Source organism: Mobula hypostoma, chromosome 13 (genome assembly GCF_963921235.1).
Source record: "Mobula hypostoma chromosome 13, sMobHyp1.1, whole genome shotgun sequence".
NCBI classification, from domain to species: Eukaryota; Metazoa; Chordata; class Chondrichthyes; order Myliobatiformes; family Myliobatidae; genus Mobula; species Mobula hypostoma.
The window spans coordinates 66,968,206-67,029,153 of record NC_086109.1 but is presented as its reverse complement, the minus strand read 5'-3'; the positions used below and the strand labels follow the sequence as shown (position 1 = coordinate 67,029,153).

Genomic DNA, 60,948 nt, shown 5'->3' with positions numbered 1-60,948 from the left:
CACGACACTGCATCAGGGTCTAACTTAGCAGTCAGGTCCAAATTGCCACAGGAATGATCATCAGGAGGCATTCCCAGATAATAACATTTTAATATCAGAATTCAAATTCAGATTTATCACATGTACATCAAAGCATGTAGTGACATCATGTAATTTGTGCTAACAACCAACACATCCAGAATGTCCTGGGGCAGCCCATGAGCTTTGCCACACATCCTAGCACCAACATAGCATGCCTGCAATGCTTGGCAGAACAACACAGAACACACCAAGCAACAAAAATGAAGCAAGCACACATCTATACATATACCCCAGGTCAGGCTGTCTTCAGCAGTCTTATGGGTTCGCAGATCCAGGCTTTGCCTTTCAGGCCTCAGTCTGGGGTCCAGATTGACCTTTGGCCTTGATGTTCAGCATCAACTCAGGACTTGCAGATGATAAAGAATGAGAACATCGGATGAGGGCCTAAACTCCAGGCTCAAACGGTGGATGTGAGCATCCTCAATTTAATAACAGGCAATTCAATAGCCCCCTTTCTTTGTCCCAGGACCTCAGCACCAAATCTGTATCCACACACTCGCAAAAATGCAAATTCATGTACCTCAGTGCAGTTCTGAATCCACCCTTGTAGTTGTGGATAGAAACAGAGTGTGCATGTAGGCAGAGTTAACAGCCAATTGAGAGAGAGAGAGATAAAAAAACAAAGTATAGAATAAAGTGCTTTTACTGGATTTAGGGTTGCCAACTTTCTCACTCCCAAATGAGAAAAAAGTAGCAAATACGGGACACTTGTGTTTACCCCGAAAAAGACTACCATGACCATGAAGCCTTGCGCGGGCACCTGTGTGCGCATGCGTGATATGTGCATTCTTGTACGTGCCGAGTTTTTCCTACAAATGGGTTTTGGCTTGATCTTCCCGATTCTGATACACTGTGCATACATTATTTCTACTTTATATAGGCTGTGTATTTATCATATCATTCCTGCTTTTACTATATGTTGAAGTGTTATTTTAGGTTTTATGTGTTATTTGGTATGATTTGTTAGGTTATTTTTTGGGTCTGGGAACGCTCAAAAATTTTTCTCATATAAATTAATGGTAATTACTTCTACGCTTTACACCATTTCGGCTTACGAACAGTTTCATAGGAATGCTCTACCTTAGCGGGGGAAATATGGGACAAGGGCAGTCCCGTATGGGACAAACCAATTTAGCCCAATATACGGGATGTCCCGGCTAATACGGGACCGTTGGCAACCCTAACTGGATTTCACAAAGCACACTTGCCACTCCAGTAAGCATGCTTCTTACCTAGCTCTTCTCAATCTTGTTTCAACACCTCCTCCAAAACATTCACTTTACAAGTTATCATGCCTTTTACATCAGTATTATTGAAATATTCCTACAACCTATGATATCAGTAAGGACCATCTCATGTTCTCATTATTTATTGCTATTTATTTATATTTGCATTTACAGAGTTTGTTGTCTTCTACACTCTGGTTGCTCTTTCATTGATCCCTGTTATAGTTGCTATTCTATAGATCTGTGTTTAAAAAAGGAGGGAGAGAGAAACCGGGGAATTATAGACCGGTTAGCCTAACGTCAGTGGTGGGGAAACTGCTGGAGTCAGTTATCAAGGATGTGATAACAGCACATTTGGAAAGCGGTGAAATGATCAGAAAGAGTCAGCATGGATTTGTGAAAGGAAAATCATGTCTGACGAATCTCATAGAATTTTTTGAGGATGTAACTAGTAGAGTGGATAGGGGAGAACCAGTGGATGTGGTATATTTGGATTTTCAAAAGGCTTTTGACAAGGTCCCACATAGGAGATTAGTGTGCAAACTTAAAGCACACGGTATTGGGGGTAAGGTATTGGTGTGGGTGGAGAATTGGTTAGCAGACAGGAAGCAAAGAGTGGGAATAAACGGGACCTTTTCAGAATGGCAGGCGGTGACTAGTGGGGTACCGCAAGGCTCAGTGCTGGGACCCCAGTTGTTTACAATATATATTAATGACTTGGATGAGGGAATTAAATGCAGCATCTCCAAGTTTGCGGATGACACGAAGCTGGGTGGCAGTGTTAGCAGTGAGGAGGATGCTAAGAGGATGCAGGGTGACTTGGATAGGTTGGGTGAGTGGGCAAATTCATGGCAGATGCAATTTAATGTGGATAAATGTGAAGTTATCCACTTTGGTGGCAAAAATAGGAAAACAGATTATTATCTGAATGGTGGCTGATTAGGAGAAGGGGAGGTGCAACGAGACCTGGGTGTCATTATACACCAGTCATTGAAAGTGGGCATGCAGGTACAGCAGGCGGTGAAAAAGGCGAATGGTATGCTGGCATTTATAGCGAGAGGATTCGAGTACAGGAGCAGGGAGGTACTACTGCAGTTGTACAAGGCCTTGGTGAGACCACACCTGGAGTATTGTGTGCAGTTTTGGTCCCCTAATCTGAGGAAAGACATCCTTGCCTTAGAGGGAGTACAAAGAAGGTTCACCAGATTGATTCCTGGGATGGCAGGACTTTCATATGAAGAAAGACTGGATGAACTGGGCTTGTACTCGTTGGAATTTAGAAGATTGAGGGGGGATCTGATTGAAACATATAAGATCCTAAAGGGATTGGACAGGCTAGATGCAGGAAGATTGTTCCCGATGTTGGGGAAGTCCAGAACGAGGGGCCACAGTTTGAGGATAGAGGGGAAGCCTTTTAGGACCGAGATTAGGAAAAACTTCTTCACACAGAGAGTGGTGAATCTGTGGAATTCTCTGCCACAGGAAACTGTTGAGGCCAGTTCATTGGCTATATTTCAGAGGAAGTTAGATATGGCCCTTGTGGCTATGGGGGTCAGGGGGTATGGAGGGAAGACTGGGGCGGGGTTCTGAGTTGGATGATCAGCCATGATCATAATAAATGGCGGTGCAGGCTAGAAGGGCCGAATGGCCTACTCCTGCACCTATTTTCTATGTTTCTATGCCACAGAAAAATGGATATACACTTTGATAATAAAATTTACTTTGAACTTCTGAAGTTTGAACTTGGACATTGTAATGTCGATTCTCACCCAAACCAAGTTTAACAGGTAAGAGCCTCCACAATACCTTACAGAACACAAAGAAATAACTGACAATTGTCAATCTATTGAAAATGTGGCAGTTGCTTTGATTGAATTGGATGAATTAGCTGCTAAAACCAGATGCAAACTCAAGCTAGGTGCAATTAATTACAAACATTTATTATTGTAAAACACTTCTTCATGTGCTTGGCAATAAATATTTTGGAATAAGAATCAAAATAAACACAAAAAATAGTTACACTTTAAAAGGGAATTTTTATTGCTTCTTGTTAATCAATGCCAACTTAATTCCTAGTGACAAATATATTACAGATCTTAAATGAAATGCTTCACAATACAAAACTCACATCAATCCAACAAGCTTCTGTACAATGTCCTCCCAGACAATGCTGGGGAATCATATCCTTAATAAATTTAAAACTTAAAAAAATATGTAATGACTGGCTTTTTTCCCTTCTATTGATGTGACTTCATTAAGTTAAAAATGAGGTAAAATGGATCCTTTAGACCATCTACTTCTTGCCTAGGGCTTTGTCCAAGTTATTCTTTATGGCATCCAAGAAGTCAGTAGTGTTCACATAATGCTCATTCAATCGGACACTACAGAGGAAAGTAGAACACATTCATTTAAGCAAAATGGAAGATAAACAATATAAAATTGCATTGCTTTCATGCATCAATTATCAGTTTTGCCCCATATTTATTAATTTCCAGATTTTCCCTTTTAGTTGGTCTGTTTGTGCCATTTGACATCTACAACCACTAAACTTCATCAAGGACTCTTTAGTTAGCAATGATGATGCAGTAGTTAACAGGTGACCCAAATGCACTTCCACATTATGTTCCCATTTCCAACACAAAAAGCTGTATATGAACAACTTGTGAAGGACTAAAGCAGTGTTTTCCCATGTTCCTTGTTTTAAAGCCCAAGCTCAGCACTTAATCTTCCACTCTTACCCAGAATTTCTATCTGTAATCATTGGGCCAATCAACCCAAAACCCCAGTCCCTCTAGTCTAGGCTAAGAATTTTTTCTCATCCACATGCTAGCCAGTCCAGTCTGGATTGAAATTTAAATTCTCCAAGAGAATCCCTGAATGAAAACATTTCAGCTAAGCTCCAAGGTTAAGCCTTGATGATATGATCGGTTATTGCAGTCAGAAAGCTAGTCTGGTTGCAAATCTGTGCAGAGATAGGCCACAGTCACCTCTGGCATGAACAGTACAGATCAAACAGCTTATTCTAAACAACCTTGTATTGACAGTATAATTATGAAGTGATAAAACCTCAGGAAAGACTTGGAGTAATGATTAATTGAAATTCTGAACTTACTGGCTGAGACCATGGATACAGCCAGCAAGATCCTTTGTCATGACACCACTCTCAACAGTTTCAACGCAAACCTGCTCCAGGGTCTGAGCAAACCTGTTAAAATGAAAAATAGTGTTACAGTACATTTGAACCAGCAATTAAAATATTACAAGTTACGAAGTTTCACTTGACTGAACAGAAGTTAACGTTGCTGCAGATTAAAAAGCCCTACACCTGACTAGTTCCTGGAAAACGAAGTGCAAGATTTGGGACAGGCATTGTTCCACCCTTGCAACTACCAGATATGATAGTTGTACGAGACTCAAAGGATTAACCCGTGTGCATTTTGCAAGATAGCTGGCTGGTGGTGTAGTGGCATCAGTGCTGGGCTTCAGAGCGAAGGCTCCCGAGTTCGAATCCAGCCAGCTCCCTTGCACGCTTTCCATCCATGCTTGGTTGTCGAGCTAGCAACTGGGCCTCGTAAAAATAAGAAAGCCTGCTTAAAAAAATGCCGTCACGACGGCGTCCCGATGACTCCATTCGGAGTTAAGGACTTTCTTCTTCTTTACTGTGCAAGATGAGAAGGCTATTCAGTCACCAGTTTTTGACAAAATTTGACAATGTCAGCAGCAGGGTGTGATAGGCAGCAAAGGAATAGGCAGCAGTATCCTGATCTCAGCTTTTACATCTTTTAGATTTATAAGGATGTTGCCTGGATTGGGGAACATGTCTTATGAGAATAGGTTGAGTGAACTCGGCCTTTTTTTCCCTGGAGTGACAGAGCATGAGAGGTGACCTGACAGAGGTGTATAAGATGATGAGAGGCATTGATCGTATGGATAGTCAGAGGCTTTTTCCCAGGGCTGAAATGGCTAGCATGAGAGGGCACAGTTTTAAGGTGCTTGGAAGTAGGTACAGAGGAAGGGTAAGTTTTTTTTAAAAACACAGAGAGTGGTGAGTGTGTGGAATGGGCTGCCGGTGACGGTGGTGGAGGCGGATATGATAGAGTCTTTTAAGAGACTCCTGGATACGTAAATGGATCTCAGAAAAATAGAGGGCTATGGGTAACCCTAGGTAATTTCTAAGGTACGGAAATGTTCGGCACAGCTTTGTGGGCCAAAGGGCCTGTATTGTGCTGTAGGTTTTCTATGTTTCTATCTGCCTCTGAGCTACAGAGAGTAGATTACCTGCACTTGGAAGGTCTCTTCCAGCCATGAATATGAAAACAATTTCAACTCAGGCCAGTTAAGATACAAAATGTAAATACTCAGGTTGGTTTTGGAATGTCTACAAGGTTACAAATATCCTATCTATAATGCCTTGACATTAATAATCAGCCAGAATCCAAATTAAATACAGATTTCCCATGCCATCTTCAGTTAGGAGGTAGCATTGGCATTAGCATGATTGACCCAATCATGGAGATAGATGCAATGACTCCTGAAGGGTCAGATATGTAACAAAAGCATTGATCTCCAATCCAAGCTCATCCTGGGATGCCACATTACAAAACAATACAAAAGAATAATTGAGGCTGATGGTTAAAGATCAAAAGTTAGAAATAAATGCATGTGAAATAAATCACCATTTTTAAAATGTCATTCCAAAGTAATGAATGATCTTTACCTCATAAGCTCCTGATTACCATCCAGCTTTCCACGGTGCTCAAGGCCTCGAGTCCATGCAAAAATACTAGCAATAGGGTTGGTGCTGGTAGGATTGCCCTACAATGTGAAGATTAAGATTAGCTCTTTCCAAACAATCCTACAATTCTACATCATTGAAATCAGTTTCTTCAGTTGGTTTCCTAGAAGGGCAATCAACCCACAGAAATAGTAAAATTCAAGAAAATTGTTTAGTTATTCAGAGGTGAAAATTAATTAAGAGTTAAGGATAAAAGGAATGGAATTAATTTATCATCTTTTAAAGGAACAATACAGACATGACAATGGTATCACAGGAGAGCAGAGCAAGAGTCTAGATAATAAATCCACATAGTAAACATTTGTACAGTGATTATGTAAAAGCCTATACTTAATATATATATTTATTAAGGGCTCCCATTTGGATGTATACAGTAGGAGAGAATGGCAGTTAACATGCATTTGAGACCAACCAAGTATGGATTAAGTTTTAATTTATATAAGGATTTGTTTGACTTTGACTGACTTTGTCTTTTGCAAGATTAAGCCTAATGTAGACTTTTGTAAAGGCAATTCTGAAAGGATGATTTATTTTTATTTAAACCATTCAAGGCCATTTATGACACTAGGCAAGTACAAATCAAGAAAGCAGAATCATGCTGACACTGCAAAGTAAAGCTCCAGTGATTTTCACCCCCAATGCCAAAGCAGTTTGCTTATCCATCAATCTCACTGCGCCTACCTTTTGGTGTTCCCTGTAATGGCGCGTGACTGTGCCATGAGCTGCCTCTGCTTCAATGGTTTTACCATCAGGACAAACCAAAACAGAAGTCATCAAGCCAAGAGAACCAAACCCTGAGGGAAAACAAAACAACATATATAAACAAAGTCAGCAGATGCTGGAAATCCAAAGCAACACACACAAATTGCAGGAAGAACTCAGCAGGTCAGGCAACGTCTATGGAAATGAATGAACAGTTGACGTTTTAGGCCAAGACCCTTCTTCAGGACTGGAAAGGGGAATGTCACCACAACAAAAAGATGGGGTGGGGGGGTGGAAAAGGGAGAGAGAGGATAGTTAGAAGGTCAGCTGGCTTCACCTATCTTCGCTTTCTCCTATGGTCCTCTCTCCTCTATCAGATTCTTTCCTCTCCATCCCTATACTTTTTCTATCCTCCTGGCTTCACCTACGACCTTTTAGCTAGCCTCCTTCCCCTCCCCCAACCATTTTAAGTCTAGCATCTTCCCCCTTACTTTCCAGTCCTGAAGAAAGGTCTCAACCTGAAACGTTGACTGTATATTAATTTCCATAGAGACTGAGTTCCTCTAGCATTTTGTTTGCATGTGATTATATGTATAAAACTGTACCTGTAGATTATTAGAGGTATAATTGTTAACATTTTTAAATTAGAGAAAGCTAGATGATGTGAGCCGCCTCTACAATAATATTTATGTTACAGCTTTTAAGTTTACAACATGAATCACATCCAATACCATTTTAAGCTTATTGGCAAAGAAAGCAATCTGAGCACTCAAATGAAGAATGCATTCAATCATTAAAGTGGTGTAGAATTTAAACTACACTTCTAATTTTGGTATGAAGTTAGACGTGTATTGTTTGGGACAGCAACATTAGTTCCTCCATTTTTTGCTACTGCTTTATACTCAGCCTCATCCCTCCCAGGAATTTGTACATACATATTTATGAAAATGAACACAGTCAGGACAGAACAAAGTTACAAGAAAACCTTGTTTACATAGTATTTGCAGGAGAATCAATTCAGGAAACTTCAAAAGGGAATCACAATCAACCACAATAACTCATCACAATTCCAAATTTGTTCAACACTTGCTAGAATTAACAGAACTCATGGACTTTATACACAAGAGAATACAACCTCAGAAGCTACATTGTCAGAAAAACATGAGAACAAACGTTGGATGTTACCCGAAGCATTATCAGCTAGTCAAAAATTCACCTGGCACTGAAATTTTCAGTAGCAGTGTAACGGGTCAGTGATTGGCTAAAATATGCACATTCACAAGCACAACTCATAGAAAAAATGAAATATTACGATGTACATGAGGTATAAAAATCTCAAAAGATTTGTTGCAAAACAGGCAATTTTGGAAAGGCCCTAACTGGGCACGATGGCAATATGATGGCAAATCATCAAACAGCAAAAGTTAAACTTGCCATTAATCTTGCTCTAGTTTTTAAAGCAATAATAAGTTCAGTACAGTTCTGTGATCTTATCATTTATCACAATTGTGTTAGAACTAAGGAAAAGGTCAATCAATTCCCTGAACATCCTCTGTCCTTTCATAGAATCATGATTGATCAGATCTTGGCTTGACCATAACCCACCCCCCAAAACACACACCCTAAATCTCTCTAGGGACCCCAACCATCTGTCTCAGCCATGAACACTTTCAATGATCCTGCCCCATTACTCTCTGGATCATAACTCTTAAGGAACTTCTCATAGGTCTTATATGGACCACAAGCAGCAGCTGTGTTCATTCAAGACTGATCCAAAAATCACCCAGCTCTGCCAGTTCTCGGTATCTACACAGGCCAGAACTGCATCTCTCCACCACACTCTCCATACTGTATTCCTCTAAACCCAGAAAAATGCCAGAGTAAATTCTGGATGGTGGGAGGAGGAAGAATTCCCTTCATTCCTCCTTCTCAATTACTTCCTTTTAGGCAACCAACACTTGCATCAACTGGTACATTTAGAAAAGTGAGAACTAAGTAATGTTAATATCCATTGAGGACAAAGCTAACTAAATTTTGAATTTCTCCCCAAGTGAATAAAAACTACTGAATAGGTACATGGATAGGAAGGGTATGGAAGAATGTGTGTCAAACTCAGGCAAATGAGACGAGCTTAGTGGGCCCCATGGCTGGCATGGATCAGCTGGACCGAAGGGCCTGTTCCTACATTGTATCACCGACTCCAAGAATCCAAAGAATGACATTATCTTAGTGATGGTTAAAATAACAAGCAATCACCTTGAGCTAGAATATCAGATTGCACATCACCATCGTAGTTCTTGCATGCCCAAACAAATCCACCAGTGGATTTCAGCACTTGTGCAACCATATCATCAATGAGACGATGCTCATACCAAATACCAGCCTTCTCAAAGTCTGCTTTGTACTTCCTGTGGGCAAAAAAAAACACACATTAATGTTATTTCCAGAACACAAGTGTAAAGGAGAATGAAATAATTGTTAATCCAGATCCAATTTAGCACAAAGAAACACAATAAGATAAAGAACATGATAACAAAAAATTACACAGGAGTATATATATTTGATTAACTGTAATAGAGCCTTCCTGGCCACAGCAGTGCAGCTTCTGTACCATGCTGCGATGCAGCACGTTAGGATGCTCTCTACTGTGCATTTGTAGGTCACGAGTACTGATGTGTATAACCTGAGTCTATTCAGCCTCCTCAGAAGTAGGCATTGGTAAACTTTCCTGATTGCATATAATGGTCCCAGATAACATGAGAGGCTGTGTGAGATGGGCACTCACAGGAGTTTGAAACTGCTTATAGTTTCACTGCTGAGCTGATGTAAAGAGGCACTTGAGTTCGAAAGTTGATACCTATCTCCTTTGTCTTGTTGACATTGAAGATTACTTGCCTGGAACCTGGCCTCAAACTTTTCCACCTCATCATAGGACTTCGCATCATTGTTGACAAGCTTTACCACTTTGATGTTATCGGCAAATTTAACAATGTGATTACTCAGGTGTTTGATCGTACAGTCATGTGTGAGTAGAGTGTACAGCTGTGTTGAGAATGATGGGATAGGAGGAGCAGTTGTGCATTCTGTCTATCTAATGTCTTTTGGTCAGAAAGTCCAACACCCAGCTGCACAGGGGTATATTTAGACAGAATAGGAGTTTCTTCACCAAGGTCACTGGGACAATAATGTTGAATGCCGAGCTGGAATACAGAAACAGCATTCTAACACAAGAGTCCTTGTTTTCTAGGTGTGCCAGGGCAGGTACATGACAGATGCTACGGTATCTTTCAAAGAGTATTTCCATCGGTAAGCATTTTGGTGAGTGTCCAGTGTGGCAGGAATGGAGTTTTTGATATGTACCATTTTCAGCGATTCAAAGCACTTCATAGTGACATAGTTAATTCAGAAACAAAGGTTCTGAACTTAAAGAAGGGTAAATTTGAAGGTATGAGACGTGAATTAGCTAAGATAGACTGGCAAATGACACTTAAAGGATTGACGGTGGATATGCAATGGCAAGCATTTAAAGGTTGCATGGATGAACTACAACAATTGTTCATCCCAGTTTGGCAAAAGAATAAATCAAGGAAGGTAGTGCACCCGTGGCTGACAAGAGAAATTAGGGATAGTATCAATTCCAAAGAAGAAGCATACAAATTAGCCAGAGAAAGTGGCTCACCTGAGGACTGGGAGAAATTCAGAGTTCAGCAGAGGAGGACAAAGGGCTTAATTAGGATGGGGAAAAAAGATTATGAGAGAAAACTGGCAGGGAACATATAAACGGACTGTAAAAGCTTTTATAGATATGTGAAAAGGAAAAGACTGGTAAAGACAAATATAGGTCCCCTGCAGACAAAAACAGGTGAATTGATTATGGGGAGCAAGGACATGGCAGACCAATTGAATAATTACTTTGGTTCTGTCTTCACTAAGGAGGACATAAATAATCTTCCAGAAATAGTAAGGGACAGAGGGTCCAGTGAGATGGAGGAACTGAGCGAAATACATGTTAGTAGGGAAGTGGTGTTAGGTAAATTGAAGGGATTGAAGGCAGATAAATCCCCAGGGCCAGATGGTCTGCATCCTAGAGTGCTTAAAGAAGTAGCCCAAGAAATAGTGGATGCATTAGTGATAATTTCTCAAAACTCGTTAGATTCTGGACTAGTTCCTGAGGATTGGAGGGTGGCTAATGTAACCCCACTTTTTAAAAAAGGAGGGAGAGAGAAACTGGGGAATTATAGACCAGTTAGCCTAATGTCGGTGGTGGGGAAACTGCTGGAGTCAGTTATCAAGGATGTGATAACAGCACATTTGGAGAGCGGTAAAATGATCGGACAAAGTCAGCATGGATTTGTGAAAGGAAAATCATGTCTGACGAATCTCATAGAATTTTTTTGAGGATGTAACTAGTAGAGTGGATAGGGGAGAACCAGTGGATGTGGTATATTTGGATTTTCAAAAGGCTTTTGACAAGGTCCCACACAGGAGATTAGTGTGCAAACTTAAAGCACACGGTATTAGGGGTAAGGTATTGGTGTGGGTGGAGAATTGGTTAGCAGACAGGAAGCAAAGAGTGGGAATAAACGGGACCTTTTCAGAATGGCAGGCGGTGACTAGTGGGGTACCGCAAGGCTCAGTGCTGGGACCCCAGTTGTTTACAATATATATTAATGACTTGGATGAGGGAATTAAATGCAGCATCTCCAAGTTTGCGGATGACACGAAGCTGGGTGGCAGTGTTAGCAGTGAGGAGGATGCTAAGAGGATGCAGGGTGACTTGGATAGGTTGGGTGAGTGGGCAAATTCATGGCAGATGCAATTTAATGTGGATAAATGTGAAGTTATCCACTTTGGTGGCAAAAATAGGAAAACAGATTATTATCTGAATGGTGGCCGATTAGGAAAAGGGGAGGTGCAACGAGACCTGGGTGTCATTATACACCAGTCATTGAAAGTGGGCATGCAGGTACAGCAGGTGGTGAAAAAGGCGAATGGTATGCTGGCATTTATAGCGAGAGGATTCGAGTACAGGAGCAGGGAGGTACTACTGCAGTTGTACAAGGCCTTGGTGAGACCACACCTGGAGTATTGTGTGCAGTTTTGGTCCCCTAATCTGAGGAAAGACATCCTTGCCTTAGAGGGAGTACAAAGAAGGTTCACCAGATTGATTCCTGGGATGGCAGGACTTTCATATGAAGAACGACTGGATGAACTGGGCTTGTACTCGTTGGAATTTAAAAGATTGAGGGGGGATCTGATTGAAACGTATAAGATCCTAAAGGGATTGGACAGGCTAGATGCAGGAAGATTGTTCCCGATGTTGGGGAAGTCCAGAACGAGGGGTCACAGTTTGAGGATAGAGGGGAAGCCTTTTAGGACCGAGATTAGGAAAAACTTCTTCACACAGAGAGTGGTGAATCTGTGGAATTCTCTGCCACAGGAAACTGTTGAGGCCAGTTCATTGGCTATATTTAAGAGGGAGTTAGATATGGCCCTTGTGGCTACGGGGGTCAGGGGGTATGGAGGGAAGGCTGGGGCGGGGTTCTGAGTTGGATGATCAGCCATGATCATAATAAATGGCGGTGCAGGCTCGAAGGGCCGAATGGCCTACTCCTGCACCTATTTTCTATGTTTCTATAACAATTGGCACCATGCCATCAGGTGGTAGTCTTAGTTCTGGAGGTGTAGAGTTCTTTGGTACACGGATGAATGGTGGCTGATTTGAAGCATGTGGAGACAGCATTGGCTGGCATTGTGTTGCATGCCTTGAAGCGTGTATAAAAATTGTAATTTTAATAATCACACTACCACTAGGTACAAGTATAACACAGAAGTGACTTAGTTCTCTTTCTGATGATCTAGCAATGCTGAAACTGCTAATTCTTCTCCTATTCTGAAAATTTGGACAGCTCTGGAAGAATACATCATCTCTTTTCCATTCATCAGCTTTTCCACTAGAAAACCTACAACTAGCAGACAAGTTTGGAATGGCAGTATTTAAATAGTTTAATTGTAGTGGCACAAATGTTAATGTTATCGCTCCAAGAATGTCTAAAATTTCAAACCAGTTTTAATTTGGATAAACATGATGTTGCAAGAGAAGTAAGACAACCACTTACTTTTGAAAGATGTCTTCAAAAATGTCCTTGAATCGGCCATCATAAGCCTTTAGAATAGTATTCTTTGTACTCATGTAGAGTGGCCACTTCTTCTGTAGAGCATACTGAAAGCAACTGTGTGCAAAGCCACTGATGGACTAGAACAAGCAACAAGAGTTAGACTGATTGGAAGGCAGAGGCAGACAACCTCAAACCAAACATTTCAAGATCATTACCAACTCTCTGACAGAATACAAGACTGATTTAAAGAGTGCATCTGCGTTCCTGTTCATTTTCATTGCAATCCCCTGATTAGATTAACTAAAATTAGAGGCATCCCTTCACAATCCTCAGTTTAACCTTTGAGGCACTATCAGCCATAAATACTGGCATTCCAAGGGAACTTTAGAGATCATAAAATATTGGATGGCTCAGCACCACAGTTTTTGTGCTATGTGAGCCAATTTCAATGAATACAGAAAGCTAGTGCACCTTTGAGTAACACAGTAAGCAAGAGCTTTGCTATCTGGAGATGATCAAGAAGTGGAAAACCCAACACTCGACTGCCAGCAGATTTTTCCCAATGGTGAAATAACCATTAATAGGAACTTGTGAATTTACCTCATCTGTGTTGTACATGCCCATTCCGACACCTCCTCCTGGAAAGTCATACACCTCCCACTCTTTCGCTGAACTGGCATCCTTTGGAGTGAAGACCAACTTGAATTTTCCTGGTTTGTCCACCACAAAGTCTGTCGCTTTGTACTAAAACAGAATAGACAGGATATACAAAAATCTGAGCAATTTAAGGTTATTATTCTTGTAGCATGGGATTGAGTATTTTATCTCCAATTAAAAGATTACAGAATGCAAAACAAAATGTATGGATTTTGCAATGGGTACTCTGGATTGAAAAATGATAGAATTTAAACTGATGAATTACCCATCTGAAATGGTGTATGTAGAAATTAATTAGCATTTTTTAAGTTGAGTAGGATGCCAAATAAGGTTATTGAAAAGATCAATTCAAACTGGTTTACATCAGACAAACTACTAGAGGCAATGAAGTCTTAACGAGATATAGTAAAGCGGGGCAGTCAATGGAAATAAACAGAACAAATACTGTGGACATTCCTAGAGTGGTTGTGTTTCCTGAATCACCACACCAAAGGCAATTTTCCCCTTCTGATCTTCTATAAAATCCAATCACACCAATTAAAACAATTTATCCAGCACGTATATTTACATCAGACAAAGATTGATCTATTCATCCCAGTTCAAATCAATTAAGAGTGTTCTAAAAAGCAACATCCGAGTCTCACAAGGAAATCCTCAAATCATTAAACTTCAGAAACATTCAAGACCTACTAGTGGGTATTAATCTGGAGAACTTTCAAGGCAATTCAGACAAATCAAAATCTGACCATTCCCTGAACACTTGCCAGGAATGTTTCATCCCAACATTATAAAATTCAAAACTGTGAGCAATAAGGTTTTCAAAACATAAAGCTCCTCTGTTGAACTGAAGAAACTGATTTTCTCAAGTTATGCCCTTCTTTCTCTACTGGCCCTATTACTGCAATTGCTTGTAGGACATTCAGCAGTGCCATTGATGGTACGAATCCTACCCAACAATTAAAAATCAATCTCAACAGCATTTAATGAAGCATTATCTGGAATAACCACACTGCACAGGGCCACGGTTAGGTGGTTTAATAAGAGGCAACTACTACTTTATTTCTACTTCAAGCAGGTAACGTCAGTTCAGTAATGACCTTAAAATCTCCCTTGGTCCTTTGCAAAATAAAGGTAATTAATTTTAAAAAGCATCATGCACCACTTCATTGTCTTACTCTTACTTGTCATGCTCATCCATTCATCCGTCATCAATCACTGGGCATTGTAGGTCATAACTTGCAACTTTGTTTCATTCAATGCAGCTTCTTTACAGCCAAAGTGATTTCTCAGCTTCAAATAAGCTGTTACAGCAGGTACTTTGGCACTTGCCAATGGGCCATTTAACCAGACTCAACTCACGTTCCCACTGTATTGTGCAAAGCAATGAAACACAGGCAAGCAATAGAAAACATTCAACCTCCAATGCTGACTTAACCTATTGGTATTAAAATAACAGTGGAATTTTTTGCTACCACTACCAATTAAATAGGAAAACAATGGAATTTACTGATTGTTGTATCATGGCATTTTCAATATCAAAACTCCCACAATTCTAATAAATATTGAAGCTTAAAAAAAATTCTTTTTACAGAAGGATCGATTACAGAACATGTCATTCAAATTATTTTAACTTCATTACTGAGGAGTAAAGTGACATACCTGATCACCATGTGCATGCCTGCCAATAGTAATGGGCTTGGCCCAACCAGGAACAAGTCGAGGGATATTGTTACAGATAATTGGCTCACGGAAGACTGTACCTCCCAAGATGTTTCTGATTGTACCATTTGGACTCTTCCACATTTTCTTCAGTTTAAATTCTACAAAAGAGATCATTCAGTGGAAATATTAACTCAATAACGTAACTGAAAGAATGGCCAGGAGCTGATGTGCACTCTGATTCCAACATCTAACATGTTTCTCACATGCTTTGAAACATAAACAGGACACTCCAATCATGTGTTGCCCATTAAACCTTCTCACCCAAATCCCAGTATTCTATTCCTTTCACAATTTCACCTTTACTAACACACTTCCCTCCCCCACTTCATACTTAGAATATGCACTTAATTGGACACATTCCAATTTTTTTGGCATTTACTTTTTACATTGGAGACCACATCAGCAACCAGGTGGGAGAAATCAGTCACATTCCCACTTCATTGCTCTGTAACTTCAACTCATTCTATTATGCCCATTAACTTCTTTAATTCTTTTGTCACTCTCCTACATCAAGGCATAGCCAAGTAACCTTTCAGCACAAGTTGGTGAGATGGGAGGAAATGGAGTACCAGCCCATTTGAGAATGTGCAAAACATCACACACACTAAGCACCCATGATCAGGATCAAGCCAGGATCCCTAAACCTGCAAGTAAGAAATGCTAAATGCCGTGCAATCCATACAGTCTTTATATAGATGGATGCACCTTTGCATAACGAGAATTTGCTATAACTTTAAGAGCGAGGAAAACTTGCACCCTTGTAATGATTCGGACAGTATTATATTTTTGTATCATTATTAAATTGCGACTTAATTCCAAGAAAAACTGGTATCACTCCCACTCAGATTTGCTCTATAGTTCTGACGCTTCATACCTCCCTGTGAATGGCTTCAAATTTAGGATAAGCTGGTATTTCTTTCCTGCCTATTTCATTTCTGAATATTCTTCACTGATATCACAAATGTTTTTCTCAGATCAACATCATGTAGATGTTATGTGTGTCCTTGAATGAAGCGTAGAACTATTAAACAATTGCTTGAACTTGTTTGCTTCAAGTTGATCTTTTAAAAATGTTACATTGGTTAAAAAACCCCTGGCATAATCAGTTTGCACTTGCTTTTAGCAGTACAGCTACTTTGGCTAGCTATCTGCTGATGTACAGTACTGTGCAAAAGTCTTAAGCACGTGTAAAAACATTCTGTAAAGTGAAGATATTTTCAAAAATAATGAGATGTTTCAAAATATCAAAAAAATTACTATAAAGAGCAGTAAACAGTAAAAAACTAAATCAAATCAACATTTGATGTGACCACTCTTTGCCTTAAAACTGCATCAATTCTCTTAGGTACACTTGTTTCATAAGAAAAACAATCAGCCGGTAGGTTGCTCCAAGCATCTTGAGAGAACTTGCCACAGTTCTGCTGCAGACTTTGTCCCAGGTAATCCCAGACAACCTTGATGATTTTGTGTTCAGGGCTCTGTGGAGGCCGTACCATCTGTCGCAGAACTCTTTGTTCTTCTTTTCGCTGAAGATAGTTCTTTATGACCTTGGCCGTGTGTTTGAGGTCATTGTCCTGCTGCAGAATAAAGTTGGAACCAATCAGCTCCCTGATGGTATTGTGTGATGGATGAAAATCTGCTTGTACTTCTCAGTATTGAGGGCTCCATTAGTTCTGACCAGATCACCAATTCCATTTGCAGAAATGCAGCCCCAAATCTGCAGGGAGTGTCTGCCATACTTCACTGTTGGCTGCAGTGTCTTATTCATATAATGCTCTCAATGTAATTTCTAAAGACAAACTATCTCCTGTTTGAGCCAAAAATTTCAAATTTTGACTCGTTAGTCCAGAGCACTTGCTGCCATTGTTCAGCTCTCCAGTCCTGTGTTTGGGTGCATAGGTGAGTCTGTTTCCAGTTTGGAGGAATGGCTTTCTGGCACCAACGCTTCCATGAAGACCGCTCCTGCCAAGACTTCTCCAGACTGTTGAAGAGTGCACTTGGGTGCCAGTGATTTCTGTGAGTTCAGAGTTGATAGCAGTGCTGGACTTCTTCTGATTTAAAAGGGATGTCATTTTGATGTACCTCTCATCTGCTGCATTTAGTCTCCATGGCTGACTACTGTGTTGCTGGTCCTCAATCTTGCCCGCTTCTTTGTGCTTCTTCAAAAGAACTTTGACAGCTTGAAATTCCTGTCTGCCACAGAAGTTCTGCTTGGGAGCAACCTTGCTGATGCAGGATGACCACCTTGTATCTTGTTGCTATGCTCACTCTTGCCATGGAGTAGGAATTGATGAGTTGAAGGTTAAACTGTCACTTCTGCCACACTCTCACTTTTAGTTTGTTTGTCCTTCACCCAGTTTGATTCCTTCTACATGTTTTGTTTCAGTTAATCAGTTTAGTTCATTCAACTCATGATGTAATTGATCATTAGCATCCTGTTTGTTATCTTTGTTTACTCATGCACTGAGCTTGATACCTACAAAGTAATCAAGTTTTTATTTGAAAAATGGTTTATTACTTAATTTGCTACTTTCTTTAATGAAATACAAACATTTCTCCATTACATTTAATTTTTTTTTGGAAAATGGAATACGTGAAAATCTAAAATTTGCTCTTTTCCGTTGACATACTAAGACAAAAATAGACATTTAAAACGAAACTAATATAAAAGACCAAAGATGCCTAAGACTTTTGCACAGGATTGTACCCTTCACTAGACAAGGTGGAGTAAGATGGAAAGCTCAAGGTCTGGTTCAGTAGTTGGTTGATCAGCAATATCTGAAGGAAAAGATAATTCAGACTGCTGCAGTCTTTCAATGACCTTTACAAATACAATTAAGTTATTGGTATTTCATAGGTTAACGATACATATTTAGGACTAATAGATGAGCAGACAATCGAAAACATGGAGAATGCCCAATAGTTCATTTTATATTGGCACCTTCATACCTTTAGTAAAGGGAAAGGGCAGAAGATTAGCCGAATGGCAGGAGGCAAAGTGTAGGAATAAAGGGGGCTTTTCCTAGTTGGCTGCTAGTGACTAGTGCTGTTGGTCCTCTGCTTTTCATATTACACATTAATTATCTAGATGACAGAACTGATGAGGAAGCAGGGAGTCCACACAAGGATCTGGACAGACTAGGAGAAAGGATAAAGTAGTGGCTGATGGAATAGAGTACAGGTGTCCCCCACTTTTCGAACGTTCACTTTACGAAACTTCACTGTTACGAAAGACCTACATTAGTTCCCTGTTTTCGCTAACAGAAGGCATTTTCACTGTTACGAAAATAGGCAGCGCGCGCCCCGAGCAGCCGCTCTCCCCCAGATTTGGAACTGCATTCTAGCCAGCATTGCTTAAACACGTGCCTGTGAGCAGCCGTTTGCAAGATCAGTTCTAAGGTATCAGAAAAGCCTGAAAGAGCTCGTAAGGGTGTTACACTTAGCATAAAACTAGACATAATTAAGCGTTTTGATCGTGGTGAATGAAGTAAGGACAAAGTGAGTTTGGCTTGTGGAAGTTGATGAAGATGATGTTGAAGAGGTTTTCCAAGAACTGAAAGCTGAAGAGCTGATGCAATTGGAAGAGGAAATGATAACAATCAAAACTGAATGCAGTAGCCGAAAGTGAAGTTGTCCAGGAACTGAACGTGAAGCAACTGCGTGAGATTTTCGCTGCAATGATAAAGTACAACTTTAGTTTTGAAAGGGTACGTCAGTTTAGGGCATATTTGCAGGATGGTTTCAGTGCTTACAAAGAACTAGCCTTCCACATCAGCCACAGCAGACGATGAACCTCGACCTTCGACATCGAGGCAGGCAGACATAGAAGATGATCTGCCTGCCCTGATGGAAACAGACGACGAGATGACGGTCGGCACCTAATTAATTAGCTTGTTTGTTTCGGTTTTTTTCTTAAAGATGTGCTGAGTGCGTTCCAGCTACCGCTGTACGACTGCACTCTTCACGGATCGGTATCGGGTCGCTGCCCAGAGGGTGGGGACCACTGCACCACCCCGACCTCCGACGACTCAGCCTAACACACCATCATCAGTGTGCTTGATGTCTTCCCGATTCTCGTAAGTGTTACTACACTGTAATGCATTATTTCTACTTTATATCGGCTGTGTATTATTACGTGTTACTTGGCAGCTTCATAGCTTAAAGGTTACTGGAGAGTGCTTGCACCGTGCTTTTGCCGAGAGCACTTGCATGAGATTTTCGCTACAGAGAACAGTGCGGCAATGATTGTGGAAAAGTATTTCTACTTTATATAGGCTGTGTATTTATCATATCATTCTGCTTTTACTATATGTTACTGTTATTTTAGGTTTTATGTGTTATTTGGCACGATTTGGTAGGTTATTTTTGGGTCTGCGAACGCTCACGAATTTTTCCCATATAAATTAATGATAATTGCTTCTTCGCTTTACGACATTCCGGCTTACGAACCGTTTCATAGGAATGCTCTACCTTCGGATGCGGGGGGGAAACCTGTATAGGAAAGTATATGGTCATGCACTTGGGTAGAAGTAAATGCAAAGACTGTTTTCTAAATGGAGAGTGAATCCAGAAATCAGAGGTGTAAAGGGGCTTGGGAGTCCTAGCGCAGGATTCCTTAAAGGTTGAGTCAGTGGCAAGGAAGGCAAATGCAATGTTAGTATTCACAACAAGAGGATTAGAATATAAATGCAAGGATGTAATACAGAGGCTTTACAAGCACTTGTCAGACTGCATTTGGAATACTGTGAACAATCTGGGGCCCCATAAATAAGGATGTGTTGGCACTGGAAAGTGTCCAGAGGAATGATTCCAGGAATGAAAGGGTTAACATATGTGCCGTGCTTGATGGGCCCAAGCCTGAATTTGCCGGAGTTTAGAAGAATGAGAGGGATCTCACTGTAACCTACTAATATTGAAAGGTCCAGAGTTGACATGGAAAGGATGTGTCTTACAGTGGGAGAACCTAGGACCAGAGGGAGTAGCCTCAGAATAGAAGGATGTCCCTTTAGAACAGAGATGAGTGGGCATTTCTTTAACCAGAGGGTGGTGAATCTGTGGAATTCATTGCCACAGATGGTTGCATTCATCAACTCATGGTATATTTAAAATGGATATTGACGGGTTCTTCATTAGTAAGGTGTCAAAGGTTATGGGGAGAAGGCAAGAGAATGGAGTTGCGAGGGAAAATAAATCAGCTGTTATCGAATGGTGGAACAGATTAGAAGGGCTGAAGGGCTCAATTCTGCTCCTACATCTTATGGTTTTATTACATCAACTTGAAAGAGCAGTCAATCCTTTCATCAAGACAGTGAGAGTGAAAGGGTCTAACAGAGCACTGAAGTGACAGTTTGAATCAGAAGGTGAAATAGCTCATGAACTCTCATCTTCTGATTTAATGCAAGGCTACTACCACATAACCAAGACTAACGTCACAACCAACTATATCCAACTACTGGCAGGGTCAGCAAATTTCAGAAGTTAATTAAAGAGGCACCAGAGATCATAATTATGCAGTGATTATAATGTAAATCTTGAACTGAAACACTTTCAGCAATACAAATTACAAGAAGTAATACAAATTAGTATTTACTTGGAATTACAAACTTAAGCTGAGAGGATAAAATACTTACCTACTACTCTCTCCTCATCGGGGGTAATTGTAGCACACTTAACAGCAACGTGATGCTTTTGGGTTGCTAATGCAGAATCAATGGTAACTTGATCATTTGTAGCATCCCGATGTGGCAATCCCAGATCATAGTATTTCATCTCCACATCAACATTGGAAAGGATGAGCTGCAGAAAAAAAAATTCTCTTAGGATTAAAATATTGCAAACCTGCATACTCTTTGAGTAACAAGGCATAGTGTCACAGGGAAGCAACATCCATCAAGGATCCCCACCACATAGGACACGCTCTCTTCTCGCTGGTACCATTAGCAAGAAGGTACACAAGCCTCAGGACTTGCACCACCAGGTTCCGGAACAATTATTACCCCTAAACCATCAGGCTCTTGAACCAAATGGAATAACATCACTCAACTTCACTTGCCTCATCACCGAAATGTTCACACAACCAACAGACTCTCTCAAGGACCTCTTCATCTCATGTTGTCAATACTTATTGCTTATTTATTTATTATTATTGTTTCTTCTTTTTGTATTTGCACAGTTTGTCTTCTGCACTCTGACTGAACACCCTACTTTGGCAGTCTTCCACTGATTCTGTTACAGTTATTATACTTTAGATTTGTTCAGTATGCCCACAAAAAATGAATCTCAGGGTTATATATGGTGATATGGAGTTTGATAATAAAATTTACTTTGAACTTTACAAGGTTTGCACATATACAAAACATATCAGCTATCAAACGTTTTATCAAACTTAGTCAGGTCGTTTTATGATTTAGTAAAGATGCACTATTTTTACAGTGCATTATGACAATTCACAGTGCAGATTCCATCTGCAATTCCAAAGCATGCATTTCTTTCATAAAAAGCAATAACTGATTTCTGAATCCAAATGAGTTTCTCCTATTCATTCTGGTTTCCTCCATCATCCCAAAGCAGTGTGGGTTTGTAGATTAACTACCTTCCAAAATTGTTGTAAGAAAATACAGTAACTTACCTGGTCAGGACATGCTAAATAGTTAATTTGCAGACTCACAAATCAGCCCATCTGCATTTTTCATCCATATTATTACCAACAGAATAACACTACTCTTACCACCACCTTGCTCAATTACAATCAAGCCAATTACAAATCCAGTACTTTTACAACAATGATGGAGAACTAAAAACCAGCATCCTAGTAGGAAGATGAATGTCACAGACTGAACGATAACAAAGTTAGATTTTAGCCTTTAATGGTAAAGAACATCTCAACCTTTACTACTTTGACGTACTTGTGGACCTCTATGCATTTTGGACCTTTTACAACTGTATCCATACGGACGCACACATGTTCCTTTTTCACCCTACAACTGCCACATGTCCGATTATGGTGCTCCAATCTCAAAATTTTGAGCGTTTCCCTCCAAGCACCCTGTCAACAGATCACACATTCCTCTAGCTGATCAGTGAGAACACAAATCCACAAGCCTTTTGCATTCCTTTCTACACACCCCATGTTCTTATCAGCTCTTTCTAAAACAATTTGACAGCCAATAACTTCAGCATTTTATCTGACCACAGAACCAAACATTCAACCACAACTTGAATTAGATAGACTTCTATCTCCTGCATTTGTTCCACTCTCACCCCAGCTTATTCTCTACTAAACCCTTATTTGTTCTTTTGTCCGTGGTTACATCATTAGACTCTATCTGTATACTCAAGTTCATTCAAAAAAATTGTCAATCTCCCTTCAGGAACAAAACTCCACCCATCTAAATGTATTCATTCAAAGAATCAACTCTTTGGCTTCCAGCCAGGCACAGATATCGATTATAACCAACATTCTGATGACAAGCTCTGCCCTCTTCAGGGGAGATGCCGGGGCATATCCAGCCCTGTGGTACTTATATCCCCTTAGTCCTTCGATCCTGATTGGTTAGTCCTCATCGAATCAGGTTTCCGTTCACCCATCTTGTTTACAATCAAATTCCAGTTCTTACTTAGAGTGAGACCTTCGTCTTTGTTAAAATTCTTTTCTAGTTTTATATCAATGGCTTCCTTTACCAGGCAGTCCCAAAAGCCATTGGCATGGCACAGTAGTTTAGTGCCGAAGTCAGTCCTATGTTCTCCTACCGCCAATTTCTCCGGGTAACCCAAACAGATACACTCCCGTGCTCCCTGATGTGTGTCCCATCTGGCTGATATACACTGCTCCACATTCACAGGGAATCCTGTAAGCGTCAGCTGACCCGAGTCCCAGGTCATCTTTGACCAGCATGAGCTGTGATTTAAGCTTCCTTACGGGTCTGTGGGTGGTAATAATCTGGTAGTTCTTCAGGATCCAGACGATCCTTCCAGAAACCATGGAAATTTAGGGAAGACAGGCTGTAGCGACAGGTTCCTCCTCATTGTAAGGTTTCCTAGTTTTTCTATCAGCCCTTCTAAGGCCCAATTGATTTCCTTCACCTTGTAGCCATTCTGTAGGAATGTCATGTGTAATCATCTTATTCCGTCGGGGTATTCATTCAAATTCTCTGTTTAAATAGCTTTGTGGTTTAAATTAGTAACATCGAAATATGCATGCCCCAATCTATGACTACATGGCTATGGCACACAGTACAGAGGACACACGATCTTTGCTGCTTGCTAACATCTTGTTAGAAAAGTGTTTACCCCTCAACTAAAACAACAAACCCAAAGAGAATTGTTACTTTTATAAGAAAAACTCAAATCTTCAGCCTACGCCAAAGCTCTTGACATCAAAGAAATTACTGAATAAGGACTATCACCAGTTATACAGTCAAAATTATGTGCAAAGAATCCTACCTTCTCCTTGATAAAAGCCCAAATGATGCGGGTCATCTCATCACCGTCCATTTCAACCACAGGGTTGGTCACTTTAATACGCTTGTCTGCATCTGTTCAAATGAAGGCAACTTAATCACGTAATCCAATCATTTAACTACTAAAATTTAAACTATTAAGAATATCTTGCTCTAAATGGGTTTAAATGCTGTAATAATTCTTGCCATGTATAAAAAAATTGAAGGTCATACTCAGTCTTTGAAAAGCTTACAAATTCGGATCCTGGTGTAAGACAAATCTGTACTGCCTTAAAGTCCTCAGCCCCCACAACTATTTTCACACTTTACTCTTATTTCTAAATTTAAAATATATTGAAGTAGGATTTTTTGGGCTAATCTACAAAAGATTGTGCATCATGTCACATCAAAAGAAATTCCAAAACATGTCAACCATTTACTAAAAATTAAAAACCAAAATTGTGAGGCTGAAAGTATTCGTCCCCTTTGTACTTAATATGCTAACTTTCCTCAGGTGCAATATACTATATTACCTTACCAATTCACCCAATTTGTTGATGCAGTGATTTCATAATAAATATCCCCTCTCTGCAAGATCCAACAGTACAGTAGATTTGCAACAGATCAAACTAAAATGAAGACAAAGAAAGCATTCAAGACAAGATAGAGGGGTAGAAATCTGGGAAAGAGCGCAAGGCCACCTCAAAGGCACTGAACATACCACAGAACTCAGTGCAGTCCATCATGAAACTACATCCACACTGCATGGGTCAGGCTGCCCTATAAACTTAATCACCGGAGAAGAATGGCACTTGTAAGAGAAGCTACTATGATGTCAACAGACACTCTGAGTGAGCTGCAGAAGGCAGTGGCTGCAACTTGAGATGGCTCCACAATCTCCAAGGCCTTGCACAGAATGGGTATTTATGTAAGAGTGGCAAGGAAGAAGTCCTGGCTAAGAAAAACATACCTTTGCCCATAAAGACTTTGCAAAGCATTACTTTGAAGATACTGTAAAGATGTGGAAGGTCTTGTGGTCAGATGAAACTAAACTGGAGCTCTCAAAACCAAGTGGGATGTGCAGCATAAATCTAATACTGCGCATCAGCCAGGTAACACCATTCCCACTGTAAAGTATGGTGGAGGTAGCATTATGCTATGGGACTGAAAATCTGGTATGGATTGATGGGAAGATGAATGCTACTAAATAGAGAGATCCTGGATAAAAACCTGCCAGTCTCTGTCAGGAAGCCTAAACTGGAGAGGAAGTTCCGTCTTTCAGCAGACAACGACCTAAAGCAACACTGTCAGAGCAACCATGGAGTGGCTTAAAATGAAGAAAATTGATGTCCTTGAGTAGCCCACTTAGATTCCTGACCATAACCCAATCAAACATCTCCAGCAAGACCTTAAGTTTGCTGTCCACTGCCGCTCCCCAATTAACTTGGCATAGCTTGAGCAATTTTGCACAGAGGAATGAGCAAATCTTGCTCCATCACATTGTGCAAAGCTATTAGGGATTTATCCAAAATATTACTGGCTGTAAAAGCTGTGAGAGGTGGTTCAATTAAGTACTGAGCAAGGGGGAGGGGTAATGAATACTTTTGAACGGCCGACATTTCAGTTTTTGTTTTCGTTTTTGTGCTTTACAATTTCCCTGTACTTTGGGATCTACTATGAAAAAAGGGCCACGTGATTCACAAATAAAAATATCTAGGAGTTAAATTGATCAAAATCCCTAGATGTAATATTTATGTGAACAAATGTTTGGGGCTGAATACTCTTACTAGGCACTGTACAGATGTCAGTGAAAGGGCAGGATCTGCAAATGAACATGTTAAAGAAATGACATTGCTGTTTAACAGTTGACTAGGTCTGTCATTGGTTAATAGTGTCAAATTTAATAAGTTGTAACCTCAAAACAATTACATTGATTGTTCTGGTCGAGTAGTTTCTAACAATATACTAATATAGCCTACGGATACGCATCATTGTGGGTAACACACACAAAATGCTGGAGGAACTCAGCAGGCCAGGCAGCATCTATGAAAAGAGACAGTTGACATTTCATGTCATGGATTCTCACAGCTACCTGAACTATACCTCTTCCCACCCTGTTACTTGTAACCATCACCGATCTTATTAGCTCTGGGGATTTCCCATCCACTGCCACCAACCTCATAGTTCCCACACCACACAACTCCCATTTCTGCCTAAACAACAGGAATTCTGCAGATGCTGGAAATTCAAGCAACATACATCAAAGTTGCTGGTGAACGCAGCAGGCCAAGCAGCATCTATAGGAAGAGGCGCAGTCGACGTTTCAGGCCGAGACCCTTCGTCAGGACTAACTGAAGGAAGAGTGAGTAAGGGATTTGAAAGCTGGAGGGGGAGGGGGAGATGCAAAATGATAGGAGAAGACAGGAGGGGGAGGGATAGAGCCGAGAGCTGGACAGGTGATAGGCAAAAGGGGATACGAGAGGATCATGGGACAGGAGGCCTAGGGAGAAAGACGGGGGGGGGTGTGACCCAGAGGATGGGCAAGAGGTATATTCAGAGGGACAGAGGGAGAAAAAGGAGAGTGAGAGAAAGAATGTGTGCATAAAAAGGAGTAACAGCTGGGGTACGAGGGGGAGGTGGGGCCTAGCGGAAGTTAGAGAAGTCAATGTTCATGCCATCAGGTTGGAGGCTACCCAGACGGAATATAAGGTGTTGTTCCTCCAACCTGAGTGTGGCTTCATCTTTACAGTAGAGGAGGCCGTGGATAGACATGTCAGAATGGGAATGGGATGTGGAATTAAAATGTGTGGCCACTGGGAGATCCTGCTTTCTCTGGCGGACAGAGCGTAGACTAGCTTGTTCCTGTTCCACTGAACTCGTATCTGCATACCTGGACTCTTGTTTTATTCCCCCATAATTCAGTCCCTTCCTACCTAAATCTGTGACACTTCATACATTCTGGCTCTTTTCAATGATTTCAAGTTTCCTGGCTCCCATCATCTTATTTTTCCTATGGATGTCCAGTGCCTATAGACCTCCAACCCCCACCAGGAAGGCCTCAAAGCTTGTCTCTTTCTGGACACCAGACCCAACTGGTACCCCTCCACCACTACTCTTCTCCGACTAGTGGAACTTATCCTCACTCTAAATAATTTCTCCTTTAGTTCCTCCCACTTCAAACAAAAGGAGTTGCCACGGCACTCGCATGGGTCCCAGCTATGTGGAACAGTCCATGTTCCAAGCCTACACTGGTGACCATCCCGCACTTTTCCTACATTGCATGGATTGCATTGATGCTGCTTCCTGCACCCATGCAGAGCTTGTCAAATTCATCAACTTTGCCTTCAATTTCCACCCTGTCCTCAAATTTACCTGGTCCATTCCTGATACCTTCCTTTCTCATTTTCTCTGTCTATGTCTGGAGACAGCTTATCTATAATAAACAAACAGACTCTCACAGCGGCCTGGACTACACCTCTTCCCACCCTGTTAGTTGTAAAAGAGCCACCCCCTTCTCTCAATTTCTCTGTCTCAGCTGCATCTGCTCTCAAGATGAGGTTTTTCATTCCAGGACAAAGGAGATGTCTTCCTTCTTAAAAGAAAGGGGCTTTCCTTCCTCTACCATCAACACCGCCCTAACCACATCTCTCTCATTTCACGCACCCAACCTCCCGCCACCCTACCAGGGACAGGGTTCCTCTTGTCCTCACCTACCACTCCACCAGCCTCCGCAGCCAGTACAATTCTCTGCAACTTCTGCCATCTCCAACAGGATCCCACCACCAAGCACATTCCTCTCCCCAAACTTTGTTTTCCGCAACAACTGCTCCTTAAGCAACTCCTCCATACTGATCTCCCTCCTGACAATTATCCTTGCAAGCAAAACAAATGCTACACATGCCCCTACATCTCCTCCCTGACCACCATTCAGGGCCCCAAGCAGTCCTTCTAGGTGAGGTGACACTATATCCAGTGCTCCTGGTGTGGCATCCTGTATATCTATATAATGGGAGATTGCTTTGCTGAGCACCTACACCCTGTCTGCCTGAAAAAGCAGCATCTTGCAATGGCCATCCATTTTAATCCCACTTCTTATTCCCATACGTCAATCCATGGCCTTCTCAACTGTCGCGATGAGACAACACTCAGGTTGGTGGAACACCGTATATTCTGTCTGGGTAACCCCCAACCTGATGGGATTTCTCAAACTTCTGGTAATCCCCCCCCCACCTCATCATTCCCCATCCCCTTTTCCTTCTCTCACCTCATCTCCTTGCCTACCCATCACCACCCTCTGGTGCTATTCCCCCCTTTTCTTTCTTCAATGGCCTTCTGTCCTCTCCTATTATATTTCCCCTTCTCCAGCCCTGTATCTCTTTCACTCATCAACTTCCCAACTCTTTACTTCACCCTCCTTCCTGGTTTTACCTATCACCTTGTGCTCCTCCCCCCCCCCTTTAACTCTACTCATCTTTTTTCTGCAGTCCTGCTGAAGGATCTCAGCTTGAAACATCAACTGTACTCTTTTCCATAGGTGCTGCCTGGCCTGCTGAATTCCTCTAGCATTTTGTGTGTGTCGCTTGGATTGATTTCCAGCATCTGCAGATTTTCTCTTGTTTGTGCCTGGAAACTAGGTAATCAACTGAATATAATACTAAATGTCATTTTCAAGCCAGATAAATCTTTGGCAATTCCTGAATACTTCGAGCATTAAAAGGTAGTATTCGTTGTTTATAAAAATGCATCATCCATCCTATACAACACTACAACAAATATTTGAATGCAGATGTTATTGAACATCCAAAGATTAAATGAAAATTGTAGTTCTGCCTTTGCTTAAAAATGAAATATTCCTTCACAAATCTCAGAAAAGCTATTGCAATCCAACGCAAATTTTGCATCTCTATTGAATCTTTATGGATACGGACAATATGCATATACTTCACATCTAAGACATTCCATAGCGCTATTTCTGCCATCAAAAAAAAAAATCAGCAAACAATACCAAACGTGTCCTGTAAGGAGGAACTCTGCATCTAATTCTTCATTTCTTTCTCCAGCAAAAAATACACAGCAGCAACCTTGGAACTGTGGATTCTCCAAGCTCAAGTGAAAGCAGGATACTTCTCAATTTTTAAAATATAGCAGAAATCAAATAGTGTAATGGATTTGACATTTAGTTGGGAATTAAAAAACCTCTCCACAGCTTCAAGGTTATTGCAAATCTTAAAGGCGATCATACTCCATAACACATGACCGCTTTGGCACAGAGCCATTTCTATGTTCCCAGGATTACTCTCGACTTCCTCCCTTCACACAAGGGCAAGATTGGAAGACATTTACAAGCTGACATTTCAAGGTTGCATTTCTTGCAGCAGCAGGCCAATATCCACACAAAGAATAAAGTCTGCAAAAGGATTTGACTTCCAAGTGGTTTGTCCTGATCTTATCAAAGATTGGCAAGATTTTCTTACGCCAAAAGCAAAACCTGTACATCGGATGGTGAAAAACTATTTTGGTGAGAGACATTATTAATGACAACTTAAGAAAGGTATTATTTCCCTCAGAGAACAAGCAAGAACTGCTTTAAAACAACAATGGCTCACGAGAGCAGACTATCAAGATGCAGTTTCTCACACAAAATAAAGGAAATCTGGAACTCTCCCTTAAAGAATGGGGAGATGGTCAATGAAAAATTCAAAATTGGATAAGTAGTTTGGAATAGGTATTACAGGGTAGGTATGGTCCAACTGAATCCTAAAGCAGACCTGATATTCTGATTCACACAATCCAGAAAAGTTAAGTACTGTATATAGTTAGAGTCAAGGTAAACTCTACGTCCAATTCTATATTCAGGGCTCATTCTTAAAATCTCACTTCATTAAGGAGAGTCAATTTTCATTACAAAATAACTTCCAGAAATACTAGAATATGTATTACATACTTCATGCACTGCTTGCTATGTTAATTGAGAAGCTGTAGTTCAGGGAGCAATTTTTGCACCGATTGAAATATCTCAAAATGATAATTTAAAACACAAGTCAAGTCAATGCTGTAACCTGGAAGAAAAAGAATCCACTTACATGACAGAAATTTAATAATGTCGATAGTATGAAGTTCATTAGATATACAAGTGGGAATGTGCAAGTTTCTTCAAAGTTCCACTTAGTCCTGTTACATACCTCAAGGAGATCTTGTGACTTTCTTGTGAGAATGATGTAATGGTCTTTTGGAGGTCGCCTGATGTAATTTTCCCGCTGATGTGAGGTCACGTGATGACATGTTCACCACGGGTATAAAAGGGAAGACCCCTGGTGATGCAGTTAGTTTTCCAGTTAGAACGTCAATGAGATACTCCGCTCTGCTGCTTATTTGCATTATAACGCAGTTTTAATTTAAAACAGAATTTTATGTTCTAATGTAAGGTACAGGAATCTGCGCCGGCAGTTTGACCAATCGCTGCCAGGTTTGTTGATGTATCTTTTCAGTAACGTTGGAGAGTGAAGACGGGTTTGGAAAGTATCGACCATTATTGAATTCGTTCAAGGAAGTGATCTGCATGAGATAGCCTCTGCTAAAAAGGAAGCAGAAAAGGCTGTGCAGGATCTATTCTATGGAGGAGGAAGGTCAGTGCCTTTAAAACCACTTTATTTCCGTTGTTGTGAATCCTGTGGACAAGGCAGGATCTGACTGGGAGTGGCAGTGACGTCGTGTCTTCGAGAAATTCGTTACTTCATGAAAGTCTCTCCTGAATGACTGTATAAATCTCTTGGACTGTAAAATTTACCATTCGAGAAACTGTGTTTGAATTTATCGCTTTAAGAACTGGTTTCGCATTTATCGCTTTAAGAACTAGTACTGAGTAGCGGTTTACTGAATGGGCGCATAGCCGTTTACTTTTGGTTAGGGTTTTTGTTTTTTTTTCCATTGTTTATCAGGGTTTAATAGATGTTTGTTTATAAATCCTGACTCGATATATTCATTGTTGCCGATCACGTGACAGTCCGTATATCTGTATGCCTCACACTGACCTCCAGAACATGCTTTACAAGGTTGAAGAGGGTTAAATGGGGTAAATAAAGAAGTGGCTCTCTACTGGTTATAGACCATGAGCAGGTAGTCACAAACTGAAAAAAAAATTACATACTTCTAGAGCTAGGCCATTTCAAAGCAAATTAGACAGCAATTGTACAAAGGAAAATAAAATGCATTCTTTCTTCAAAGCAATGGCTGCTGCATAATTTTAAAATTTCAAGGGAAGAGATTGATAATTTTGTCAGATTTAGAATATTAAAGGAACATAGTGAAGATATTGATAAGCAAATTAACATATTGACAGCACCTGCTCAAGTTGAATGGCCTCTTCTGTTACCATGAGGACATAAAACTGGTCACACAAAGGGCAACACAGTAGTATAGTGGTTATTGTAAAGCTTTACAGCGCCAGTGATTCCTGCTGCTGTCTCTAAGGAGGTTGAATGTTTTCCATGTGACCTCCGGCTGCTCCAGTTTCCTCCCACATTCCAAAGACATATAGGTTAGTATGCGATGTAGCAACATCCTCAAAATGTGTTGGTCATTGATGCTGTTTCGGTGTACAGTCAGTTTAGTAAATTGACAAATAAAGCTAATCTCTCACTTGTATGATACATTTGATTATGACAGAGGACAAATCTGTAATACCCTTTATATCACACAAGCTTAAATACTCAAGTGGATATATATGTTTGAGTGATATGAAGGGTTTTGGTGGAAATCGTCCTCTAAACTCTCCGCACAAGTCATCTTCTCAACATTCACCAACTGCTGCCTGAGAAAGTTAAAATTAGAATGTGGGTGGGATTACTATGAATTGATTGAATTTTCCAGTATTCCTTAGAACCAACAGACAGAAGGAAAAAATGTCCACCTGTGGAAATGGACTCAAGTTAAATGTTAGCAACACTAAAAATTAACTCCACTTGATGGTTGACCCAGCAGAAAAAACAGTTAAAACCTTACCCCCTCCCAAAGAAAACAGCTTTGCAAGGAGGCCATTAATAGTTATTCAATTCATTCAAAAGCAAAATACTGTAATTATTCAAATCCAGCATTTTTCAGATAAAGGCTTAAAGATGTGGCAATTTTTATTAGGTTAATGGCTGAAGAAAGACAAAGTTAAAGAATCAGGTGACCGATCCTTCCATCAGTACAGAGTAAAACTGGGAGACAAAAAAATTAAGAATTAAGAAGGTCTGTTATCATGGGAAAGACACACATTTGATTAAGTGACAGGAGAAGGGTGCAAGACATTGTTACGTACCCCGTAACTGGGTTGCCAAACCAGCAGAAATGGATCACTCAGTTGGAGTCTGGAGTACTAGAACTAAGAAAGTTTTATTAAAGAAACAAGCAACACAGTAATCGAAAGGATAATAAATGCAACAATTCAACAATGATAACCACACATGTGCACAGAATTAAGATAACAGCATCAATCAAGCTCTATCGTTGTCTAGGGGTAAATGACCAATTTCAAAATGACTCAAAGTTCAGTCCAGTTTGTAGTTCAGTTCGCAGTAATCGTTGCCATGGCGATGGACAAGGTGGGGGAAGAGAGACAGAATAGGAACAACTGATCATTCAGAACACTGCTTCACTCACAGACCAGCGGGATGGCTCACAGACCAGCGAGATGGCTCACAAACAGCTTTTGGGCAGGTCCTTGGTGATGTCACCTGAGGTCACCGACTGTGACCCCTCCTCCAGATGCGGTCGATCCTCTGCAGTGAACCCGGCACCCAGGCAAGGGCGGACACACACCGGGTTCCCGCTGATCGTACCTTTCCACCCTTGTCGTTGTCCGGTACTTCTCACCCACTCATGAGAAGCGCACCGCTTCCAGGGTCTCGTTACCTCGGGTGGCGTGTGTGTCTGTCTTAGCAAACCTGTCCCTTTTTATCCCCCTGCTGGGGTATCGCCTGTCCATCACTTCAAACAGTTCAGGCTTCAAAGGGGGGAGCCGCTCCAGACAGCTCTTCCTCCCACATCCCTTCATTACACATCTCCAGACGCTGCTCCATTGTTCCTTATCTCTCCTTCCCCTGAGGGCAGGTGGCAGACCAACTGCTGATGCCACTGATGCTAGCCCAGGCCAGCAAACATCTTAATTTTATGTGTATTCTCGTAACACTTCCCCCCTTTAAGGATTTTTACCGGGAGGTAAAAATTACAAACATGACTACATTATCTGATACATACACAATATACATCTTTAACAGTTATTTAGCTAATACAGAGAATTTGAAGCTGTCAACACCTTGACAGACAGTCATCACATTTTCTGTTCCTTTTACACGTGTTATTAATAATCCCTTAGACCAGGCTCCAACTCAGCAAACTTCATAGTGGCCAAAAACACTGATGAATTGCGACCAATGTAACCTCTCATTTGGTTTTGTCCCGGACCACAATAACAAGGGTCGTCCCATTCCGACTCAGTTTTCTCTCGCAAGGGCTTAGTAGGAGGGGGACGGGTATTGACCGCAGAGTTATTGCAAAACTTCCTGCAGTACCCCACCATCTCCAAAAGCCTTCTGAGGGCCCTCTTGTCTGTCGGGGTTGGGAGGTCAGCGATAGCCTGCACTGTAGCTTGCATCACTGCCAGCTGCCCCTGTGTCACCACAATTCCCAGGTAAGTGACCTTCGTGTGGCCGAATTCATTTTTTCCAAGGCTCACTATCACGCTGGCTTCAGACAGCCGTATTAAATTGCCAATACACACCTCTGTGTTCATCAGCCCTTTAGTCACTGAATTACTCGAAAAATATGGGTGTTGTTTGCTTGGCTGCCCTATTGTAACCACAATCACCCAACGTCCCAGTTCTTTGCATTTCCTCGGGACAATCAAACACATAGGTGCGAGTCGTTTAATTACTCCTTCGGGGATTAAGGGAGAGACCTTATCAGTAGACCTGGCCAAAAGAATAGCCTTCTCCCATCTGACCGATCCCATCCTAATCTTTTCAAAATGGTTTTTTCCTCTTAGCAGGGGGCCCCTAGCTTCATTGATTTCCACGCTAACACCGACTAGGTTTGTTAGCATATCAAAAGCCGGTGACCGTCTCAGTTCGCGTCGGTCATGATCAATAACATTCTTCCCCCTGGGCAGCCGGTAAATCTCTTTCATGATTCCACCAACTGTTTCCCCCAGCACCGCAAAATGTCCACCGGGGGGTACCTCGTGGGCCATGTTAAAAACCTCATCCCCGTAACTCTTTTGCACCACCCCCCACTCCTCATCTGCGGATGCTGTACTTGATTTCCCTTTCTTCCTTAGCACTTCCTCATCCGCACAATAGCTTGTCAAGGCTGTGTCAGAGAGAGCGGTCTCGGCAAAAACCATCAGCCCCTCGTCTCGCTCCTGCGTCTGCACAAATTCTTTCCTGGCTACTGCTACGTCCGTCCCAGCTCCCTCACTACCTCTTATCTCACTACACCCTGTCTCATACAAGGTTGGCAGAAATGTTTCAGCCAAATTCACCATCGCGGGCGGGGCCTCCATGCTGGCAGGCTGACCCGTCAATCTCACGACTGGGAACACGATCCCTCCGGCGATGTCATTACCGAGCAAGACTTCCACGTCTTTCATCGGTAATTCGGACCTCACCCCAATCGTGACTAGTCCAGAGACCAGGTTGCTCTGTAAATGTATCTGGTGCAAAGGGACTGACTCTGTCCCTTCCCCAACACCTTTGACCTCTACCTCCCCAGTCTGGGTCTCTGAGCTAAACTCTAATACACTCTTCAGTATTAGTGACTGACACGCTCCCGTGTCTCTCCAGATCCGCACTGGAACTGGTTTTAACCTCTCCTTCACTGACACCAGTCCGGCCGAGATAAACCTCTCGCGCCCTTCCTGGACTTTTTCAGACCTGTCCTTCCCTAGCGGTTCGCTTAACAGCTCAATACAGCCATTCAAAATTTCCGCTTTTCCTTTCCCCGTCTCCTTCCTTGGGGCAAAGCACCTGGACGCAAAGTGTCCGACTTTCCCACAATTATAACAGACGACTCCAGGAGACTTCCTACCAGACTGCTCCCGGTCTACCTTATCCTTTTCACTAGTCCCCGGCTTACTTTCTGACTTTTCCGGTGGACTCTCCCCGCCGTCCTGACTACCCTTCTGGTAGCCTTTACTCGGGGCAACCTTCATTTTATGCGTCAACGCATACTCATCCGCTAACTTAGCAGTTGCGGCTAACGTGGCTGCCTCTTTCTCATCGAGGTAGGGTCTCATACCCTCAGGGACACAACCTTTAAACTGCTCAATCAGAACCAGTTGCAGCAGTCTGTCGTAATCCCCCTCTACCCCTTTCGAGGCGCACCAACGCTCACAATATGTTTGCATCTCACGAGCAAACTCCAAATACGTGCGGTCCCACCGCTTCCTCGCATTCCGGAACCTCTGCCGGTATGCCTCCGGGACCAACTCATAAATCCTGAGGATGGCCTCTTTCACCACCTCATACCTCTGGGCATCTTCCGCGGATAAAGCTGAGTAAGCTTGTTGGGCCTTCCCTTTCAGTACACTCTGAAGTAAAACAACCCACTTATCCCTCGGCCAGTCCTGACTTATGGCCACTTTTTCGAAATGGAGAAAGTACCGATCCACATCGGTATCGTCAAATGGGGGAACCAGCCTAACCTCCTGGGTCGCCCGGAACCCTCCACCTTGGTTCGGCACGAGCCCCTGCTCGGCCCTTATCTTTAACTTCTCCAGCTCAAATTCCCTTTCCCTCTGTTTCTCCTCTCTCTCCAACTGTCTGTCCCTCTCTCTCTCTTCTCTCTCCAACTGTCTTTCTCTCTCTTGCCTTTCTACCTCTTTCTCTCTCTCCCGCCTTTCTAACTCTCTCTCTTTCTCCTGCCTTTCTAACTCTCTCTCTTTCTCCTGCCTTTCTAACTCTCTCTCTTTCTCCTGCCTTTCTAACTCTCTCTCTTTCTCCTGCCTTTCTAACTGCCGTACCCGGAACTCGTGCTCGAGTCTCAGTTTTTCAAGCAGAAATGGATCATTCAGTTGGAGTCTGGAGTACTAGAACTAAGAAAGTTTTATTAAAGAAACAAGCAACACAGTAATCGAAAGGATAATAAATGCAACAATTCAACAATGATAACCACACATGTGCACAGAATTAAGATAACAGCATCAATCAAGCTCTATCGTTGTCTAGGGGTAAATGACCAATTTCAAAATGACTCAAAGTTCAGTCCAGTTTGTAGTTCAGTTCGCAGTAATCGTTGCCATGGCGATGGACAAGGTGGGGGAAGAGAGACAGAATAGGAACAACTGATCATTCAGAACACTGCTTCACTCACAGACCAGCGGGATGGCTCACAGACCAGCGAGATGGCTCACAAACAGCTTTTGGGCAGGTCCTTGGTGATGTCACCTGAGGTCACCGACTGTGACCCCTCCTCCAGATGCGGTCGATCCTCTGCAGTGAACCCGGCACCCAGGCAAGGGCGGACACACACCGGGTTCCCGCTGATCGTACCTTTCCACCCTTGTCGTTGTCCGGTACTTCTCACCCACTCATGAGAAGCGCACCGCTTCCAGGGTCTCGTTACCTCGGGTGGCGTGTGTGTCTGTCTTAGCGAACCTGTCCCTTTTTATCCCCCTGCTGGGGTATCGCCTGTCCATCACTTCAAACAGTTCAGGCTTCAAAGGGGGGAGCCGCTCCAGACAGCTCTTCCTCCCACATCCCTTCATTACACATCTCCAGACGCTGCTCCATTGTTCCTTATCTCTCCTTCCCCTGAGGGCAGGTGGCAGACCAACTGCTGATGCCACTGATGCTAGCCCAGGCCAGCAAACATCTTAATTTTATGTGTATTCTCGTAACAACATAAAAGATCAATGGTAGGATTAGTGAACAATGAATGCCTGCAGATGCATAGGGAGTAGAATAGTTAGAAAAGAAAAAATGCTGATTAACTAACAATGTAAAACTGTAATTTGCTCAGTTAAAAGATGAGGTGCCATTTTGAAACATAGTATGAAATGGAGGATAGCAAGAGCTAGAAAGCAAGAGAAGAAAAGTGTAACCCACACTTGAGGATAGAATTATCAAGCCACCCTTCAACTTAAAAATAGAAGCCAGGCCTGCAGTCAACTGGAAGATTTTAAACCTCTTATATCAATCAAGAACTGATTCAAGATTAGTCTGGAATAGGTATTTTATACAAAAGAGGCCAGAATAAAATTGCCCAAAGCACCAAATTCCAACACAAGTGATTTAACCATACGATCTAGTGAAAAAAGCCGCAGTTGTACCAGGCTGACTCCCATTCATGAACTTGAAATTCAATCTGCAGCATCCATTCCGAGCCTATATTATCCTAAGATACTAATACTTTAAACAGATTTTCCCAACCGACCAAGATCCGTAAGCAAAATCGTTTTCCACCATCGACTGAGAGCTGAACTCGCCGAGTGAACTAACACCAAATCTGATTAACACTAAAAGTGCTGGCCGAGCAAAAGTTATGAAAGCTATTTTAACCATTTTATTCGGGAAGTTTTCAAACCAAAAATGCGACACAAAGCAACGAATTGTAAAGCACAAGTCCCTTCCTTTCATAAAGGGTACATGCAAGATTTGAACACGAACGTCAGCGAATAGCGGAAAGGGGAAGGGTGCCTCTCAAAGCGGATTTAGTGGTAGAGAGAGAAGCTGAAACCGCTGTAACTGAGGCCACGTCAGTGGGCAATAAGGGGCGAAGCGGCTCCTGGACAATGGCTACAGCGCCCGAGGCTCCGAGGGCAAGCCGGCGACCTTGAACTGACCTCCGGGGAAGGGCACCGCAGCGGCGATCGGGACGGCTACCGGAGGCCACCTCGACCCCTCCCAAAATCAGATCGGACCCCCCACCCTCAGTATTCTCCCATCCCTACTAACTGCCACCTTAGTTCGGCTGGAACGGGAGAGCGGATAGAGGGGGAAGTGTGTGTGTGTGTGTGTGTGTGTGTGTGTGTGTGTGTGTGTGGGGGGGGGGGGGGCGCGGGGAACAAGGACCAGGAAGGGGGATGGGAGAAAGAATCCGGAGTGCGTGGCGGGTGAGCAGGGAGAGGGGTAATGGACCTTTCTTCCCCACCCCCGCCGAGCTGGCTGGCACTCACAGTTGCGCCGTTGCCCGATTTGACAGAAGATCGGTGCCATCGCGGCGGGCTGCCGAGACACGCCGAGCCCCAGCCGGCTCCATGCCTTCAGATAAGCTGCCATCATCGATCGCGCTTTCTGTTTTTCCCTCTGTCTCCCCCCGGTTTCCGTCGGAGAATCACTCAGCACCAAACCGTCCCCGGCCTTCCGACTGCCCAGAACGGACCGTGCGCGCTCGGCTTTGTACTGACAGCGAGCCGGCTTTCTCCACGACGTCTGACGTCGGCAACGTGGCGGCCCGCGTGCACGCATCGAGCCGGCCACCTTCCGTGCGCGCCCACTCCCGCCAAAGCGCGACCCATGCTACGTCCAATCAGGGGCCAGTAAATTTGTGGTGGTGGCGAGGGGGGGGGTGCGAGATGTTGACGTCAATACGCGTGCCCGACCAGTAGATTTATACCGAGATGTCGGTGATGGCAATTTCTGCTGCTTAGGGGTGCCTGAATCACACTGATTTGGCATGTCTTCAATCATGTATAGGCATTCCTGATGTCAGACTCTACAAACCATTCTATTCCAACAGATTCACAAGGGAGGCAGAAGGAAAGGATGTTCTTGAAACATCCTTGAAATTTCAGTATTCCCACAGGGAATTCCTATCCCACAGCTGCTCAGAATTGAGGAGTATGCAAGATAGCGCCGAAACCTAGAGTCCATGTATATAACTATACAGAATGGGGATTCATCTACAGTATACTGCCCGTATGATTGTCATCACTAAAGCAGATCCACATTGTTTCACACTACAGTTAATTTGATTCAATTTAATTTAATTTCAGATCATCTGTCTTCCACAAAGTTCATTCAGATACCAGATAATCGCCTTTAGTGATGTTGATTATATTGGCAGCATACTTTATCCCTATTAAATCATGACTAATCTATATCCACTTCAACACAGTTATTGTTAATCTGTACCTTCAGTGGTAGTACTCTGCTGACAGTTTATGGGTTCAAATGCTAGCCTAAGGCATTGGGTGTATCTAGGTACTGCAACACTGACGGAGTATTGTATTGTCTTGTCTGAGAAAGTATAAAAACCAAGCCCCCGTCCCATTTTTTCGATGGATTAAAAATATCACATGGTCTTTTCCCCCCCCAAGGAGCTGGAGAGTTTATGGCAAATGTTTATGCTTCATCCAACCTTACATTGCTTCTTTTACAGAGCCAGCCTCTGTCCAATTAATCTTTTAGCTTTTTGACTAACATTCCATTGTCCTTTCAAATTACTTTGTTTTATCAATGTTCTCCGGTCTCTCATGTTTGTAGAGACGGGAGGCTGAATGAAGAAACTAAGATGACAAAGAAGGAACAACAGAAAGGATGGGAAGGAGCAATGCAGAGAAGGGTGCAGGGAGGGTAGAATAAAGTTTGGGAAAAGGGGCAGGGAAGAAACAAATTGAAGTGGGTGGATCATGAAGGAAGGGGTGAAATGAGAGGAAAGGAGAGAGCGGAGAAAAATGAGGCAGTGATAATGATGATACGGGGAAGAAATGAAGATAAAAGTAAAAGTGAGGGAAAAATCTATCTGCTCCATTATTTAGCCTGGCAACCGCCTAAAAATGGAATTTCATGCCTTTGAATGACGCTCATTGCCTGCACTCCATTGCTTCTTTAACCTTGGCTGTTCTCAATTTGGTAGACAGTGGATCCAGGGAAAAGTTAATTGTGTGGAGTCTGAACAATGCCATCGCCAAAATGAAAACCAACTCACGTTCCATTGCAAGATGAGATAACTTAGGCTGAAATTTCTCATTCAGGACCAAGCAAACCAGTATTTTTAAAAAAACCTCCAGGATCTGGGCATTCAGATAAATAAAAAGAATTATTTTATTCATGGACCTTCCAAAATACGTATTGATTTAGAGGTGTGATATTCAGTAGTTTCAACTAAAAATAACACTGAAATGGGTAAACAGTATTAGCCAAATACATGCTTATAGCAAGTCAAATGGTAAACTAATTTTATCTCACATGAGCCACTTTAGTGATGACAGAAAGATTATTGATAAACAGAAACGTTAAATCTCTCTTGGTCCAAATTATTGTGCAATTATTAATTTTAACCCCCAGAATACCTCATTAAGAGAAAACTCTAAAGGTGAACTCAGCAATATGAGGAAAATGACTTAAACTATACAAATGCATTTTTTTGTAGGTTCCAAATGTACCGTGTATGCCAGGGAAGAAGGCAAATTTAATGGTCTGGATAAAAATCACTCAGGTCTTTCCTGGTCTATAGGAAGTGTTGGAATTATACTTACCTCTTTCATAGACCTATCCATGCCTCTGATATGCTGCCAGGTTTTCTGAAGCTGCAATATCTACCAGGCCTGAGTTAATTATGGGCAATAAGCATCAATATAACATGTGAATAGCTAATATATCTCCTAGAATGGGATTGGATGCCTATCCCTTGTCCAACTCCCTTTAAAGGTGGAAATAGGCAGATTACATTTGGCTTCCAGTTGATAATGCCCATTCTGACCCAGATGTATCATTTTCCCTATGATTAAAATTACCCTGATGCTATTTCTGTAGGAATTCTAACCAGAAGCAGGAAACATGCTTGCTTTTCCCTTCCTTGTTTATAAATAGACTCCTTCAGAGAGATGAGTCTATTCTATGTATTGCTCTCTAGGTTACTTCCTCAGAAATAAGAACTAACACAGTTTAAGCCAGTAATATTGTTGGTACACACATCCCTACATTCCTTCTCAGTGGGTAAACCTGGTCAGTTATCAGAAAAGCTATGTTAAATTTTGAAATGTTTATTAAAAATAAATACTCATTCCACCGAGATGCAACACAGAGCGTCACAGGAAATCATTCCTGCCTGTGGCCATCAAACTTTACAACTCCTCCCTTGGAGGGTCAGACACCCTGAGCCAATAGGCTGGTCCTGGACTTTTCCTGGCATAATTTACATATTACTATTTAACTATTTATGGTTTTATTACTAATTAATTATTTATGGTGCAACTGTAACGAAAACCAATTTCCCCCAGGATCAATAAAGTATGACTATGACTATGACTAAAAATAAAATATGGCCAAAAAGCAAACACACAGACACAGTCTTATCCTGTATTAGTCACTTTTCATCTTTTATTGCTGTTTCACACATTTATACAACTGCTTATTTTATTATAATAGAGCCAGCATCATTATACAATCTTCATTAACGTATCCCTCAATGTCAGCAAGATGAAGGAATTGGTTGTTGACTTCAGAAGGAGTAGCGGACCGCATGACCCCATTTACATCGGTGGTGCGCAGGTGGAACAGGTCAAAAGCTTTAAGTTCCTCGGGGTCAATATCACAAATGACCTGACTTGGTCCAACCAAGCAGAGTTCACTGCCAAGAAGGCCCACCAGTGCCTTTACTTCCTGAGAAAACTAAAGAACTTTGGCCTGTCCCCTAAAACCCTCACTAATTTTTATAGATGCACCGTAGAAAGCATTCTTCCAGGGTACATCACAACCTGGTATGGAAGTTGTCCTGTCCAAGACCGTAAGAAGCTGCAGAAGATCGTGAACACAGCCCAGCACATCACACAAACCAATCTTCCGTCCTTGGACTCACTTTACACCGCACGCCGTCAGAGCAGTTCTGCCAGGATTAGTCAAGGACACGACCCACCCAGCCAACACACTTTTCGTCCCTCTTCCCTCCGGGAGAAGGCTCAGGAGCTTGAAGACTCGTATGGCCAGATTTGGGAACAGTTTCTTTCCAATTGTGATAAGACTGCTGAACGGATTCTGACCCGGATCTGGGCCGTACCCTCCAAATATCTGGACCTGCCTCTCGGTTTTATTGCACTACCTTACTTTCCCTTTTCTATTTTGTATTTATGATTTATAATTTAAATTTTTAATATTTACCATCAATTTGTACTCCAGGGAGCGCGAAGCGCAGAATCAAATATCGCTGTGATGATTGTACACTCTTGTATGAATAGTTTGGCGACAATAAATTAAAGTATATGAAGATACACTTCACACTTCAGGTTAACCTGGCCCATCTTCAAGCTATGGCACTCATGGATTTGTGCTAATATTATTTTGTGACTGTACTGTATGTGTTGGATTGTAACTATTATGTGCTGTGTGTGACTATGTGTATTGGTTTTGCACCTCAGCCCTAGAAGAATGATGTTTTGTTTAGCAGTTGTGACGACAAACCAAGTTATCAGAAGATTGATGCTGATGAGAGAGATAAGGGAGACAATGGAGTAATATTCAAAATACTATTAAGAGAGAAGAGAGAGATTAATGAGAAAGAAACACATTTCAGAATATTGACGGACCGGTTGCTTTGAACCTGAACTGTTTGAAGTTTGATGGACAGGCGATACCCCAGCAGTGGGATAAAAGGAACAGGTTCGCTAAGGCACGACACACACCACGAGATCATGAGATAACGAGACCCTGGAAGTGCGGTGTGCCCCCACAAGGTGGTGGGAGTTTGGAACTCTGGTCGCGGGAACCGACCATAGACGCACAGGGTGAAAAGGGTACGATCAGTGGGAACCTGGTGTGTGTGTCTGCCCTTGCCTGGGTGCCGGGTTCACCGCGGAAGAACGGTCGTATCCGGTATGGAGGGGTCACAGTCGGTGACCACAGAAGACATTGAAAGGGTTCGCCCGAAAGCTGACTGTGAAGAACATCAAAGGTCTGTCTGAATCAGATTTGCATATTCGCTCTCTCTCTCTCCCCAACAGCACAACAGCGATTACTGCGAACTGTACTAAGCTGAACTGAACTCTGCGTCACTTGAGACTGATCATTTTACCCCTAGACTGCGATAGAGTGTGGTTGATTCCTGTTACCCTAGTTCTGTGTACATGTGTGTTTTATCATTGCTAACCTGTTGCACTTATATCCTTACGATTAGAGTACTGTGTTACTTATTTCTTTAATAAAACTTTATTAGCTTCTGTTAAACCAGACTCCAACTAAGTGGTCCATTTCTGCTGGTTTGGCAACCCAGTTACGGGGTACGTAACACAGTATACATGTGAATGGTTGAATGATAATAAACTTGAATTGGAACTCAGCAAATTAAGCAGCATGTTTGAAGGCAAAGGGATCATTCTGATGCAGAGCCTTTGCGCAAAGCATTGACCATCTCTTTGCCTCCATGGATACAGCTTGACCTGCTTAGTTCCTCCAACAGTCTGTTATTTTTTGCTCTAACATTTGCAGTTTCTTGTGATTCCACAAAACACAGGCAGGATCTGCTAGGCAGATTGTTAATGCATAGTCTTCTTAAAGGCTTTATAAGCAGTGGCATACAATAACAATGAAAAGAGTTAATGATAAATGTTTATACATTATTTCTTGTTCTTCTTCTTGGGCCCTTAGCTTCCAGTGGAACACAGGCCATTGATGACCTCTTATCTCTATCATCCGAAGTCAAGAGTATGATTGGAGTTCATCAGTGTTTCTGTAACCCAATGTATCCACAGTACAGGGGATTGAACTCTGTAGCTCCACCAGAGCCCTGTTGTCTGACCTTACCTATTTCCACCTCTCACGATGGGTCATAGGGTTGGACTTTGAGGGGCTATAACTTATTGTTAGGCCCTAATTTTGGGTAGTATTGTTTTAGACAGGGAACAGAAATTTACCAGGATTCTCCTGAATTGAGGGACCTTATGCAGAGACACTAACGCTCTAACTATTTTCCTTGGAGCAGAGAAGATTTAATTAGGGCATTCAAACTAATGGGGAGTTTTATCAAGATAGGTAGAGGAAAATTGATTATGTACCCTGGCAGAAAAGCCAATGGAAGAAGATTCAATTGCAGCATTCAAAACAGAAAAGAACAGGGAGTGAGATTAATAGGATAGCTGTTTCAATAGTCTGTGTGTTTTAAATAAAGGCAGTGAAGGAAAAAACCTGCCTGGCATTCAAGTGTTTGATAAGTGATCAACAATTGGGAATTGATCAACTTGTCCATCAATAAGTATGCTTTACTCAAAGTACAAAGTAAATTTATTATCGAAGTATGAATATGTTACCATATTGCACCTTGAAATTCATTTTCTTGCAGGCATTCACAAAGAAATACAATAGAATCAATGAAAACTTACACACAAAGACTGACATTCAATGTATGAAAGAGGAAAGACTGTGTAAATACAAAAAAATCATTAATTAATACTGAGAACATGAGTTGTAGGGTCCTTGAAATTGAGTCCATAGGTTGTGGAATCAGTTCAGTGTTGAGGTGAGTGAAGTTTATACTTTGTACTTTATTGTTGCCAAACAATTGATACTAGAACGTACAATCATCACAGTGATATTTGATTCTGCGCTTCCCACTTCCTGGATTACAAATATTAAGTATTAAAAATAGTAGAAATTAGTAAATGTTAAATACTTAAATTATAAATCATAAATAGAAAATAGAAAAATGAAAAGTGAGGTAGTGCAAAAAAACCGAGAGGCAGGTCAGGATATTTGGAGGGTACGGCTCAGATCCGGGTCAGGATCCGTTCAGCAGTCTTATCCCAGTTAGAAAGAAGCTGTTCCCAAATCTGGCCGTACGAGTCTTCAAGCTCCTGAGCCTTCTCCTGGAGGGAAGAGGGACGAAAAGTGTGTTGGCTGGGTGGGTCGTGCCCTTGATTATCTTGGAGGCACTGCTCCGACAGCGTGTGGTGTAAAGTGAGTCCAGGACGGAAGATTGGTTTGTGTGATGTGCTGTGCTGTGTTCACGATCTTTTGCAGCTTCTTTCGGTCTTGGACAGGACAACTTCCATACCAGATTGTGATGCACCCTAGAAGAATGCTTTCTACGGTGCATCTATAAAAATTAATGAGGGTTTTAGGGGACAGGCCAAATTTCTTTAGTTTTCTCAGGAAGTAAAGGCGCTGGTGGGCCTTCTTGGCAGTGGACTCTGCTTGGTTGGCCCAAGTCAGGTCATACTGGTTTAGGAGCCTGATGGTTTTAGGGTAATAACTGTTCCTGGTGGTGTGGGACCAAAGTCTCCAGTACCTCCTTCCTGATGGCAGCAGCAAGAACAGAGCATAGCCTGGATTGTGGAGTTCCTTGATAATGGATACGGTTCTCTTGTGGAGGTGCTCCTTGTAGTTGTGCTCAATGGTGGGGAGGGTTTTTTCTGTGATGGATTGGGCTGTATCCACCACTTTTTTTAGGCTTTTCTGTTCTTGGTCTTCCTACAAGGCACTGGTTCACTTACTTAAGGAAGGATATTACTGCCCTGAAAGCAGTTTCGAAGTTTAGAGGAAGAATGATACTTGGAATGTGGAAGGGGAGTTTTGTGTTAATTGATTTATGAGGGAATGCAACACAGGTCAAGCTTACCTCCATTGGAGTTTAGAGGAGTGAGACCAGACTTGACTGAAACACATAAGATCCTGAGCGACCTTGATAAGGTGGATATAGCGTGGATGTTTCCTCCTATAGGAGCATCCTCTCAAAATATATGAAAATTTCACCAAACTGTTAAGTCAGCAGAAGGGGTCATTGACTACAATCTACCATCACTGCTGGACTTGCATGTGTTCAAGACAAAGAAGTGGATAGGAAAATTCATTGCAGATGCTACCCACCCAGCAAATTGCCTTTTCCAAAAAGTCCCTTCTAGAAAGTGTTATGGAACCATTAATACAATAAAACTTCACACTACCTTAAAAATGTCTTCCCCCAGGCAGTTAATCTGCTCAATTGTTCTAGTTAGCCCCTTACCCCCTCTGTCTATTACCTCAGTCATTGCACTGTGAACACTTTAAAGCAGATTTTAAATGTATTATAAATACATGCTGGTATTCATGCATTTATGCACTTCTTTATTCTTTAAAGTTAGCCTGTAATTCTTTATAATTACTGAATGCTGTTTTTTTTTGCATGTCACACCAACATATCACAGCAAATTCCTAATAAATGTAAATATACAATGAATAAAGTTAAACCTTGGTTTAGAATTAGAGATCACTATTTGAAAATAAAACATCCCACCTTATAAGAGAAATATGAGAATCTTTTCTTATTTCAAAGGGATGAGAATCATTGGAACTCTTTTCCTGAGGAGACAGTGGGAATCGAGTATTTGAATATTTTTTTAAGACAAAGATAGATTGATTCTTGATAAGCAGGGGGGTGAATGGAAAAATGAATATACTCACAGAATGCACGTGTAATATGGAAGTAGGTTCATGGGTTTGGTGAGTGAGACAGAAGACATTGACTGTGAATAAGCATATTAATCATTTATTTACAAACAGTAAAAGAGTTGACCAAACATCTAAGTACTCCCAAGTTACACAAACCACTAAACTGAATATTCAATAGATATTTAGCTAGGAATGTGAGAGGGCCTTCTAATTCTGGAACATACTTTCCCAATGGTTCTTTAGCACTGGTCGTGATCTCAGTATGAGGAGCCCCTGGAGACAAAAGGAAAGAAACCAAGCCTTCTGATGTGCTATTCTTGTACCACAGAGGTGTCTAAAACCAGAACCAGGTAGGTCAGGCGACCTTGAGCCAATGGGATGGAGATCTATCACTTCAACTGATGAGGAACACTATAAGAGTTATGAGTTCCAAATACGTAAGGTCAATAACTTGATAGGACATTCACCATTGTGGATGTGAGGTGCCCCACAGACATGGAGTTTCAAAACGGGACTATGAGGGACATGGGGCTAGCAGCAGAAACTCCTTTTTTACTGGTATTATATTTTCTATTCTTCGGATGTTCATGGAAGGCCAGGGAAACTCAGTAGCTGTGTACACAGTTATTTGGTTGTGTAAGTTCACATGTCCTTCAGTTGAGACAATTAAGGTTCTTGTCGGTAATTACTGATCATTATCACAAGGGGTGATTCTGGTAACACTCCTGTACCTAGTGAGGTGGTTGCTGAGAGTATGTGGTTCATTGAAAGGACACTCTTTTTGACTGACCCCATTCCCATTGAATCATGGACTGTTCAGTTTAATTTTCTGGACTCCATGTTAGCTCCCTGTCCTCAAAATATATTCATTCTCTTCAAAATTACTAAATTTCTACTCTTTTTTGAAATACCAACACATAAAACTACAAAAAAATCATGAAAAACAAAATAAGAACAGTAAATGTTGGAAACACTATCAAATTAGGTAGGTAGTATTTGCAAAAGGAGAAACAGAGTTAATTTTCCTGATACAGAGAATAAACAAGTTAGGGTTCAATTGAATGTCGGGTGGCAGAGCTTAGCATTGGTTTTTGCATGTTTCCGTTTCGTTGGTAATCTTTTTTCCCTATTAAAATCCTAAGCTATGTCATAATCTTCCAGATCTATTTGTATTAGTCAATTTTCCGTCCTTTGAAGTACCTCGTGATTCTTCCAAAATTAAAAGCCTTATTTCAATGCCAATTGTTATGAGCTGAATATTGAGCCCAATTTAGTTTCAAAGTACAAACGGACATTATTTGTTTAGAATCTCCAATACATCATTGTGAACCAAAGCCATTAAATTAAAACACTGTGTTTTAATGACACAAGAATACCATACATCTATCGGTTTGTAAAAACTTTATCTGCTATCAGTATTTAACTTTAACCACACATTGAGTTTAGCCTCAGCCACTTTGAAGCTGATTAGTAAGTTTCAAGTTTTATCTGCGGTTAAGATCATTCTGGATTGATTGCTAAGTTTGTTCCAAGGCTCTACTGAACTGATTTGTGGTTTATTGAAGATAAACCATGGGTAAACGTTATAGAAAGAATGACCTTTGTCTTTCAAGCTTCAGAATGTATCAAATTGTTTTACAACAAATTAGTCACTGTTTTAATGTAGGAAATACGACGGCCAATTTGCATACAGAAGGTCCCACAACCAGACACATGGTATGTCCAGTGAAGCTGACTCAGGGAAAATATAGGCTAGGCCACAAGGGAGAAGAGCATATTGGAAACCAATTTAACCGTTCGCCCCCCAAAAATAGCACATTCACCAGTACAGGGCTCTTTGATGTGGCACTCAACATGTTACGTTAATCCATAAGTAACACATATTTTAGTTAATAATAACATTTGATCAGAACAATTCCCTGATAATAAGTCCAGTTGCAGTCAGGCCCAAATAGTAACTCCACTGGGTGGGTTGCTAGTATTGAGAGTTGCTCTTGCAGGCCAGTTCTGTATGGGGCTCTGCTACTGATACTGGGCAACATCACAGACCTGAGAGTGGAGGAATATAATCGTTCTGGCTCCATGACCATCGATTAGCAACAATAATAGCGATATGGAAACTGTTGCATGGAAGGTACAACATTGCTAATTCTGTGTGGTTGCTTGCATAGTATAAAGAGTAAAGTTATATATCACTGCTAAAGTTTATCAATCATAATATTTACAGGTTAATGTAAGGCTATGCTGTAGTTTTTGATGAGTAAGTGTCATGTTTATTGCTGATAATTGCAATCCAGAAATTCATCGGGCTTTATTGTCTTTGAAAACCAGTTATTTGATATTTTTCTCTTCTCGTTGATTCAAGTTGAACCCAACTGTTATACCTACCAAAGCATGCTGAAGTTCAGAGAGACAGACACACTGAGCTATTAAAAGATTAACTTATTCAGCTTTTCATTCAGGTCTTGATTCCTCATGGTATAATCGCTGTGAGACAGGACTTTGCTCAACCCTTTCTGCTTAACCGGCATTTGCAAATATTTGTACTGTCTGATGGAATGCCAGTGATAATATTTTCATCTCTGCCGGCAAGTTGCTGCTAAAAGGCACCAAGAGATTCTCCATTTCCTGTTTCTGGTCACTGTTCAGAAGCCCCATGTATGTGTACTTGTGGTCTGAGGGCAAAGACAGGTCAGTTTCATCTGCTGAGCCTGCTGTGGCTGAACTGCTTAGTGATATTTGTTGTTAAAGTCATATTTGGGCAGCTATTGAAAGAAGTTCAAAGATTCAAAGTGCAGTTATTATCACAATATGTATGCGGTATACAACCCTGGAATTTGTCTTCCCACAGGCAGCCATGAAACAAGGAAAATCATGGAACCTGTCCAAAGAAAAACATCAATCGCCACCTCCCCATGTACAAAAAAAAAAGCAAATTGCGCAAACAGCAAAAAAAACGAGCAAAAAGCACAGAATATAAAATACAAAATAAGAATCCAGGTGTATTCAGCTCCATCTATCACTTGTTATCTGCAGGCTGCCTTAATCAAAATTGCTAAAGAGGCAACAGAAAAGGGAGCGACCAGAAACCAGAAGTTAACATGTATGGAATAGGATTCCCAAGGGAATAATCTGTAGAAAGAATAAAAGATGAACATACTTAGTTGCTGATCTTTTTGTTGTAGCATTAATGTCTCATTTGTTTGAAAATTGAAATTTTAACTAAAGATAGATCTTTGAAGTAAATAATATTCACAATATGAGCTTCATAAATGTTTAAAACCCAATATACAGCTATATGGTTACCAACGGTGATAATCTAAATGGTCTGAGAGGCAGTATTGGGTGACTGGTAACAAGTCAGTGATGCAAGAGGTAGGCAGCAGGAGATAAATATCCAATAACAGGGCAAATATTCTTCTTAAATTGTATCATCGGTTTATATTGGTCGTGTATCAAGCTTCAAATTCCTTGGTGTCCACATTTCCAAGGATCTCACCTGGTCCCTGAACTCCTCTATCCCGATCAAAAAGGCACAACACTGCCTTTAATTCCTGCGGAGCATCAAGAAAGCTCAGCTCTGTCCCAGGATACTGACGGACTTTTACCGCTGTACCACTGAGAGCATACTCACCAACTTCATCTCAGTGTGGTATGGCAATTGTCCCGTATCGGACCGCAAAGCACTCCAACGTGTGGTGAAAACTGCCCAGCGGATTATCAGCACCCAATTGCCCACCATTGAGAACATCTACCATAAACGCTACCTGGGCAGGGCGAAAAGCATTATCAAGGATGCATCTCACCCTAACCATGGACTTTTTACTCTCCTCCCATCTGGTAGGCGCTACAGGAGCCTCTGCTCCCGCATCAGCAGGCACAGGAAGAGCTTCTTCCCTGAGGCTGTGACCCTGCTGAACCTCTCATCACAGCACTAAGCAGTATTGCATCCGTATTGTACTGTCTCAGTACTTTTATATTTGTGTGCTGTAGCACTTACTTTTTATTCGCAGTTATTTTGTAAATAACACTATTCTTTGCATTTCTGGTCAGATGCTAACTGCATTTCATTGGCTTTGTATCTGTACTTGGGACATTGACAATAAAGTTGAATCTAATCTAATCTAATCCAAATGACCATACATAAAATCTGAAGGTAATACACTCTGTTGTCAGTTTCAAAGCCAAGTTTTTGGAGGCCACATTTCAGGATCTATGACACTAAACAGTGAGGCAGTAATGATCATACAAAAAACAATGAAGAATTAGAAAGAGCTTCAGATTAATTTAGACCAAGTCACACAACTGCAATGCCTTATTCTTCAGCCCAGGAGACTCTAAACTCCCATGCTAACCTCTGGAAAAAAATTACATCTAAAACTCACTGACAGTTAGGAGGAAAATCTATTAAGGCAGAACTTCAGCTGTCCTAAGGTTACTGGCTGCCTGGCCTTGAGGCTTTCAGGTTCTTCCCTAGTACGGCCCTGGGACAACCTTCCACTGTGAACATAGTATATTATTGTCTCGGCCCAGGCAGCCTGCTGTGCTTATGGAATGACATTGACAGCTAGTGAGGGCCCTGACTCTCGGCTCACCAGGTGTCACCGTAACCACAAGCATCCAAAGGCAATCAAAATCATGTTTAAAAAGCTGACATTATTAACCAGTTTTTCAATGTTGGAAGTCTAAACACGAAGTCTAAACACAGTTTTTCAATGTTGGAAGTCTAAACACACACAAACACTTCTCACAGTGAGGTCTGATACCTCTTCTTCTGTCATTAATGGATGATATGGGCCATACGTGTGCATGATTTCTCTTCTTCTGCAAGATGGCACTGATAAGTGGCAACCCTTCGTGTCGCTCCGATGGGAATCACCAAATATTCCCGTTGAGGATTACTACAGCTACAGTCATGTGACTTCAGTAAGTAGAATCATTTTAAGATGTTTAAAAAAAATCTATCGACTCCCCTCCTTGCTGACAGTCAACACTGACACAGCTCTAAGATGTATGCTTAGGCCATTGCTCTATTCTCTCTATATCCAAGACTATGTGGCTGTGCCCAGCTCAAACACCAACTATAAATTTGCTGATGACTTAACTATTGTTGGCAGAATTTCAGATGGTGCAAGGAGGCGTACAGGAGTGAGGTAGATCAGCTAGTTGAGTGGTGTCAAACAACAACCTTGCACTCAATGTCAGTTAGACTAAGGAATTGATTATAGACTTCACGAAGGGGAAGATGATGGAACACATACCAGTCCTCATCGAGGGATCAGCAGTGGAAATGATGAGTAGTTTTACGTTCCTGGGTGTCAACGTCTCTGATGATTTATCCTAGGACGAACATATTGATGCAACTACAAAGAAGGCACGACAGTGGTTTTATTTCATTAGGAATTTCAGAAGACTTGGTATTTCACCAAAGATACTCACAAATTTCTACAGATGTACTATGGAGAGCATTCTAACTGGATGCATCACTGTCTGCTATGGAGGGGCCACTGCACAGGATCAAAAAAGGTGCAGAAATTTGTAAACTCAACTGTCTCCATCATGGGTACAAACCTCCCTAGCATCGAGGACACCTTCGAAAGAAATACCTCAGAAAGCCAGTATCCATCATTAAGGACCCCTATCACCTAGAACATGACTCTTCTCATTGCTACCATCAAGGAGGTACAGGAGTCTGAAGACACACATTCAACATTTCAGGAACAGCTTCTCCCCCTCTGCCATCCAATTTCTGAATGGACAATGAATCCATGAACACTACCTCACTGTGCTTTCCTCTCTTTTTTGCACTACTTTTTAAAATTAATTATTAATGTATACTTCTTTTTGTAATTTATAGTTTTTAAAAATTATTATTATTTTAATATTGTGGGGCAGTTAGAGATTGGCAGGTATGATGCTGTGGGCATCTCTTAGTTGGGCTGAAAGAAGATTAAAGTTGGAAATTATAATAGGAAACCTTAGGCCAGTTAACCTGACTTCAATGGTTGGAAAGGTGTTGGAGTCTATTATTAAGGAGGAGGTTTAAAGGTACTTGGAGGAAGATAATAAAATAGGCCAACGTCAGCATGGTTTCCTTCAGGAGAAATTTTGCCTGACAAATCTGTTGTAATTCTTCAAGGAAATAACAGGCAGGATAGACAAAGTAGATTCAGTGGATGTTGTTCACTTGGATTTTCAGGCCTTTGACAAGGTGCTGCACATGAGACGGCTAACAAGATAAGAGCCCATGGTATTACAGGAAAGGTACAAGCATGGATAGAAGATTGGCTGATTAGCAAGAGGCAAGGAGTGGGAATAAAGGGGCCTCTTCTGGTTGGCTTCCTGTGAAAAGTCACTTTATATGTCAAAGACTTTGATGAAAATTTGAAGGCTTTGTGGTCAGGTTTGTGGACAATACAAAGATAGGTGGAGGGGCAGGTAGTGTTGAGGAAGCAGAATCTTTGCAGAGGGATTTAAACTCTCTGTAGTTTAAGTGCAGAGGAAAGGGTAAAGAAGTAACAGATATAATATAGTGTAGGGAAGTGCATAGTCATGCACTTTCACAGAAAGAATAAAAGTGTGGACTATTTTCTAAATCTCCGGAGGGGAAGACCCTGAATCCTTGGCTTTGCTTGTTGCTCGGTGGCCGGGATGGGGTTGAAGCGCTCGGCAGAGATGGTGCTCGGTGTCGAAGGGCTGGTCGGAGGCTCGAAGTTTTCGGATGGACTCAGAGTCGGCTGGGATCGGGTGCTTCCAATGCATTGACAATTGTCAGTGCCTGGAGGTTTATGGCAGAGAGAGTTTCTCCCTTCTGCCGCCTGCTATCGGGGACTATTGGAGTCGATCGGAACTTTGAGACTTTTTTTTACCGTTCCCATGGTCTGTTCTTTATCAAATTATGGTATTGCTTTGCACTGCTGTAACTATATGTTATAATTATGTGGTCTTGTCAGTGTTAGTCTTTGGTTTGTCCTGTTTTTTTTGTGATATCACTCTGGAGGAAAATTGTATCATTTCTTAATGCATGCATGCATTTCTAAATGACAATAAACGAGGACTGAGTGTCCTCATAATCTAAGTTCGAAGAAAACTCAAAAATCGGAGGTGCAAAGGGACATGAGTCCTCATGCAGGATTTCCTAAAGGTTAACTTACAGGTTGAGTCAGCGGTAAGGAAGGTAAATACAACGTTAGCATTCATTTGATGAGGACCAAAATACAAAAGCAAGGACATAATACTGAGGCTCTATAAGGCATTGGTCAGACCACACTTGGAGTATTGTGAACAGTTAAGAAAAGATGTGCTGGCATTGGACAGGGTCCTGAGGAGTTTCATGAGAATGATCCCAGCAATGAAAGGGTTAATATTTGAGCGTTTGATGGCTCTTGGCCTGTATTTGTTGGAATTTAGAAGAATGAGGATAGATCTCCTTGAAACCTTTTGAATATTGAAAGGCCTAGACGGAGTGAATGTTAAGAGGATCTTTCCTATAATGGGAGGGTCTAGGACCAGAGGGCACAGCCTCAGAATAGAGGGATGTCCATTTAGAACAGAGAAGAGGAAAAGTTTCTTTAGCTAGTGGGTGGTGAATCTGTGGAGTCCATTGGATGTGTAGGGTAAGTCATTGGATATAGTTATGGTGGAGGTTGATATGTTTTTGATTAATCATGGTGTCAAAGGTTATGGGGAGAAGATGGGAGAATGGGGTTGAGAGGAACAGTAACACAGTCATGATGGAATGGTGGAGCAGAATGTTCAAATGGTCCAAATGTTCTAATTCTGTTCCTATGTTTAATGATCTTACGGTCTTATTAAATATTGCAATGTACTGCTCCTGCAAAACAACAGATTTCATAACATATGCCAATGATAGTAAACCTGATTCTGATTCTAATTCTGACATAAGCTTTCATTGCAATTCATGATGTTTGTTGGGGACCTCTCGGAAGAGTCCCAGTCTCTCAGTCTAGAATAGGGAGTCAGCATTGGATTGGTTCCTATAAATAATGTATTTAACTGGTTCTTCCTCATGCTATTCACTGAGCTCCATCTTTGTCACCTTACCTATATCCCAAGCTTGACCCCTCTTGATCTTTGATTTGCCAACTTTTTGCTTTCTCATACCTTCCCTTGACAAGGGATCGAGGGATCAGAAGAGTTGACAGTATTGGGTTTGTCAGCCAGGTCATAGTGGGAAGTTGGTGGCCAGGACTGGTAAGGCTAGGATGTCAGAGAGAGAGTCAGCTACAAGAGATAAGTAGGTCATGAAAGTTAATATCTATGTCTGAATCGGTGTAAGACTATTTCAGAATCAGAATCATATGTGAGTTCCACTTACTGCATGTGACTTGCCTCACTTTCCTTGAAAATACCTGTTCACACACAAGGTGCTGGAGGAACTCAGCAAGTTAGGCAGCTTCTATGGAGAGGAACAAACAGTTGACATTTCAGGCTGAGATCCTTCACGAGGATTGAAAAGTAAGGGGCAGAATAAGAAGATGGAGGGAGGGGAAGGAATACAAGCTGGCAGGTGATAGGTGAGGTGGAGGAAGGGAGATGAAATAAGAACCTGGGAGATGATAAGCAGAAGAGGCAAAGGGGTGAAGAAAAGTAAATCTAATAGGAGGAGGACAATGGACCATGGAAGAAAGGGAAGAAGGATGGGAACCAAAGGGAGGTGACAGGAAGGAGAGGAGAAGGGAATAGGTAACCAGAATCAGGAATAGAAAAAAAGAGAAGGAGGGAGTGGGGAGAAATTATTGGAAGTTAGAGAATGTTAATACCATCAGATTGGAGGCTATCCAAATGGAATACAAAGGGTTATTGGGCCTCACTGTGGCATTAACGGAGGCCATGGACAGACACGTCAGAATAGGAATGGGAATTTGAATTGAAATGGGTAGCCACTGACAGATCCTGTCTTTTGTGGTGGATGGAGCGAAGGTGCTCAACGAAGCGGGCCCCCAGTCTGTGAAGGGTCTCACAATGTGGAAGAAGCTGCACTGGATTAATAGATGAGCCCCAACAGAAAGGACTGTAAATACTATTTAGTATATATTGTGGACTTGGAGTTGCAATTTCCTCTATCATAATGTCTGTTAAGTGACAGTTTATAGTAGTGACCTATATTCTATTCTATACAATTGTTTCATTGAATAGGACAGTGTTAAACTTATACATTGAGACATTATATGATCCATTACTAAGTAATAATTATTGTAACTTGTAGGATAAGCCACAGAAACTATCCTGATATCCAAGAGCCAAGGGAATCATTAAGTATCAAGAAAAAAACACCCACTGGTTGGAGTCATCCTATGGAAGATGGTTGTGATTGGAGACCAGAAATGCCAGTTTCAAGTCTTTACTGCTGGAGGTCTAGCAGGCCGAGTCTTCAATCCAATCAATTGTAGCTCCTTCATCATGATCTTCCATCATAAGGTATTCCCCGGGGACTGGTCAATAATAACTTCCATTTGCAACTTCTCACCAAATGAAGCCAGCTATGCAGCAAGACCTAGGCAACACTCAGATATGGTAAGCCAAAAACTGATGATTCTGCAAATCTGAACTGAAAATGGAAAAATATCTTGAAATTAATGTCAATGACCTTTCATCATGTAAATGACAGGTAGTACTTGCATCATAAAAATGCTAGGAGTGACCATTTTCAACAAGGAGTCAAACCACTAATCCTTGACATTCAATGGCATTACCTTCACTGAACTGCCTGACACTGATAAACTGGGGATTACTCAGCCGGACCAGCAACATAAAATATCACGGATACAAGTGGAGGTATTCCATGTTGAGTGACACCTAAAAGCTATCCGCTATCCATAAGGCATACATCAGAAGCAAGATAGAATACTTTCCTCTTCTTGGATGAGTGCAGCTCTAAACTCTGTTTACAAGTATCATGGTCCTGCCTGGCAATCTCCCATCTTGCTATTATCTCCTTGATTGGGCCTTAATCCCCTCATCTGATTTCCAATTGTTCCCAGTTTCATTAATTACAGTACGCCTGCTTTCCATCAGCGAACTGAGGATAAGAACCCTGGCATCACAGCCGTGCTTCGCCAGTTCACTGGTCAATTCTAGTGTGTGTAAGCCTCGTTTCCTGATCCCTTAGGACTGTTAGTTCTAAGCTCTGCTCCATTCCCTGGATACTCTATGTAAACCTTGTCTCTGAGTTGAGAATCCCCTGGTTACCTGTACCACGTTTGACTGTGCTAGTGCCTCTCGATCCTGTCCCCGTGTCTGTGTCCTGCACTTGGGTTCGTCCTCAGTCATGTCCTTGCAAAAATAAGCTTGATGTAATTCTGAACAAATCAGGCCTTCTTGTTTGGTTCCAACTACTCCAAGAGTTTATTCTCTCTCCCACTATGCACTGTTGCTATAGTGCGCATTAGCTGCAAAATATACCACAGTTAGTTATCCGGACTAAATCTGTCAGCAATCCCTGATCCAATAACTTCTACCACCAAGGAGGACAAGGACATGGACAAGGTTTGACTCCTGTTCACGCCTTATCCTGACTTGGAACTTTATTGCTGATTCTTCAGTATTGCTGTGCCTAAAGCCAGTGACTCCATACTTAGCACTGTGGGAGCTAATTGTAAGGAGTTTGTACATTCTCCCTTAACTGCTTGGGTTTCCTCTGGGTGCTCCAGTTCCCTCCCACAATCCAAGGAAGTAAGGTCAGGGTTAGTGAGTTGTGAGCACGCTAAGCTGGTGCTGGAAGCATGACAACACTTGTGGGCTGCCTCCAGCACCTCCCTCACTGATATGATTTGACGCAAATGACACATTTCAATGTATGTTTCAATGTTTTGATGTACATGTGGCAAATAAAGCTAATCTTTAATTACTTTTCACTGGCAAGGAATGCAGTGGTTAAAGAACATAGCTCACTACTAAGGCAAATTAGTAGTGGGTAATAAATTAATAAATTAAAAGACAGTGACAAGTGGGACAAAAGTATTGGTCTATCTTGCCTGACCCAGACTATGTTGACTAAATGACCACAACAAACATTTAAACACAAAAGTGTTTTGCAGATGTTGGAAAGATGCCAGAATCTTTCCTGCCACACCCAACTGTGGCACCTTTCTCATTTCCAGCTTTTCCTTAGCCACATAATTTCCTAAGGGAGGTAAAAATGTAAGAGTCCATGGATAAGTGAAACATTGTAATGGAATCCTCTTTGGCTCCCTAAAGAGGTAAACCCATCTCAGGTCTAAAGATTTTTTTTTCCAAAAGAAGTTCAAATTTACCAGGAATCAAGGAGAATTTCTCACTTCAACCTGAAACCTTCCTTCCCCTTTCCTCATACATTTTAAATCCTGACAATTGAAAGCAAATCTCCACTTACCTTTGACTCACAGTTGTAATGCCACTAATTTCAACACGATAACCATAAAATTTCTCTTTTCAAGAGAACAATCGGCAAGATTGTCCAGCACCCCCAAATCCACTAAGAGACCAAATCCATGTGTGCCCCAGAATTAGAGAGAACTGAATTACCGGGGAATTGGGCTAATCAGAATGCATGGCTCTGGAGGAAACTTTATACTGTAATTGCCTCTCCATTATTTCTAAATGAATAGAATAAATACTGGCAAGCTTCTTGGTGGTAGAAGTCATGGGTTTGGGAGGTGCTCTCAGATAAGTCCGGATAGGGATCTGTTATAGATGACGTCCATGTGATGCATATGCTTATAATGGGAAACCCTTACCAGCATTTCACAGAAATTTGTTGCTCAGGTTCTTAAAGTAAGTAGTCTCAAAGACACAATGACATTATCTGAAGAATAGCCGTGACTGTATCATCAAAGGAGCCGCCACAGCTGCCTGCAAAATCTACCTATGGACCAGCTACATTCGAATAATTAAACAAGCACAGGGCTTTTCTGTTTAAGTTGAGATGTTTCAATGGCTGGGAATTCTGTGGCGAGTGACTCATTTCCTGATTCTCCATTGTCAAATATTCTCTGCTTGCCTGGATGAGTACGGTGTTGAAACACTCAAAATCAGGCTTATTATCTATCACTGACATATGTCGTGAAAAAGATTAACACCATTCACGGCAAACCAGCCCACTTCCACCTATTAATGTGCACATGTTTAGGAGATGTAAATTGTTGATCTGAAGTATAAATATGTAAAGCTTGAAACTATACACAAATAACTGCATTTACAATACTTGTGTCCTGGTGTTCACAAATTCATAAAGGCCCAGGGTGTCACAGCCTGAAATGGCCACTGTGTAAATCAGGTCAAGATACATAATTCAGGCTCATTAAAAGGGAAGGCTCAGACATGGAAATAAAGGAACAAATTACATTTAGAGTATTATTATCTCACTGTGGAAGGAGGGAGGAAGGATACCTCTCTCTCTCTTGTTAGTGAGAGAGAGAACCTGGGGGATGTCAAACTGTTGGGATGAACAGTGGGTTTTTGATGGACTGCAGATCATGGTCTCTTTGGAGGCTTTGCTGTTGCTTGCTTGGTGAGTGGTGCATGGGGGAGGGGGCTGATGCACTCTGCTGGAACAAGTGAGGGGAGGGTTGATGCTTTGCCACTACTTGTGTGTGGGGGGAGCGAAGGCTTTGGTGTTCTAACATTTTTCCGTCATTCATTCTTTGGGGTTTTTCTTCTGTTTCATGGATGTTTGCGAAGAATAAGAATTTCAGGTTGTATACTGTATACATTCTCTGATATTAAATGGAACCATTGAAGTAATCAAGGTGTTCTATGTCCACAGAATTTATACTGTACCTTGGGAAAGAATGTTGTACTTTCAAAAACCCAGCACAAGTATGATTGCTCAAGTAGCCTCTGAAATGCCATCATTACCTTTGAAATACAGTCAGTGTCCAGTACATTGTGGGTAAGGCCCTCCTAACCATTGAGCACATCTCCATGTCATATCTCCATCTCCATTATGTATCCTGTCGTAGGAAAGCAGCATCCATCATCAGAAATTGCCACCAACCAGGCCTTGTTCTTTCCTCGCTATCGCCATCAGGTAGGAGGTACAAGAGCTTCAGGACTTGCACCAGCAGGTTCAAGAACAGTTACTACCCCTCAACCATCAGGCTCTTGACCAGAAGGGGATAACTACACTCACTTGATCATCCATTGAGATGTTCCCACAACCAATGACTCACTTAAATGACTCTTTATCTTATTATTTTATGCTTGTTGATTTACTGCTATTTATTTATATTTGCATTTGCACAGTTTGTTGTCATCTGCACTCCGGTTGATCTTTCATTGATTCTGTTATAATTATTATTCTAGATATTTGCTGAGTATGCCGACAGGAAAATGAATGGCAGGTTTGTATATAGTGACATATATGTACTTCGACAATAAAATTTACATTGAACTTTTAATATGCACAAATCAAGAGCTAATGAACAACTTTTAAATCAGAATCAGGTTTATGTCACTGATATAAGTCATGAAATTTATTGTTTTGTGGCAGCAGCACGGTGCAGGCTTAAAAATAGAATCAGAATCTAAATTTCAAAGTTCAAAGTACATTTATTATCAAACCATGTATACAGAGTACAACTCTGAGATTCGTTCTCCCTCAGGTAGCCACAAAACAAAGAAACACTATGGAACCCGTTCCCAGTAAAACGCCAAACACCTAACGCACAAAAAAAAATTACCCTAACGGCAAAAAGCGAGCGAAAGCACATAGAATATCAGCATCAAACCAGGAGTTCAGCAGTATTCAGTTTAGTTCAGTTCAATTCAGTGCTACTAGCTAACTGCAGGCTGCACAGCCAGTCCTCATCGATCACCGGTATCAAACCGCTCAAAAACAGCAAAAAAGAGTAATCAGAATCCAGTAACAACTTGCAACAAAGTCCCTCAAAGTGAGTCCACAGCCAATCAATCCTTGCAAAGTGGAACCCTCTGAAAGCAGCTAGCGAGATGGGGAGGAAGACTGGTTGAACGCAGACAGATGGCGCTGAACATCCGCCCGTTCTCTGCACTTGTCCTCACTGACTTCAACCTTGCTCAATGCCTCAGTTGGAGGGAAGCAACGATCACGGGCTCACACATGGTCTCAGGCTGCACACTCCGCTCCCAACCTCAGCAAACTCCTAAGCAAAGTGCCAGGTTGCTCAATCAGCCCAAAAGCACACCATCAAAATGTAAGACACAGGTTCCAAACACACACAGCTTAGTAGTAGAATCCCATTTAAAAGAGAAAAGACTAAAAGAAGTAGCTTCATGAATTGTCTGCAGGACATCACCATTGATCACGTTCGCTGCCACCATCTTGAAGCGTGAAGAATCAAGATTATTACTTTACTTTATTGTCGCCAAACAATTGATACTAGAGCGTACAATCATCACAGCGATATTTGATTCTGCGCTTCGTGCTCCCTGGAGTACAAATCAATAGTAAATATTAAAAATTTAAATTATAGATCATTAATAGAAAATAGAAAAGGGAAGGTAAGGTAGTGCAAAAAAACCGAGAGGCAGGTCCAGATATTTGGAGGGTACGGCCCAGATCCGGGTCAGGATCTGTTCAGCAGTCTTAACACAGTTGGAAAGAAGCTGTTCCCAAATCTGGCCGTATGAGTCTTCAAGCTCCTGAGCCTTCTCCCGGAGGGAAGAGGGATGAAAAGTGTGTTGGCTGGGTGGGTCGTGTCCTTGATTATCTTGGTAGCACTGCTCCGACAGCATGCGGTGTAAAGTGAGTCCAAGGACAGAGGATTATTACTGACATATGTCTGAAATTTGTTGTTTTATGGCAGTGGTGCAGTGCAATACATAAAAATAGCTATAAATTACAATAAGAATATAGGCAAATAAATAATGCTGCAGAAGGACAGCAAAGTA

At 41.6% G+C, this 60,948-nt stretch overlaps 1 protein-coding gene across 1 annotated transcript; it reads right to left on the bottom strand.

The window, feature by feature from the left end:
• Nucleotides 1–3,323: 3,323 nt before the first annotated feature.
• Nucleotides 3,324–38,147, bottom strand: idh2 (isocitrate dehydrogenase (NADP(+)) 2). The gene is made up of 11 exons (XM_063065886.1): nucleotides 37,896–38,147; nucleotides 23,745–23,836; nucleotides 20,933–21,098; nucleotides 15,240–15,400; nucleotides 13,524–13,667; nucleotides 12,924–13,060; nucleotides 9,061–9,212; nucleotides 6,784–6,896; nucleotides 6,025–6,122; nucleotides 4,420–4,512; nucleotides 3,324–3,688 (listed from the first exon to the last, which is right to left on the bottom strand). The coding sequence occupies exons 1-11, from the start codon at nucleotides 37,999–38,001 to the stop codon at nucleotides 3,601–3,603; spliced, it is 1,350 nt and encodes a 449-aa protein (XP_062921956.1). The 5' UTR covers nucleotides 38,002–38,147; the 3' UTR covers nucleotides 3,324–3,600.
• Between the last annotated feature and the right edge of the window lie 22,801 nt (nucleotides 38,148–60,948).

Bases quoted from the DNA above. Each gene is read 5' to 3' on its own strand.
- idh2 (XM_063065886.1), bottom strand. From the start codon at position 38,001: ATGATGGCAGCTTATCTGAAGGCATGGAGCCGGCTGGGGCTCGGCGTG. The intron at 4,513-6,024 runs GTAAAGATCATT...TCATTTTAACAG, and splicing joins GGTAATCAGGAGCTTATGAG to GTTTGCTCAGACCCTGGAGC. The intron at 3,689-4,419 runs GTAAGTTCAGAA...TTTCCTCTGTAG, and splicing joins TGTATCCATGGTCTCAGCCA to TGTCCGATTGAATGAGCATT.